The 69,854-nt window shown below is 48.8% G+C and overlaps 4 protein-coding genes across 8 annotated transcripts in view; 3 read left to right on the forward strand and 1 right to left on the reverse strand.

Moving 5' to 3' along the window:
- The first annotated feature begins 7,941 nt into the window (after positions 1-7,941).
- LOC307180376 (uncharacterized protein CXorf49 homolog) lies at positions 7,942-12,301 on the forward strand. 2 transcript variants are annotated; one of them, XR_013825726.1, is made up of 6 exons: positions 7,942-9,607; positions 10,297-10,453; positions 10,982-11,058; positions 11,344-11,436; positions 11,973-12,014; positions 12,119-12,134. XR_013825726.1 is itself a non-coding variant. In XM_079910593.1 (6 exons), exons 1-5 carry the CDS (start codon positions 8,321-8,323, stop codon positions 12,011-12,013), a joined length of 1,608 nt encoding a protein of 535 aa, XP_079766719.1. In that variant the 5' UTR covers positions 7,942-8,320; the 3' UTR covers position 12,014; positions 12,119-12,301. The 2 variants fall into 2 exon arrangements, 1 of the variants encoding a protein (XP_079766719.1); XM_079910593.1 differs by having other exon boundaries at positions 11,344-11,389; positions 12,119-12,301.
- Positions 12,302-23,859: 11,558 nt separating this feature from the next.
- LOC307179957 (uncharacterized protein CXorf49 homolog) lies at positions 23,860-27,036 on the forward strand. The gene is made up of 6 exons (XM_079909846.1): positions 23,860-24,342; positions 25,046-25,202; positions 25,731-25,807; positions 26,093-26,138; positions 26,722-26,763; positions 26,868-27,036. Exons 1-5 carry the CDS (start codon positions 23,917-23,919, stop codon positions 26,760-26,762), a joined length of 747 nt encoding a protein of 248 aa, XP_079765972.1. The 5' UTR covers positions 23,860-23,916; the 3' UTR covers position 26,763; positions 26,868-27,036.
- A 10,420-nt stretch (positions 27,037-37,456) lies between these two features.
- On the forward strand, positions 37,457-41,610 carry LOC307180799 (uncharacterized protein CXorf49 homolog). 2 transcript variants are annotated; one of them, XM_079911298.1, is made up of 5 exons: positions 37,457-39,060; positions 39,772-39,928; positions 40,457-40,533; positions 40,819-40,864; positions 41,448-41,610. In XM_079911298.1, exons 1-5 carry the CDS (start codon positions 37,576-37,578, stop codon positions 41,486-41,488), a joined length of 1,806 nt encoding a protein of 601 aa, XP_079767424.1. In that variant the 5' UTR covers positions 37,457-37,575; the 3' UTR covers positions 41,489-41,610. The 2 variants fall into 2 exon arrangements, with proteins under 2 accessions (XP_079767424.1, XP_079767425.1); XM_079911299.1 differs by having other exon boundaries at positions 40,819-40,911; positions 41,448-41,491.
- Positions 41,611-66,008: 24,398 nt separating this feature from the next.
- The window catches only part of LOC307180313 (uncharacterized protein CXorf49 homolog), a 4,156-nt gene continuing 310 nt past the window's right edge, over positions 66,009-69,854 (reverse strand). Inside the window, exons 1-5 of one of the 3 annotated variants that reach the window (XM_079910502.1) lie at positions 68,647-69,854; positions 67,814-67,970; positions 67,209-67,285; positions 66,896-66,941; positions 66,009-66,166 (exon numbers count right to left, since the gene is read on the reverse strand). The exon at positions 68,647-69,854 is cut by the window's right edge and continues 310 nt beyond it. In XM_079910502.1, the coding sequence (XP_079766628.1) occupies positions 66,162-66,166; positions 66,896-66,941; positions 67,209-67,285; positions 67,814-67,970; positions 68,647-69,854 (1,493 nt within the window). In that variant the 3' untranslated portion in view covers positions 66,009-66,161. Of the gene's footprint in view, positions 66,167-66,562; positions 66,942-67,208; positions 67,286-67,813; positions 67,971-68,646 lie in introns of those variants that run through there. The other 2 variants (XM_079910503.1, XM_079910501.1) reach the window with 2 other exon arrangements.

A 69,854-nucleotide genomic window follows, 5' to 3' on the forward strand; every position in this document is an offset into this window, starting at 1 on the left:
AAAAATTAAATGTGTCATACATAAAGGCTTGGGAATCATAATGGCATGCAAAATAGTACCAGCATTCTCAAAAGTGACATTGAAAGTCAGAAAACTTTTCAGCCTGAAATTATATATCAGCTATCAAATAAGCATGAAATTAAAGGTAATATTAAAGGTAATATTTGTTCATGCAAAGTCTTAAAAGAAATTATCACCCATGGTACCTGGAGAATGAGTCCCATCAAAACACTGTGGTAAACCAAGAACAATGAAGACATTAGTTCTAGGAAGCAGAAGATCCCACTTAGGGGTTTGGTAAAGGAGTGTTCTAGGAGCGACACTCTAGGCAACCGATAAAGATTGAAACTGGGTCCAGGAAAGTGATTTCCAACAACAAAGGAATGGACATAGTTGAAGATTGAGAAAATATTGCCAATAGGCCTATGACAGAAATGTAAGCTCTTGAGGGAAGGAACGTCATCTGTTTTTCTCAGTGATGTAGCACCATGTGTTAGAACGGCACCATGTGTTAGAACAGTACCTTGTCAGCCCTCAATAGAGAATTGTTAAATGGAAAGGAGAGAAAGAGTGAATGAGAAGAGAGGAATTTGAGACAGCAAGTATACACCGACTCTTAAGGAGTTTTTATGTGAAGGTGAGCAGAGAAAAATGGTGTCGCTTGAAGGGAAATTGGAATCAAAAGAAGGTTTTCTTTAATTGGGAGAAACGACAACATACTTGTATGCTGATAGGAATGATCCAAAATAGAGAAAACTATTTATGAATGAGTGAAGTTTGTTTCTGATTGCCTGTATACTCTCAATGAAATGGGAAGCAAGGTCATCAGGTGAGAGCAAAGGTGGTCCATGATCAGCAAGTACCCCCTCAACTTTCCCGGATCATCTTGTGATCTTCTTCTTTCTTTTAAAAGTTTATTTATTTATTTATTTATTTGGCTGCGCTGGGCCTCTGTGGCTGCGCGCGGGCTTTCTCTAGTTGCGGTGAGCAGGGGCTACTCTTCGTTGTGGTGCGCGGGCTTCTCATTGCAGTGGCTTCTCTTGTTGTGGAGCATGGGCTCTAGGCACGCAGGCTTCAGCAGTTGTGGCACGCAGGCTCTAGAGCACAGGCTCCAGTAGCTGTGCCGCACAGGCTTAGTTGCTCCGTGGCATAGGGGATCTTCTGGGACCAGGGATCGAACCCGTGTCCCCTACATTGGCAGGCAGATTCTTAACCACTGTGCCACCAGGGAAGTCCCGTGATCTTCTTGTATGGAACTTTTCATAATAAAGTGCTGTGAAAAATTAAAAAGAAGTGCTTTTGTTCGTTAAAAGGTATGATAAAAAGAGTGAAGGCAAGCTAAAAACTAGAAGATATTTACATAACACGAAATCATCAAAGAATTAAAGTATAGAATACATAAAGAACTTCCACAAATAAATATGCAAACAACCCAAGGGGAAAATGGGCAAAGGACACTAAATGAACACCTCATAGACAAGAAAATCCCCAAGGCCAAGCGTATGAAAAGCTGCTCAATATTATTACTAATATTATTACTAATCAAGAAATTGCAGATTAAATCTACAATGAGACACCATTTCACTATCACAAGATTGACAACAATTTTGTACTTTGTTAATATCAAATGTTGATGAGGATGTGGAACAGTTAAACACTGTTGATAGGAGTAGAAATTAGCATGACCCCATTGTAAAAACTCTGGCATGATCTAGTAATGTTGGAAATCTTCTTTCCCTATGAGATGACAATTTCAGTCCTAAGTATGAGCACTGGAACGCAGCTTCCCAGCCATTTGATTCTATGGCTCACACAGAAAATGATGATTGTATGGCATACAGGAGTAAGATGACAAAGTTGTTCAGGGCCAGAACCAAGCGGTCCAGGGGCTGCTGTCTGGCTGTCTCTGGAGATGAAGGCCTCAAAGTCCCAGGTCCAAAAGTTGGAAAGCTCTGTCCTGGAAGGCTCTTGTACGTGGGCACCAGGAAACATGCGCCAGAATGTTTATAGTAGCGCTATGAATAATATCTGCCCAAATGGAAACAACCCAAATTACCCATTGACAGTAGAATGGATACATAGGTTGAGATACAGTTGATTCTTGTTATCTGTAGATTCCATACTTGCAAATTCCCCTATTTGCTAAAATTCATTTTTAACCACAAATCAGTACCAGAGTGCTTTCCTCCTCATTCGAGAGAGCTGTGAAAAATTTGAGTTGGTGGAATATGTTCCCAACTGAGGTCAAACAAGGTGACGCTCTGCCTTCTGGTTTCAGTCTCATACTGCAAGCAAGTGTCCTTTTCATGATTTATTTGGTGCCACATAGTTTGCATTTTTGTGCTTCTTTGTTGGTGATTTCATAATTAAAGATGGCCTCCAAGCTTAGTGCTGAAGTACTGTCTAGTGTCCTTGAGTGCAAAATGACTATGACGTGCACTCAAGAAAATATGTGTGTTACATAAACCTTGCTCAGGCATGATTTATAATGCTGTTGGCTGTGAGGTCAGTGTTAATGAATCAATAATATTTGTATTAAATAGAGTGCCTTTAAACAGAAACACACATGAAACATGATTACGCAGCGATCAGTCGATGAAAATGTTGTGACCAGCGGATGGTAGGAACTTGAAATTATATTTCCCTTAGGAGCAATGTTTCAGGATTGCCTAATTCAGTGTTCATGGCAACTTTATAGACTGCAAATAACGATCATGATAATGAGAGTCTACTGTATATTCATTTGGTGGAACAGCGTACAGCAATGAAAATGAACAAGTGCCTGCCACATGCGACAACAGGGATGAATCTCAGTTACACAGTATCACACGGGAGAAGTCAGAAACAACACAAATGATTCCATTTACATAAAGACCAAAGGATGCAGCAAAACCAACGTTGTTAGGAATATGAACCTATGTAGAGAATAACTAAAGAAAAGGAAGGGAATGATGAAGACAAAGGATAGAGGTTACTTCTGAGGAGGGTGAAGGGAAAGGAATTGGAGCTTCCATGCAAAAAACTTCTAAGGTTATGGTGACGTTTGAAAAAACACTGCTATAAAAGTTTACTGAGGGAATGAATGACTCCCAAGTCTGTATCTCTCTCTAGCTTTGACCCCTCACTGGTGTTCCAGAACCAAATTTCTAAGTGCATCCTGGCTAATTCCACCTGCATGTCCTATAAGAAACACAACCTTAATGTATCCAAAATCCCATCATTTCCCTCCCAATCTTTCTTTACTTCCTGTGTCCTTATGCTCCCCACCACAAAGTCACTCAAAACGGAAATGTTAGTCACCTTTGACTTCTGCTTCCTTGTGGTGGCCATAGAAACATGCCCCTCCGATCCACTGCAGGGAACATAGTAGATTGGCAAGTGCCAGCTGCCACTTCTCTGGCACCACCATTGTTTGTGCCAAGATCCCACATCCTCTGGGTAGCTCCCAGCCAGTGACTGAGCATGGCAGGGGCATACTGCTTCAGGACAGGGACTCCTCTAAATGGCAGCTGTAGGGTGGGGACTCCACATGAGCCTGAACAAACTAAACTAAACGGAACTAAAGTTTACTGTTAGAACGAAACTGCATCTGAGATTCTTCTTATCTGATCCTCCTTTCCCCCGCGTCTCTCTTACAGACGTCAGACCCGCATCGCACCCTGAAGAAGAAGACTCATTCCTGCTCCTTCTCCTTTATCCTTCACATGCCATTCTCCCATCATGTTCGTTCATGTCCAATCATGCCTTGGTGTCCGTATTTTTGGAGGACCCAAACTAACAAAAGTGGTACCAGGAGTGGTCTGAGAAGTTAGCTATAAGATGGGGTTTATGGACCAGCTCACTCACTGCCCAAATGACAAAGAGCGTACCATTTTGAGTGTTATGTGGGGCATGGATAATCTCTAGCACAAGGTTACCTCCTGATTCCTTAAGGTTTTATCCATACGTACCTTGAAAAATATCCCAGTGGAGGGTCTTACTTGTGGCCTGTGAGATGATTCAGGCCTTTGAATGGTAGGGAGGGCACTATGTCTATAGGGAGGGCAGAGGCGGCTGTTCATCACTGTTATACTGGCGCCCTGCAAAGACATGATGAGAAACTAAGGGACATTACCAAACAGTTAAGGGCCAAGTGTAAGATTCATGGGGTTTTCTTGGTGGCTTACAAAATGCCCTTGCCTCCTGCAGAGACAGCTGAGTAGCTCACAGATTATGCGATAACAGTAAGTGCAGAACTCCAGAGATGCATACATCCTTGACAAACACAGGCCTGTTATGGGAAGGTCAGGGCCCTTTTTGGAAAAACTTCAGACTCTGAAATGTAGGCCGGGTATATTGGCATGGATGTCCCCAAACGTTGGCTTATCAGATCCAAACGTCCTGAGGCCTCAAAGCTTGCAGGGTGGCCCTTCCTTCCCTAGCAAGAGCTAACACATGCCCTGTGCCGGTAGATGCTACAGAGTCTGCTCCCCCACAAAGTGACAGACGCCTCTCCCAGGGAAACCCTCATCTCTTCTCCATAAACTCACTGGGATATGCCGAGCCTGATAAGGGGAAAAAGAAATTATACACCAAGAAATAACAAGCCTGTACTGGCAGGAGCAGGGCAATATCCCTGGGATTGGATTTTGAGGGTGCTGGATCAAGTGGACAGGAATATAAGAGTGGATAAGCAAGTTTTGCTGAGCGGAGGCGCTTTCTCATGCCATGGGATTTAACACACGGGCAAGGACTCCAGGAGATGGAGGAAATTCACTGCCAGACTGGCCCTTTGAAACTTTGAGAAAGTGATGGCCCGTAAGGAGAGAAGTGGAAATGCCTGCCTTGGATTGGCAGATGGCAGAGGAAGGAACAATAAGGTTGAGTGATGCAGACATGCTAGAACGGACAGAAAAGGTGAGGCCAGTCACATGGCCTCATGGTTATGTCCCACTGTAGGGCTGAGAGGACACATCACTCACCAAAGCCATCAGGAGTGTTCTGGTGAGAGGGGCCCCAGCATCACTAGAAGTTTGGTGGTTGCTCCCCTCTGGAGGCCAATGCCAATGATGGAAGGAAAGTGGTCCCGACCTGGGCTCATTACCACCCATGGGAGCCAACGAATTCTGACATAATAGAGGGCAGAGGGCAGCTCTTAACCAAGAGATGCCAGCAGACCACATTTCCAGTAACGACCAGCAAGGTCAGAGGGGCAGTCAAGAGTGCCTGCTTGACCGGCAGAAAGCTGAGAAGATGGCTCAGACAGCATGGCTCCCTAGGGGCAACGACAGCCAGCAAAAGGCAAGAATGCAAGAGAAGGAGGGCCATCATCCCGCTAAAAAGCCACAGTCTCCTGCTCAGTTCCTGGTCCTCAGCCAATTCAGAGACTGGCCCCACTGAAGAGGTGGATGAGTCCTGAGGAGGAAGGATCCTCCAGAAACAAGGCAGTGGGTTATGACCGTCCCTAAAGAGAATGACTGCCAGTTCTCAGGTGACTGTACCCGGAGGCTAGAAAAAGACCCAGACACTTCTACTACTACTGGACACAGGATCTGAGCTGACATTGATCCAGGAGGCCCAAAGTGTCATGATGGGGCCCCATTAGAATGGGGCTTATGAGGCCCTGACATTAAAAGGAGTTGGGAATAGAGACCGGTTCACAGTGAGCTGAATGGGTCCCTGGACCAAAATAGCAGTCATTTCTCCACTCCCCAAGCTGATAATGATAAGTGATGCACTTGGCAGTTGGAGCAATGACTTCCACATTGGGTCACTGCTCTGTGGGGTAAGAGCTATCCCGGTGGGGAAAGCCAAGAGGAACCTCTGACACTGGCTCCCACCCCAGGCCAAGAGAGTAAGTCAAAAGCAGTATTGGATCCTGGTGAGCATAGGGGGCTAAAGCAGAGATTAGTAGACATCGTTGGAGACGTATGGGATGCAGGGGAAGAGGAGGTAGGAGAGCCACAGGGACGAAGAGAGTGGAGAAGGTGAGAAGAAGTTCTGGGAGTCTCTCTCTGGGGGAGGGAGGAAGGGAATGGAAATGGTGAGAGGGAAGACGGAGGCTTCCACTGAATCCACTGGTAATGTTTCCCAGGGTGCTGGTGGATGCAGGAGATTTTGCTATATCCTTCCTTATCCATTTTAACATATTTGAAATAGCACACCACGACTTAAAAAGTCACTGGGAGAAGTGGAAGAGGGCGGTATCCACAAACGGGCAGGCACCATCGGGGGCAGGCTCGAGGAGGAGGATTGCAGATTTACAGTGCACCCAATCTCCCCTGCTCTGAAACTTCTCCAGCACGGCCAGCTTCTCAGGTGCAGACCCAGAAAACTGGGCCTTTGAGTTCCACAGGCAAGAGGGGTTCAGACACCCCAGGACTCTCCAGGAGGTCAGCCAGAGCAGGATGCAGGAGACAGAGGTGACTGAAGACAGAGGAGTATGAACGGGAAGGAGCAGAAGGAAGGTATGGGAGGAATGGAGCGGTGTCAGAGTAGGAGTGGGGTGGCAGACACGGGAAATTCTAACACCCATGGGCCGTATAGAAACCAAGGGAGGCACCACTCCCCAGACATCAGTACTGCTCAGCTCAGGGGAGCTGAGAACTGACAGTTCCAAGAAAAACTGAGGGACACCTGGCTATCCACACCCACCGCCATCACAACTGGTAGGCCTTGGTTGTGCGTCCTTCAAAACTTTAAAACATACTTGTACATATACTTAAATGAATTCTCATATATTACATAGGATTGACTGGTGTGTGTGCGTGTGCCCACGCACGCAAGTGATTTAACTTACAAACGTGAATCCAAAGCCATCGTTCTGCAACTTGCAGTTGGAAGTCAGGCGGATGCTTTCGAAAGCTATGAGAATGGCCTGATGCATTCCGTTGGACTGCCACGCTTTGTGCTACTGGATGCTAAGCCACGTTGCATTCATCCATTTCCTTACTGACGGGAATTTGGAGTGTTCCCAGTTTTTCCCATCACCAACACCCTTGTGCATGTGTTCTTGTACACTACAGGTACCAGCGTGTCTCCGGAAGAAGTACCAGGCAGCGGACTTGCAGGAGCATAGAGGAAATAGATTCCTTCTTCCTTCCTTTTAAAGATCTTGGGCTAAAAGCAAGGACTCTGGAGTCAGATAGATTGGTTTCAATCCTGCTGCTGATCCCCACGAGCCGAATGACCTTGGGCCAGTGGCCGAACCTCTCAGTGCCTGTTTCCTCACCGGGAAGAGGCCAGTAATAGTTGGTACTATAGTTAAAGGCGTGTCACGCGGATGCATTATTATTTATGCCCAGCGCTTAGAAGAGTGCCAGGCACAGAGTGCGTGCCGGCACTAAGTTGCTTTCAATGGATTCTGCCAAATTACCTCCCAAATGCGTCTCTTGCACCACCGCCACAGGGGTTCGCTCCTAACCTCTCCCACCCTCGGAATGGTTAAGCTCTTTGAAGGTTGTCAACCTAGTGTGTGAAACCCGATTCGTGGTTTTAGTTCACATCTCCAGGATCAGCGGTGGGGAGCACCTTTTGGGGTGTAACTGGCCACTGCGATTTCCTCTTCTTTGAATTTGCCTCAGAGAGGGGGAAGGGCTGATGGAGCGAGGCCAACCCCAAGTCTATCCGCCACACCCGCCTGCCAGTAACGTCTGCTGAGCCACATTTGATGGAGCAGTTGAGACAGAGACCTTACAGAACGAAAATACGATCCCTTTGCTCTCTGGCCGACCCCTGATCACTGACTGCGGGACTCCTGTGCCCGTTCTCCTGTTGGGTCTTAAGGCTTGCGGTGGAAGGGAGGCTGGCAAATGCTTTCGGCGCGTGCTAGGCATCCAGCGCCTCCATCTTGATGTTTCATCCTCACCACCCCTGGAGCCCGGCGCCCTCACTCCCCGATGCCCTCGACCCCCTGTATACATGGGAAACGGAGGCTCAGAGCTGTGACTCTAACCAGAAAGGGGAGGCGGGACAGGAGGAGGCGGGCCCAGAGGCTTGACAGAGGGAGGCACTCCCACCATCTCCTTCACCAGCCAACTGCCCGGACCGCCCACGGGCTTGCGAGCAAACCAGAGGCCCTCGGCCCCATTGGTTAGGTCTCGACGAGGGCGGGCGAACAAGGCGCCCGCTGGTTGGCGGGGGCCGGACCAATGAGGAGGCTGCGGCGCAGGCGTGAGAGGCGCGCTGAAAGTGGCGCGTCCTTTCTTTTGAGGCGAGCTCGTGCGGTGCGTGAGGTGGTTGACGCTCCCTTCTGAGCGCCGGCCGCCTAGCCCGCCGTGACCGCGACCGCGACTCGGGCCATCGACCGTCGCCCCGGTTCCGGGGCCGCCCGGGTCGCGACATGAGCTCCCCGGATGAGGTGTATGTGTGGGGAAGGCGTGTCCGCCCAAAGGTCAGGGAGCGGGCCGGCGTCCGCATAGCCAGCCCCGCAGTCCCGCCGGGGCCCGACCCAGGCCCCGAGTCTGGGGAGCCGCGGAGCGGCAAGGGCGGAGGCGGCTTCCCGGACCCCGAGGGCTTCCAGTCGAAGCGGGAGATGCTGGAAGCGCGAGGGCCTGTGCTGTGGGGCCGCGAAGGCGGACCTGGCTCCCCAGATGAGCACACGAGGGACCTCCTGGACCTGATCGACGAGTCTGAGGCGGCCAAGGAGTCCAACCTGCAGCAGCTGACCGACCAGGACGTGCTGGGCGTCCGCAGGTACCCGTCCCCGGAGAGCTCCACCACCTTCAAAGAGTCCACCGTGTGGACACTGCGCCTCGAGGCGGGTCCCGGCGGTCGAGGAGCGCCCGGCCAGAGCTGTGGGGAGGCGCCGACGGCTCCAGCCGGCCCTCTCCACCTCGGTGGGCCTGAAGCGGGCCGGGCCTTGGGGAACCCTAAGAGAGGCACTAAGCGTAGGTTGAACGTGGCTGCGGATCGCCAGCGGCGCTCCGCGGAAGACCTGGCCTGGCTGCTGTCCGACTCCGAGTCCTCAGATGAATTCAGTGAGACACAGCTGATGACGGTGAGCACTTACCGCAGAGGAGGAGGCCAGGCCAAGCCCAGCAGACCCGAGGATCCCGGGGACACTCCCAGACACTCGAAGTTCCAAGTCAGGGAGAATTACCGTCACGTGACAGGCTCTTCCCTGTCCTCGGCTCCGCGAGGACTCTCTTCGGTTGTGGAAAGGCAGGGCGTGGGAGAGCAGGGCATCTCTTCCCCTAAGAAAATGCAGAGCGTGCTGTGGGGCAAGGGGGGCAGCAAGCCCAGCTACCCGGGAGCTGCTGCTGCTGCTGCTGCTGCTGCTTCTGTTTCTGCTGCTGCTGCAGGTGGCCTGCCGCGGGTCACTCCTAGGAAGAACGGAGCCCAGGAGAAGAAATCCGTCGGGGAAGCGTCCAAACTTGCCCTGGGGGGAACCTTCGGTTCCCGGGGGCAGCGAATCTCGGCAACTCCCGTGGAACCGGCTACCTTCCCCCCAATCTCTGGTATTCCGCTGCCTGGGAGACCCAAGAGTTATACCTTGGTCCTTTCGGGAACCAAACAGTCCAAGCACAGTGGCGCTGGGAAGAAATCCGTGGTCAGGTGGGCAAGGGAGTCTGAGGCGGTGGCGGGAGAAGATAAGGACCCAAATAGAGACCCAGCCCCAAAGGGCCAAGTGAGTAGGCCATGCTCCTCCTCTCTCCCCACTCTTCCCCCCCCCCACAGCACCCAGGGCACACGTCTTCACCCATGCTGCCTCTGTCCACCCCTCAGAGGTTAGCATTGGGTGCCCCTCGGTCACTGGGTCATTACGATGCCAGATCGGGCTCCTTTTCCTAGGGACAAACATTAAGGTAGCACTTCGGGTGTCCTGGGCCCGGTTCTCCACCCTTGGCCTCTTTCCAACCTCCTCTGAGAGACTTGGGCTGGGATGGAAGGGAGGGCTGGTAGCTGAATTGGGTCGGGGGATCCCTTAAAAGCTTCCCCGGAAAGCCTCAGTATTCAGACTCACCAGCTTCCCGAATCCTCCTTCCTAGCTGTTCCCCAGACCTTCCTTGCAGGGGGCCTGGGCTTTCTCAGTGTCCCACTGTTGTGCCTAGATCAGCTCTGCCTACTGGCCTGGGGCTGACTGAGGGAGAAAGTGCTAATGAGATCAGCCTTTCAATTCCCTTCCCAATTCCCTGCCTCACCCTGGCCCGAATCACACAACTCTCTCTCTCTGTCTCTCTCTCTCTCTGTCTCTCTCTCTGGCTCTGTCTCTCTGTCTCTCTGTCTCTCTGTCTCTCTGTCTCTCTCTCTCTCTCTCTCTCACACACACACACACACACTTCCTTAGTCCAAATCGGTGAGAAATTTTTGTTTCAGCTGCTCACTCACAGGCCAGGGACATCTTGTCTGCGCATGCATCGTAGAAAAGCCAGCAGTGGCGACGTCAACACCAGAGGCCCCCAAGATCCAGGAAACTCAGAACCCTTGGCCCTGAACCAGGGAGAAGTCATGCCGAGGGCGCCTGCCCCCTCAGGTGAGTATCGTGGGTTTGATATGAGGGGAGGGAAGAGGGGTTGAGGACAGAAACCTCTGCCTCTGTCTCTGCCGGGGGCACAGCCTTGCTCCCAGGCAGCTTCTCCCACAGGAGATGGGGTGCTGAGAGGGCTGTCCTTGAGCCACATCATCCTCTGAGTGGGGTAGGTGCGGCCGGGGTGATCGGTGGCAGTGCCGCAAACAGCTGCTCCGGGTGTAGACTTGCAGGGGAACAGCCTTTTCTGTTATGTCCTGTTCGGCCACATTGCTCTCCCACGTGCTGGCTGTGGCTGCAGCTCTGGGAGGGTCGAATCCAGAGCCACATTGTTTGGGGACCACAATGGCGAAATGGCTGCCCCCGGGGAACAGGGGAAGCAGGCCCAGAGACAAGGTTCCGGCTGCTGGGCAGAGCAGGGCGGCTGGTTGCCAGCAGACGATGGTGCTGCCTCACCTCACTTTAGAGCCCGCTTGGCCCTTTCCACCTCACTGGGAGCCTGGGAAGCTGGATTGTGTGTCCTTTCCCTCTCAGGTGACCGGGGGCCACTTGACCATCCCCCAAGGCCGGAAACGCAGCAGCAGCCACTGGGAACGCCCTGCTGTCCTTGGGTAATGCTTCCACTGCATCCTGGAAATGCAGGCCCAAACTCGAGGGTGGGATCTGGGTCCAAGTTCAGCTGACATGTGTGGGCTCCCCCTCCCCTGCCCCCATCACGTACCCCACGGAGGGAGCCCACCTCCTTTCCACTGAGGAGCCCTTGCCAGTCTGACCACCCGGCTTTGGGGTGGAGGGCCCGGGGGAGAGGAGAAGGTGGAGGGGAGAGGAGAAGGTGGAGGAGAGAGGAGGCCAGAGTATACTAATCATTTCTCTTCCTCCTCTGTCTGCTGGCCTAGTGTCTCGAGCTAAAGAGAGAAGTAGACGAACTTAAGGAGCAACTTGGTATGAGGAACCAGGGCCGGAGAGCGGTGTCTTAGTGAAGAACCCGGGTGGGCACCTGGGGTGGGGGTGGGCTGCAGGTGCGGTGGGCCTGGCAGGGACGATCATCCCTGTGGGGAGGAGAACCTCTCAGGCCTGGCCCTGGAGCTGGCTGTGCATGTACAACTGGGCGTGTGTACAAATAGCAAAGTACTGTCTGGACTGCATGCACACTTTGACAACCAGACCAGTCCTAGGGAATGTCCTTCTGATAGGACTTTTAGAGATGCCTCGTTGATTTTTCCCTTGAACTGCTGCTTGGTGTGGCTTCTAAGGTTCTTGCTGGATTGTTTGTTTGTGTGTGTGACAAGTTCTGAGTGGTTGTGGCACGGCCCACAGCATGAGAGCTGCTGGCACATTTTGTTTCCCTTTAGGAACCAGTTCCACATTCAATTTGGGTGGTGGGGAGTGATCAGGCCCAGAGCTCTTTGCATCGGGTCTGGAGGGGTTTCAGGTATCAGGGCTAGGCGGTTCCTCACGGGGATAGGGGGACGGGCTTCTGTATCCCTCTGTCTGGAGCGCCTGCTAATGCCTGTCCCTGTTGCAGCCGCCATGCAGTACCTGGCTGACAAGTTGCAGACCCTTTGAAGTGAGTGTTACACACACCGTACCCCTTCCCACAGTCCTGGCTGTTGAGCAGGGCTGGGGGCTGGCCCTGGCTTCAGGCTCTTCCCTGACTCTGCTGTTTCACAGGTTGAGCCCAGCGTCTTCCTGCAAGAGGAGCAGCTGTTTGGGGCCCTGGAGCTGTGGCCAAGCTCGTTCCCTCCTGTTCTGCCTCAGCTAGGGCTTCCTCTCCCCCCTGTTTTGCCCCCGCCCCGCCCCAGTTTCACAGCAGTTTCCAATTAAAGTACCTCTCATATTCTGTGTTCTGCCTTCTCTCTGGAGGGGTAAGGGTCGGGGTCGGGGTAGGGGGCCGGGGCGGGGCGCTGCTCTACATCAGAGCCTTTTCCAGAATGGTATCTGTGGCATCCTGTGGTGGGGACTCTGGGCCAGCCTCTGCTACCATCCCTGCAGTCAAGCCAGCGGAGTGTCCCAGGTCTGGGTCCTGTGTGTGCTCTGCCTGGCCACATTGGCACGTCCTCCCTTTCCCCCGAAGGCCCTCTTCTAGCTCTCTCCAAACCCCCCTCCTCCTCTGGGGTCTGGCGGTTCCCATTCATCTCTGCCATTCACCCTTCCCATCAGCAGGAACTCTTGACCCCCTTCCAGAGCTCCAATCTGGAAGCATTCACATCCTCCCTGCCCTAGCCAGCTGACCACCCTCCTCCAGCCGGGTCGTCTGTACACCCTTGAGTGGAATTTGGCCCGTCAGGTTCTATGGCGAGTGTGGTTAGTAGGTCTGTGTTGTTGCATGGTCCCCGTCAAATACTCTTCCACCAGGCCCATGACACAGATTTTCCTGGAAATGATATTTCCGTGTCCCAGCTCAATCTCCCAGACTGCCTCTTTAGGACACACGAGATTGAGTCTGAACTCCATGTTCGATTTCCCCCTCACTCGAGGTTGGGGAGCACTTCCTTCCCTCAGCCAGGACCCAGGGCTGTACCAGCCTGAGACTCAGAGGGACAGACTTGTGTTTGAGTGAGGCAAGGGTGGTTGTGCCTGACACCCTTCCCGAAAGACCGGTGTTTTACTACACAAAAGGGGGTATGATGGTAGATTGGCCATTCAAGGTTGGTGACGGTGTGTCCCTGTGTGTGAATAAATGTAATCAGGGGTAATCTCCCTTGAGGGAGAAAGATGTGATTCAGGGAGTAAAGGGAGTAGAGGCTGGTCCAGGTTCTGTAAGGCATTGAATGAGCAAAAGCAAGGGTCGGATCTGTTCTGTTCAAGGGTTGTCCTTAAATTCCCAAAACATAGGAGGGGGATGATGCAGAAGTCACCAAACCCCACGACAGGCTGTCGGGATGCTCGAAATGTTGGATTCGCTGGAGGTGGCTCTCGATCCTACTCTGTGATCCTATGATGTCTGACAACTACTGTGGGTGTGGATGGAATGAGATTGGGAAGGGTGGCTCCTCAGAGTAGCTCATCTTAGAATCAGGGGACCCATATATGAGGCCACCCAACATGAGCTACCCGGGACAGGGGCAGGATGGGCGCAGTGAGGATGGGAAGTAAGGAGTGACTGCACCTGGACAATGGGGAGCACTTGGGTCCACCCTTCCCCCATATTCTCACCCTGACTCCCTTCCAGAGTCCATGGCATGAGCTCAGGTGGACAGACCACAGGTGGGATGGGACAGTCACAGACCTCAGGGTCAGAAAAGAACGTTCGTGGGACTTAATCCTTCGCCTCAAATCCCTCCCTGGAGAAGATGGGCTTGATTGCTGCCCAGGCCTCTGGCTGGATTCCTAGAATGTACCCAGTGCCCCACCCAGCCTGTACCAGGCTTATGTTCTAGCCCCTCTTGCTCCGGCACTGCTCCCCACTGAGCTGAGGCCATTACCAATAAGTGTGTGTGCACTGCGAGGAAACAGAGCTAGCTTAGACCTTGACCTGCCTCTGACCAGTAGAGACAGTCATTCCAGGTCATGTGTCCCTGCAGACACTCTGGAGAGAGTGAAGCTAACTACAGGCTGGAGACAGCCATCACAGGAACTCGCTTCCCAGTGCACACTATGGATGTTAATAGAATGTTAACAGAATGTTCATAGAAACCTTATTCATAGTCACCCCAAACTGAAAGCAATCAAGATGTTATTCAACAGATGAACGAATAAAACCATACATCTATAAATGAAACATTCTTTAACGATACAAAGGAAGGAACTCTTGATACATGCAACAACTTGGATGAATCGCAAATGCATTATGCTAAATGAAAGAAGCCAGTCTCAAAATGTTACATACTGTGTGATTGTGTTTGTATAATATTTGGAAAAGGTAAAACTATAGGGATGGGAAACAGATCACCAGTTATCAGAGGTTTGGGATGGGGGAGATGGTTTGACTACAAAGCAGCAGAATGAGGGAGATTTTGGGGCTGATGGAACTGTTTTGTATCCTGATTGTGGTGATAGTTACACAAATCTGTCCATGTGTTAAAACTCATGGTACTGAAAACAAAAAAGTTAATTTTACTATGTAATAAATCAAAATATATGTAACTAAAAAAATTAAATGTGTCATACATAAAGGCTTGGGAATCATAATGGCATGCAAAATAGTACCAGCATTCTCAAAAGTGACATTGAAAGTCAGAAAACTTTTCAGCCTGAAATTATATATCAGCTATCAAATAAGCATGAAATTAAAGGTAATATTAAAGGTAATATTTGTTCATGCAAAGTCTTAAAAGAAATTATCACCCATGGTACCTGGAGAATGAGTCCCATCAAAACACTGTGGTAAACCAAGAACAATGAAGACATTAGTTCTAGGAAGCAGAAGATCCCACTTAGGGGTTTGGTAAAGGAGTGTTCTAGGAGCGACACTCTAGGCAACCGATAAAGATTGAAACTGGGTCCAGGAAAGTGATTTCCAACAACAAAGGAATGGACATAGTTGAAGATTGAGAAAATATTGCCAATAGGCCTATGACAGAAATGTAAGCTCTTGAGGGAAGGAACGTCATCTGTTTTTCTCAGTGATGTAGCACCATGTGTTAGAACGGCACCATGTGTTAGAACAGTACCTTGTCAGCCCTCAATAGAGAATTGTTAAATGGAAAGGAGAGAAAGAGTGAATGAGAAGAGAGGAATTTGAGACAGCAAGTATACACCGACTCTTAAGGAGTTTTTATGTGAAGGTGAGCAGAGAAAAATGGTGTCGCTTGAAGGGAAATTGGAATCAAAAGAAGGTTTTCTTTAATTGGGAGAAACGACAACATACTTGTATGCTGATAGGAATGATCCAAAATAGAGAAAACTATTTATGAATGAGTGAAGTTTGTTTCTGATTGCCTGTATACTCTCAATGAAATGGGAAGCAAGGTCATCAGGTGAGAGCAAAGGTGGTCCATGATCAGCAAGTACCCCCTCAACTTTCCCGGATCATCTTGTGATCTTCTTCTTTCTTTTAAAAGTTTATTTATTTATTTATTTATTTGGCTGCGCTGGGCCTCTGTGGCTGCGCGCGGGCTTTCTCTAGTTGCGGTGAGCAGGGGCTACTCTTCGTTGTGGTGCGCGGGCTTCTCATTGCAGTGGCTTCTCTTGTTGTGGAGCATGGGCTCTAGGCACGCAGGCTTCAGCAGTTGTGGCACGCAGGCTCTAGAGCACAGGCTCCAGTAGCTGTGCCGCACAGGCTTAGTTGCTCCGTGGCATAGGGGATCTTCTGGGACCAGGGATCGAACCCGTGTCCCCTACATTGGCAGGCAGATTCTTAACCACTGTGCCACCAGGGAAGTCCCGTGATCTTCTTGTATGGAACTTTTCATAATAAAGTGCTGTGAAAAATTAAAAAGAAGTGCTTTTGTTCGTTAAAAGGTATGATAAAAAGAGTGAAGGCAAGCTAAAAACTAGAAGATATTTACATAACACGAAATCATCAAAGAATTAAAGTATAGAATACATAAAGAACTTCCACAAATAAATATGCAAACAACCCAAGGGGAAAATGGGCAAAGGACACTAAATGAACACCTCATAGACAAGAAAATCCCCAAGGCCAAGCGTATGAAAAGCTGCTCAATATTATTACTAATATTATTACTAATCAAGAAATTGCAGATTAAATCTACAATGAGACACCATTTCACTATCACAAGATTGACAACAATTTTGTACTTTGTTAATATCAAATGTTGATGAGGATGTGGAACAGTTAAACACTGTTGATAGGAGTAGAAATTAGCATGACCCCATTGTAAAAACTCTGGCATGATCTAGTAATGTTGGAAATCTTCTTTCCCTATGAGATGACAATTTCAGTCCTAAGTATGAGCACTGGAACGCAGCTTCCCAGCCATTTGATTCTATGGCTCACACAGAAAATGATGATTGTATGGCATACAGGAGTAAGATGACAAAGTTGTTCAGGGCCAGAACCAAGCGGTCCAGGGGCTGCTGTCTGGCTGTCTCTGGAGATGAAGGCCTCAAAGTCCCAGGTCCAAAAGTTGGAAAGCTCTGTCCTGGAAGGCTCTTGTACGTGGGCACCAGGAAACATGCGCCAGAATGTTTATAGTAGCGCTATGAATAATATCTGCCCAAATGGAAACAACCCAAATTACCCATTGACAGTAGAATGGATACATAGGTTGAGATACAGTTGATTCTTGTTATCTGTAGATTCCATACTTGCAAATTCCCCTATTTGCTAAAATTCATTTTTAACCACAAATCAGTACCAGAGTGCTTTCCTCCTCATTCGAGAGAGCTGTGAAAAATTTGAGTTGGTGGAATATGTTCCCAACTGAGGTCAAACAAGGTGACGCTCTGCCTTCTGGTTTCAGTCTCATACTGCAAGCAAGTGTCCTTTTCATGATTTATTTGGTGCCACATAGTTTGCATTTTTGTGCTTCTTTGTTGGTGATTTCATAATTAAAGATGGCCTCCAAGCTTAGTGCTGAAGTACTGTCTAGTGTCCTTGAGTGCAAAATGACTATGACGTGCACTCAAGAAAATATGTGTGTTACATAAACCTTGCTCAGGCATGATTTATAATGCTGTTGGCTGTGAGGTCAGTGTTAATGAATCAATAATATTTGTATTAAATAGAGTGCCTTTAAACAGAAACACACATGAAACATGATTACGCAGCGATCAGTCGATGAAAATGTTGTGACCAGCGGATGGTAGGAACTTGAAATTATATTTCCCTTAGGAGCAATGTTTCAGGATTGCCTAATTCAGTGTTCATGGCAACTTTATAGACTGCAAATAACGATCATGATAATGAGAGTCTACTGTATATTCATTTGGTGGAACAGCGTACAGCAATGAAAATGAACAAGTGCCTGCCACATGCGACAACAGGGATGAATCTCAGTTACACAGTATCACACGGGAGAAGTCAGAAACAACACAAATGATTCCATTTACATAAAGACCAAAGGATGCAGCAAAACCAACGTTGTTAGGAATATGAACCTATGTAGAGAATAACTAAAGAAAAGGAAGGGAATGATGAAGACAAAGGATAGAGGTTACTTCTGAGGAGGGTGAAGGGAAAGGAATTGGAGCTTCCATGCAAAGAACTTCTAAGGTTATGGTGACGTTTGAAAAAACACTGCTATAAAAGTTTACTGAGGGAATGAATGACTCCCAAGTCTGTATCTCTCTCTAGCTTTGACCCCTCACTGGTGTTCCAGAACCAAATTTCTAAGTGCATCCTGGCTAATTCCACCTGCATGTCCTATAAGAAACACAACCTTAATGTATCCAAAATCCCATCATTTCCCTCCCAATCTTTCTTTACTTCCTGTGTCCTTATGCTCCCCACCACAAAGTCACTCAAAACGGAAATGTTAGTCACCTTTGACTTCTGCTTCCTTGTGGTGGCCATAGAAACATGCCCCTCCGATCCACTGCAGGGAACATAGTAGATTGGCAAGTGCCAGCTGCCACTTCTCTGGCACCACCATTGTTTGTGCCAAGATCCCACATCCTCTGGGTAGCTCCCAGCCAGTGACTGAGCATGGCAGGGGCATACTGCTTCAGGACAGGGACTCCTCTAAATGGCAGCTGTAGGGTGGGGACTCCACATGAGCCTGAACAAACTAAACTAAACGGAACTAAAGTTTACTGTTAGAACGAAACTGCATCTGAGATTCTTCTTATCTGATCCTCCTTTCCCCCGCGTCTCTCTTACAGACGTCAGACCCGCATCGCACCCTGAAGAAGAAGACTCATTCCTGCTCCTTCTCCTTTATCCTTCACATGCCATTCTCCCATCATGTTCGTTCATGTCCAATCATGCCTTGGTGTCCGTATTTTTGGAGGACCCAAACTAACAAAAGTGGTACCAGGAGTGGTCTGAGAAGTTAGCTATAAGATGGGGTTTATGGACCAGCTCACTCACTGCCCAAATGACAAAGAGCGTACCATTTTGAGTGTTATGTGGGGCATGGATAATCTCTAGCACAAGGTTACCTCCTGATTCCTTAAGGTTTTATCCATACGTACCTTGAAAAATATCCCAGTGGAGGGTCTTACTTGTGGCCTGTGAGATGATTCAGGCCTTTGAATGGTAGGGAGGGCACTATGTCTATAGGGAGGGCAGAGGCGGCTGTTCATCACTGTTATACTGGCGCCCTGCAAAGACATAATGAGAAACTAAGGGACATTACCAAACAGTTAAGGGCCAAGTGTAAGATTCATGGGGTTTTCTTGGTGGCTTACAAAATGCCCTTGCCTCCTGCAGAGACAGCTGAGTAGCTCACAGATTATGCGATAACAGTAAGTGCAGAACTCCAGAGATGCATACATCCTTGACAAACACAGGCCTGTTATGGGAAGGTCAGGGCCCTTTTTGGAAAAACTTCAGACTCTGAAATGTAGGCCGGGTATATTGGCATGGATGTCCCCAAACGTTGGCTTATCAGATCCAAACGTCCTGAGGCCTCAAAGCTTGCAGGGTGGCCCTTCCTTCCCTAGCAAGAGCTAACACATGCCCTGTGCCGGTAGATGCTACAGAGTCTGCTCCCCCACAAAGTGACAGACGCCTCTCCCAGGGAAACCCTCATCTCTTCTCCATAAACTCACTGGGATATGCCGAGCCTGATAAGGGGAAAAAGAAATTATACACCAAGAAATAACAAGCCTGTACTGGCAGGAGCAGGGCAATATCCCTGGGATTGGATTTTGAGGGTGCTGGATCAAGTGGACAGGAATATAAGAGTGGATAAGCAAGTTTTGCTGAGCGGAGGCGCTTTCTCATGCCATGGGATTTAACACACGGGCAAGGACTCCAGGAGATGGAGGAAATTCACTGCCAGACTGGCCCTTTGAAACTTTGAGAAAGTGATGGCCCGTAAGGAGAGAAGTGGAAATGCCTGCCTTGGATTGGCAGATGGCAGAGGAAGGAACAATAAGGTTGAGTGATGCAGACATGCTAGAACGGACAGAAAAGGTGAGGCCAGTCACATGGCCTCATGGTTATGTCCCACTGTAGGGCTGAGAGGACACATCACTCACCAAAGCCATCAGGAGTGTTCTGGTGAGAGGGGCCCCAGCATCACTAGAAGTTTGGTGGTTGCTCCCCTCTGGAGGCCAATGCCAATGATGGAAGGAAAGTGGTCCCGACCTGGGCTCATTACCACCCATGGGAGCCAACGAATTCTGACATAATAGAGGGCAGAGGGCAGCTCTTAACCAAGAGATGCCAGCAGACCACATTTCCAGTAACGACCAGCAAGGTCAGAGGGGCAGTCAAGAGTGCCTGCTTGACCGGCAGAAAGCTGAGAAGATGGCTCAGACAGCATGGCTCCCTAGGGGCAACGACAGCCAGCAAAAGGCAAGAATGCAAGAGAAGGAGGGCCATCATCCCGCTAAAAAGCCACAGTCTCCTGCTCAGTTCCTGGTCCTCAGCCAATTCAGAGACTGGCCCCACTGAAGAGGTGGATGAGTCCTGAGGAGGAAGGATCCTCCAGAAACAAGGCAGTGGGTTATGACCGTCCCTAAAGAGAATGACTGCCAGTTCTCAGGTGACTGTACCCGGAGGCTAGAAAAAGACCCAGACACTTCTACTACTACTGGACACAGGATCTGAGCTGACATTGATCCAGGAGGCCCAAAGTGTCATGATGGGGCCCCATTAGAATGGGGCTTATGAGGCCCTGACATTAAAAGGAGTTGGGAATAGAGACCGGTTCACAGTGAGCTGAATGGGTCCCTGGACCAAAATAGCAGTCATTTCTCCACTCCCCAAGCTGATAATGATAAGTGATGCACTTGGCAGTTGGAGCAATGACTTCCACATTGGGTCACTGCTCTGTGGGGTAAGAGCTATCCCGGTGGGGAAAGCCAAGAGGAACCTCTGACACTGGCTCCCACCCCAGGCCAAGAGAGTAAGTCAAAAGCAGTATTGGATCCTGGTGAGCATAGGGGGCTAAAGCAGAGATTAGTAGACATCGTTGGAGACGTATGGGATGCAGGGGAAGAGGAGGTAGGAGAGCCACAGGGACGAAGAGAGTGGAGAAGGTGAGAAGAAGTTCTGGGAGTCTCTCTCTGGGGGAGGGAGGAAGGGAATGGAAATGGTGAGAGGGAAGACGGAGGCTTCCACTGAATCCACTGGTAATGTTTCCCAGGGTGCTGGTGGATGCAGGAGATTTTGCTATATCCTTCCTTATCCATTTTAACATATTTGAAATAGCACACCACGACTTAAAAAGTCACTGGGAGAAGTGGAAGAGGGCGGTATCCACAAACGGGCAGGCACCATCGGGGGCAGGCTCGAGGAGGAGGATTGCAGATTTACAGTGCACCCAATCTCCCCTGCTCTGAAACTTCTCCAGCACGGCCAGCTTCTCAGGTGCAGACCCAGAAAACTGGGCCTTTGAGTTCCACAGGCAAGAGGGGTTCAGACACCCCAGGACTCTCCAGGAGGTCAGCCAGAGCAGGATGCAGGAGACAGAGGTGACTGAAGACAGAGGAGTATGAACGGGAAGGAGCAGAAGGAAGGTATGGGAGGAATGGAGCGGTGTCAGAGTAGGAGTGGGGTGGCAGACACGGGAAATTCTAACACCCATGGGCCGTATAGAAACCAAGGGAGGCACCACTCCCCAGACATCAGTACTGCTCAGCTCAGGGGAGCTGAGAACTGACAGTTCCAAGAAAAACTGAGGGACACCTGGCTATCCACACCCACCGCCATCACAACTGGTAGGCCTTGGTTGTGCGTCCTTCAAAACTTTAAAACATACTTGTACATATACTTAAATGAATTCTCATATATTACATAGGATTGACTGGTGTGTGTGCGTGTGCCCACGCACGCAAGTGATTTAACTTACAAACGTGAATCCAAAGCCATCGTTCTGCAACTTGCAGTTGGAAGTCAGGCGGATGCTTTCGAAAGCTATGAGAATGGCCTGATGCATTCCGTTGGACTGCCACGCTTTGTGCTACTGGATGCTAAGCCACGTTGCATTCATCCATTTCCTTACTGACGGGAATTTGGAGTGTTCCCAGTTTTTCCCATCACCAACACCCTTGTGCATGTGTTCTTGTACACTACAGGTACCAGCGTGTCTCCGGAAGAAGTACCAGGCAGCGGACTTGCAGGAGCATAGAGGAAATAGATTCCTTCTTCCTTCCTTTTAAAGATCTTGGGCTAAAAGCAAGGACTCTGGAGTCAGATAGATTGGTTTCAATCCTGCTGCTGATCCCCACGAGCCGAATGACCTTGGGCCAGTGGCCGAACCTCTCAGTGCCTGTTTCCTCACCGGGAAGAGGCCAGTAATAGTTGGTACTATAGTTAAAGGCGTGTCACGCGGATGCATTATTATTTATGCCCAGCGCTTAGAAGAGTGCCAGGCACAGAGTGCGTGCCGGCACTAAGTTGCTTTCAATGGATTCTGCCAAATTACCTCCCAAATGCGTCTCTTGCACCACCGCCACAGGGGTTCGCTCCTAACCTCTCCCACCCTCGGAATGGTTAAGCTCTTTGAAGGTTGTCAACCTAGTGTGTGAAACCCGATTCGTGGTTTTAGTTCACATCTCCAGGATCAGCGGTGGGGAGCACCTTTTGGGGTGTAACTGGCCACTGCGATTTCCTCTTCTTTGAATTTGCCTCAGAGAGGGGGAAGGGCTGATGGAGCGAGGCCAACCCCAAGTCTATCCGCCACACCCGCCTGCCAGTAACGTCTGCTGAGCCACATTTGATGGAGCAGTTGAGACAGAGACCTTACAGAACGAAAATACGATCCCTTTGCTCTCTGGCCGACCCCTGATCACTGACTGCGGGACTCCTGTGCCCGTTCTCCTGTTGGGTCTTAAGGCTTGCGGTGGAAGGGAGGCTGGCAAATGCTTTCGGCGCGTGCTAGGCATCCAGCGCCTCCATCTTGATGTTTCATCCTCACCACCCCTGGAGCCCGGCGCCCTCACTCCCCGACGCCCTCGACCCCCTGTATACATGGGAAACGGAGGCTCAGAGCTGTGACTCTAACCAGAAAGGGGAGGCGGGACAGGAGGAGGCGGGCCCAGAGGCTTGACAGAGGGAGGCACTCCCACCATCTCCTTCACCAGCCAACTGCCCGGACCGCCCACGGGCTTGCGAGCAAACCAGAGGCCCTCGGCCCCATTGGTTAGGTCTCGACGAGGGCGGGCGAACAAGGCGCCCGCTGGTTGGCGGGGGCCGGACCAATGAGGAGGCTGCGGCGCAGGCGTGAGAGGCGCGCTGAAAGTGGCGCGTCCTTTCTTTTGAGGCGAGCTCGTGCGGTGCGTGAGGTGGTTGACGCTCCCTTCTGAGCGCCGGCCGCCTAGCCCGCCGTGACCGCGACCGCGACTCGGGCCATCGACCGTCGCCCCGGTTCCGGGGCCGCCCGGGTCGCGACATGAGCTCCCCGGATGAGGTGTATGTGTGGGGAAGGCGTGTCCGCCCAAAGGTCAGGGAGCGGGCCGGCGTCCGCATAGCCAGCCCCGCAGTCCCGCCGGGGCCCGACCCAGGCCCCGAGTCTGGGGAGCCGCGGAGCGGCAAGGGCGGAGGCGGCTTCCCGGACCCCGAGGGCTTCCAGTCGAAGCGGGAGATGCTGGAAGCGCGAGGGCCTGTGCTGTGGGGCCGCGAAGGCGGACCTGGCTCCCCAGATGAGCACACGAGGGACCTCCTGGACCTGATCGACGAGTCTGAGGCGGCCAAGGAGGCCAACCTGCAGCAGCTGACCGACCAGGACGTGCTGGGCGTCCGCAGATACCCGGACCCCGAGGGCTTCCAGTCGAAGCGGGAGATGCTGGAAGCGCGAGGGCCGGTGCTGTGGGGCCGCGAAGGCGGACCTGACTCCCCAGAGGAGCACACGAGGGACCTCCTGGACCTGATCGAGGAGTCTGAGGCGGCCAAGGAGTCCAACCTGCAGCAGCTGACCGACCAGGACGTGCTGGGCGTCCGCAGGTACCCGTCCCCGGAGAGCTCCACCACCTTCAAAGAGTCCACCGTGTGGACACTGCGCCTCGAGGCGGGTCCCGGCGGTCGAGGAGCGCCCGGCCAGAGCTGTGGGGAGGCGCCGACGGCTCCAGCCGGCCCTCTCCACCTCGGTGGGCCTGAAGCGGGCCGGGCCTTGGGGAACCCTAAGAGAGGCACTAAGCGTAGGTTGAACGTGGCTGCGGATCGCCAGCGGCGCTCCGCGGAAGACCTGGCCTGGCTGCTGTCCGACTCCGAGTCCTCAGATGAATTCAGTGAGACACAGCTGATGACGGTGAGCACTTACCGCAGAGGAGGAGGCCAGGCCAAGCCCAGCAGACCCGAGGATCCCGGGGACACTCCCAGACACTCGAAGTTCCAAGTCAGGGAGAATTACCGTCACGTGACAGGCTCTTCCCTGTCCTTGGCTCCGCGAGGACTCTCTTCGGTTGTGGAAAGGCAGGGCGTGGGAGAGCAGGGCATCTCTTCCCCTAAGAAAATGCAGAGCGTGCTGTGGGGCAAGGGGGGCAGCAAGCCCAGCTACCCGGGAGCTGCTGCTGCTGCTGCTGCTGCTGCTTCTGTTTCTGCTGCTGCTGCAGGTGGCCTGCCGCGGGTCACTCCTAGGAAGAACGGAGCCCAGGAGAAGAAATCCGTCGGGGAAGCGTCCAAACTTGCCCTGGGGGGAACCTTCGGTTCCCGGGGGCAGCGAATCTCGGCAACTCCCGTGGAAGCGGCCACCTTCCCCCCAATCTCTGGTATTCCGCTGCCTGGGAGACCCAAGAGTTATACCTTGGTCCTTTCGGGAACCAAACAGTCCAAGCACAGTGGCGCTGGGAAGAAATCCGTGGTCAGGTGGGCAAGGGAGTCTGAGGCGGTGGCGGGAGAAGATAAGGACCCAAATAGAGACCCAGCCCCAAAGGGCCAAGTGAGTAGGCCATGCTCCTCCTCTCTCCCCACTCTTCCCCCCCCCCACAGCACCCAGGGCACACGTCTTCACCCATGCTGCCTCTGTCCACCCCTCAGAGGTTAGCATTGGGTGCCCCTCGGTCACTGGGTCATTACGATGCCAGATCGGGCTCCTTTTCCTAGGGACAAACATTAAGGTAGCACTTCGGGTGTCCTGGGCCCGGTTCTCCACCCTTGGCCTCTTTCCAACCTCCTCTGAGAGACTTGGGCTGGGATGGAAGGGAGGGCTGGTAGCTGAATTGGGTCGGGGGATCCCTTAAAAGCTTCCCCGGAAAGCCTCAGTATTCAGACTCACCAGCTTCCCGAATCCTCCTTCCTAGCTGTTCCCCAGACCTTCCTTGCAGGGGGCCTGGGCTTTCTCAGTGTCCCACTGTTGTGCCTAGATCAGCTCTGCCTACTGGCCTGGGGCTGACTGAGGGAGAAAGTGCTAATGAGATCAGCCTTTCAATTCCCTTCCCAATTCCCTGCCTCACCCTGGCCCGAATCACACAACTCTCTCTCTCTGTCTCTCTCTCTCTCTGTCTCTCTCTCTGGCTCTGTCTCTCTGTCTCTCTGTCTCTCTGTCTCTCTGTCTCTCTCTCTCTCTCTCTCTCACACACACACACACACACACACACACACACACTTCCTTAGTCCAAATCGGTGAGAAATTTTTGTTTCAGCTGCTAACTCACAGGCCAGGGACATCTTGTCTGCGCATGCATCGTAGAAAAGCCAGCAGTGGCGACGTCAACACCAGAGGCCCCCAAGATCCAGGAAACTCAGAACCCTTGGCCCTGAACCAGGGAGAAGTCATGCCGAGGGCGCCTGCCCCCTCAGGTGAGTATCGTGGGTTTGATATGAGGGGAGGGAAGAGGGGTTGAGGACAGAAACCTCTGCCTCTGTCTCTGCCGGGGGCACAGCCTTGCTCCCAGGCAGCTTCTCCCACAGGAGATGGGGTGCTGAGAGGGCTGTCCTTGAGCCACATCATCCTCTGAGTGGGGTAGGTGCGGCCGGGGTGATCGGTGGCAGTGCCGCAAACAGCTGCTCCGGGTGTAGACTTGCAGGGGAACAGCCTTTTCTGTTATGTCCTGTTCGGCCACATTGCTCTCCCACGTGCTGGCTGTGGCTGCAGCTCTGGGAGGGTCGAATCCAGAGCCACATTGTTTGGGGACCACAATGGCGAAATGGCTGCCCCCGGGGAACAGGGGAAGCAGGCCCAGAGACAAGGTTCCGGCTGCTGGGCAGAGCAGGGCGGCTGGTTGCCAGCAGAGGATGGTGCTGCCTCACCTCACTTTAGAGCCCGCTTGGCCCTTTCCACCTCACTGGGAGCCTGGGAAGCTGGATTGTGTGTCCTTTCCCTCTCAGGTGACCGGGGGCCACTTGACCATCCCCCAAGGCCGGAAACGCAGCAGCAGCCACTGGGAACGCCCTGCTGTCCTTGGGTAATGCTTCCACTGCATCCTGGAAATGCAGGCCCAAACTCGAGGGTGGGATCTGGGTCCAAGTTCAGCTGACATGTGTGGGCTCCCCCTCCCCTGCCCCCATCACGTACCCCACGGAGGGAGCCCACCTCCTTTCCACTGAGGAGCCCTTGCCAGTCTAACCACCCGGCTTTGGGGTGGAGGGCCCGGGGGAGAGGAGAAGGTGGAGGGGAGAGGAGAAGGTGGAGGAGAGAGGAGGCCAGAGTATACTAATCATTTCTCTTCCTCCTCTGTCTGCTGGCCTAGTGTCTCGAGCTAAAGAGAGAAGTAGACGAACTTAAGGAGCAACTTGGTATGAGGAACCAGGGCCGGAGAGCGGTGTCTTAGTGAAGAACCCGGGTGGGCACCTGGGGTGGGGGTGGGCTGCAGGTGCGGTGGGCCTGGCAGGGACGATCATCCCTGTGGGGAGGAGAACCTCTCAGGCCTGGCCCTGGAGCTGGCTGTGCATGTACAACTGGGCGTGTGTACAAATAGCAAAGTACTGTCTGGACTGCATGCACACTTTGACAACCAGACCAGTCCTAGGGAATGTCCTTCTGATAGGACTTTTAGAGATGCCTCGTTGATTTTTCCCTTGAACTGCTGCTTGGTGTGGCTTCTAAGGTTCTTGCTGGATTGTTTGTTTGTGTGTGTGACAAGTTCTGAGTGGTTGTGGCACGGCCCACAGCATGAGAGCTGCTGGCACATTTTGTTTCCCTTTAGGAACCAGTTCCACATTCAATTTGGGTGGTGGGGAGTGATCAGGCCCAGAGCTCTTTGCATCGGGTCTGGAGGGGTTTCAGGTATCAGGGCTAGGCGGTTCCTCACGGGGATAGGGGGACGGGCTTCTGTATCCCTCTGTCTGGAGCGCCTGCTAATGCCTGTCCCTGTTGCAGCCGCCATGCAGTACCTGGCTGACAAGTTGCAGACCCTTTGAAGTGAGTGTTACACACACCGTACCCCTTCCCACAGTCCTGGCTGTTGAGCAGGGCTGGGGGCTGGCCCTGGCTTCAGGCTCTTCCCTGACTCTGCTGTTTCACAGGTTGAGCCCAGCGTCTTCCTGCAAGAGGAGCAGCTGTTTGGGGCCCTGGAGCTGTGGCCAAGCTCGTTCCCTCCTGTTCTGCCTCAGCTAGGGCTTCCTCTCCCCCCTGTTTTGCCCCCGCCCCGCCCCAGTTTCACAGCAGTTTCCAATTAAAGTACCTCTCATATTCTGTGTTCTGCCTTCTCTCTGGAGGGGTAAGGGTCGGGGTCGGGGTAGGGGGCCGGGGCGGGGCGCTGCTCTACATCAGAGCCTTTTCCAGAATGGTATCTGTGGCATCCTGTGGTGGGGACTCTGGGCCAGCCTCTGCTACCATCCCTGCAGTCAAGCCAGCGGAGTGTCCCAGGTCTGGGTCCTGTGTGTGCTCTGCCTGGCCACATTGGCACGTCCTCCCTTTCCCCCGAAGGCCCTCTTCTAGCTCTCTCCAAACCCCCCTCCTCCTCTGGGGTCTGGCGGTTCCCATTCATCTCTGCCATTCACCCTTCCCATCAGCAGGAACTCTTGACCCCCTTCCAGAGCTCCAATCTGGAAGCATTCACATCCTCCCTGCCCTAGCCAGCTGACCACCCTCCTCCAGCCGGGTCGTCTGTACACCCTTGAGTGGAATTTGGCCCGTCAGGTTCTATGGCGAGTGTGGTTAGTAGGTCTGTGTTGTTGCATGGTCCCCGTCAAATACTCTTCCACCAGGCCCATGACACAGATTTTCCTGGAAATGATATTTCCGTGTCCCAGCTCAATCTCCCAGACTGCCTCTTTAGGACACACGAGATTGAGTCTGAACTCCATGTTCGATTTCCCCCTCACTCGAGGTTGGGGAGCACTTCCTTCCCTCAGCCAGGACCCAGGGCTGTACCAGCCTGAGACTCAGAGGGACAGACTTGTGTTTGAGTGAGGCAAGGGTGGTTGTGCCTGACACCCTTCCCGAAAGACCGGTGTTTTACTACACAAAAGGGGGTATGATGGTAGATTGGCCATTCAAGGTTGGTGACGGTGTGTCCCTGTGTGTGAATAAATGTAATCAGGGGTAATCTCCCTTGAGGGAGAAAGATGTGATTCAGGGAGTAAAGGGAGTAGAGGCTGGTCCAGGTTCTGTAAGGCATTGAATGAGCAAAAGCAAGGGTCGGATCTGTTTTGTTCAAGGGTTGTCCTTAAATTCCCAAAACATAGGAGGGGGATGATGCAGAAGTCACCAAACCCCACGACAGGCTGTCGGGATGCTCGAAATGTTGGATTCGCTGGAGGTGGCTCTCGATCCTACTCTGTGATCCTATGATGTCTGACAACTACTGTGGGTGTGGATGGAATGAGATTGGGAAGGGTGGCTCCTCAGAGTAGCTCATCTTAGAATCAGGGGACCCATATATGAGGCCACCCAACATGAGCTACCCGGGACAGGGGCAGGATGGGCGCAGTGAGGATGGGAAGTAAGGAGTGACTGCACCTGGACAATGGGGAGCACTTGGGTCCACCCTTCCCCCATATTCTCACCCTGACTCCCTTCCAGAGTCCATGGCATGAGCTCAGGTGGACAGACCACAGGTGGGATGGGACAGTCACAGACCTCAGGGTCAGAAAAGAACGTTCGTGGGACTTAATCCTTCGCCTCAAATCCCTCCCTGGAGAAGATGGGCTTGATTGCTGCCCAGGCCTCTGGCTGGATTCCTAGAATGTACCCAGTGCCCCACCCAGCCTGTACCAGGCTTATGTTCTAGCCCCTCTTGCTCCGGCACTGCTCCCCACTGAGCTGAGGCCATTACCAATAAGTGTGTGTGCACTGCGAGGAAACAGAGCTAGCTTAGACCTTGGACCTGCCTCTGACCAGTAGAGACAGTCATTCCAGGTCATGTGTCCCTGCAGACACTCTGGAGAGAGTGAAGCTAACTACAGGCTGGAGACAGCCATCACAGGAACTCGCTTCCCAGTGCACACTATGGATGTTAATAGAATGTTAACAGAATGTTCATAGAAACCTTATTCATAGTCACCCCAAACTGAAAGCAATCAAGATGTTATTCAACAGATGAACGAATAAAACCATACATCTATAAATGAAACATTCTTTAACGATACAAAGGAAGGAACTCTTGATACATGCAACAACTTGGATGAATCGCAAATGCATTACGCTAAATGAAAGAAGCCAGTCTCAAAATGTTACATACTGTGTGATTGTGTTTGTATAATATTTGGAAAAGGTAAAACTATAGGGATGGGAAACAGATCACCAGTTATCAGAGGTTTGGGATGGGGGAGATGGTTTGACTACAAAGCAGCAGAATGAGGGAGATTTTGGGGCTGATGGAACTGTTTTGTATCCTGATTGTGGTGATAGTTACACAAATCTGTCCATGTGTTAAAACTCATGGTACTGAAAACAAAAAAGTTAATTTTACTATGTAATAAATCAAAATATATGTAACTAAAAAAATTAAATGTGTCATACATAAAGGCTTGGGAATCATAATGGCATGCAAAATAGTACCAGCATTCTCAAAAGTGACATTGAAAGTCAGAAAACTTTTCAGCCTGAAATTATATATCAGCTATCAAATAAGCATGAAATTAAAGGTAATATTAAAGGTAATATTTGTTCATGCAAAGTCTTAAAAGAAATTATCACCCATGGTACCTGGAGAATGAGTCCCATCAAAACACTGTGGTAAACCAAGAACAATGAAGACATTAGTTCTAGGAAGCAGAAGATCCCACTTAGGGGTTTGGTAAAGGAGTGTTCTAGGAGCGACACTCTAGGCAACCGATAAAGATTGAAACTGGGTCCAGGAAAGTGATTTCCAACAACAAAGGAATGGACATAGTTGAAGATTGAGAAAATATTGCCAATAGGCCTATGACAGAAATGTAAGCTCTTGAGGGAAGGAACGTCATCTGTTTTTCTCAGTGATGTAGCACCATGTGTTAGAACGGCACCATGTGTTAGAACAGTACCTTGTCAGCCCTCAATAGAGAATTGTTAAATGGAAAGGAGAGAAAGAGTGAATGAGAAGAGAGGAATTTGAGACAGCAAGTATACACCGACTCTTAAGGAGTTTTTATGTGAAGGTGAGCAGAGAAAAATGGTGTCGCTTGAAGGGAAATTGGAATCAAAAGAAGGTTTTCTTTAATTGGGAGAAACGACAACATACTTGTATGCTGATAGGAATGATCCAAAATAGAGAAAACTATTTATGAATGAGTGAAGTTTGTTTCTGATTGCCTGTATACTCTCAATGAAATGGGAAGCAAGGTCATCAGGTGAGAGCAAAGGTGGTCCATGATCAGCAAGTACCCCCTCAACTTTCCCGGATCATCTTGTGATCTTCTTCTTTCTTTTAAAAGTTTATTTATTTATTTATTTATTTGGCTGCGCTGGGCCTCTGTGGCTGCGCGCGGGCTTTCTCTAGTTGCGGTGAGCAGGGGCTACTCTTCGTTGTGGTGCGCGGGCTTCTCATTGCAGTGGCTTCTCTTGTTGTGGAGCGTGGGCTCTAGGCACGCAGGCTTCAGCAGTTGTGGCACGCAGGCTCTAGAGCACAGGCTCCAGTAGCTGTGCCGCACAGGCTTAGTTGCTCCGTGGCATAGGGGATCTTCTGGGACCAGGGATCGAACCCGTGTCCCCTACATTGGCAGGCAGATTCTTAACCACTGTGCCACCAGGGAAGTCCCGTGATCTTCTTGTATGGAACTTTTCATAATAAAGTGCTGTGAAAAATTAAAAAGAAGTGCTTTTGTTCGTTAAAAGGTATGATAAAAAGAGTGAAGGCAAGCTAAAAACTAGAAGATATTTACATAACACGAAATCATCAAAGAATTAAAGTATAGAATACATAAAGAACTTCCACAAATAAATATGCAAACAACCCAAGGGGAAAATGGGCACAAGACACTAAATGAACACCTCATAGACAAGAAAATCCCCAAGGCCAAGCATATGAAAAGCTGCTCAATATTATTACTAATATTATTACTAATCAAGAAATTGCAGATTAAATCTACAATGAGACACGATTTCACTATCACAAGACTGACAACAATTTTGTACTTTGTTAATATCAAATGTTGATGAGGATGTGGAACAGTTAAACACTGTTGATAGGAGTAGAAATTAGCATGACCCCATTGTAAAAACTCTGGCATGATCTAGTAATGTTGGAAATCTTCTTTCCCTATGAGATGACAATTTCAGTCCTAAGTATGAGCACTGGAACGCAGCTTCCCAGCCATTTGATTCTATGGCTCACACAGAAAATGATGATTGTATGGCATACAGGAGTAAGATGACAAAGTTGTTCAGGGCCAGAACCAAGCGGTCCAGGGGCTGCTGTCTGGCTGTCTCTGGAGATGAAGGCCTCAAAGTCCCAGGTCCAAAAGTTGGAAAGCTCTGTCCTGGAAGGCTCTTGTACGTGGGCACCAGGAAACATGCGCCAGAATGTTTATAGTAGCGCTATGAATAATATCTGCCCAAATGGAAACAACCCAAATTACCCATTGACAGTAGAATGGATACATAGGTTGAGATACAGTTGATTCTTGTTATCTGTAGATTCCATACTTGCAAATTCCCCTATTTGCTAAAATTCATTTTTAACCACAAATCAGTACCAGAGTGCTTTCCTCCTCATTCGAGAGAGCTGTGAAAAATTTGAGTTGGTGGAATATGTTCCCAACTGAGGTCAAACAAGGTGACGCTCTGCCTTCTGGTTTCAGTCTCATACTGCAAGCAAGTGTCCTTTTCATGATTTATTTGGTGCCACATAGTTTGCATTTTTGTGCTTCTTTGTTGGTGATTTCATAATTAAAGATGGCCTCCAAGCTTAGTGCTGAAGTACTGTCTAGTGTCCTTGAGTGCAAAATGACTATGACGTGCACTCAAGAAAATATGTGTGTTACATAAACCTTGCTCAGGCATGATTTATAATGCTGTTGGCTGTGAGGTCAGTGTTAATGAATCAATAATATTTGTATTAAATAGAGTGCCTTTAAACAGAAACACACATGAAACATGATTACGCAGCGATCAGTCGATGAAAATGTTGTGACCAGCGGATGGTAGGAACTTGAAATTATATTTCCCTTAGGAGCAATGTTTCAGGATTGCCTAATTCAGTGTTCATGGCAACTTTATAGACTGCAAATAACGATCATGATAATGAGAGTCTACTGTATATTCATTTGGTGGAACAGTGTACAGCAATGAAAATGAACAAGTGCCTGCCACATGCGACAACAGGGATGAATCTCAGTTACACAGTATCACACGGGAGAAGTCAGAAACAACACAAATGATTCCATTTACATAAAGACCAAAGGATGCAGCAAAACCAACGTTGTTAGGAATATGAACCTATGTAGAGAATAACTAAAGAAAAGGAAGGGAATGATGAAGACAAAGGATAGAGGTTACTTCTGAGGAGGGTGAAGGGAAAGGAATTGGAGCTTCCATGCAAGGAACTTCTAAGGTTATGGTGACGTTTGAAAAAACACTGCTATAAAAGTTTACTGAGGGAATGAATGACTCCCAAGTCTGTATCTCTCTCTAGCTTTGACCCCTCACTGGTGTTCCAGAACCAAATTTCTAAGTGCATCCTGGCTAATTCCACCTGCATGTCCTATAAGAAACACAACCTTAATGTATCCAAAATCCCATCATTTCCCTCCCAATCTTTCTTTACTTCCTGTGTCCTTATGCTCCCCACCACAAAGTCACTCAAAACGGAAATGTGGTGGCCATAGAAACATGCCCCTCCGATCCACTGCAGGGAACATAGTAGATTGGCAAGTGCCAGCTGCCACTTCTCTGGCACCACCATTGTTTGTGCCAAGATCCCACATCCTCTGGGTAGCTCCCAGCCAGTGACTGAGCATGGCAGGGGCATACTGCTTCAGGACAGGGACTCCTCTAAATGGCAGCTGTAGGGTGGGGACTCCACATGAGCCTGAACAAACTAAACTAAACGGAACTAAAGTTTACTGTTAGAACGAAACTGCATCTGAGATTCTTCTTATCTGATCCTCCTTTCCCCCGCGTCTCTCTTACAGACGTCAGACCCGCATCGCACCCTGAAGAAGAAGACTCATTCCTGCTCCTTCTCCTTTATCCTTCACATGCCATTCTCCCATCATGTTCGTTCATGTCCAATCATGCCTTGGTGTCCGTATTTTTGGAGGACCCAAACTAACAAAAGTGGTACCAGGAGTGGTCTGAGAAGTTAGCTATAAGATGGGGTTTATGGACCAGCTCACTCACTGCCCAAATGACAAAGAGCGTACCATTTTGGGTGTTATGTGGGGCATGGATAATCTCTAGCACAAGGTTACCTCCTGATTCCTTAAGGTTTTATCCATACGTACCTTGAAAAATATCCCAGTGGAGGGTCTTACTTGTGGCCTGTGAGATGATTCAGGCCTTTGAATGGTAGGGAGGGCACTATGTCTATAGGGAGGGCAGAGGCGGCTGTTCATCACTGTTACACTGGCGCCCTGCAAAGACATAATGAGAAACTAAGGGACATTACCAAACAGTTAAGGGCCAAGTGTAAGATTCATGGGGTTTTCTTGGTGGCTTACAAAATGCCCTTGCCTCCTGCAGAGACAGCTGAGTAGCTCACAGATTATGCGATAACAGTAAGTGCAGAACTCCAGAGATGCATACATCCTTGACAAACACAGGCCTGTTATGGGAAGGTCAGGGCCCTTTTTGGAAAAACTTCAGACTCTGAAATGTAGGCCGGGTATATTGGCATGGATGTCCCCAAACGTTGGCTTATCAGATCCAAACGTCCTGAGGCCTCAAAGCTTGCAGGGTGGCCCTTCCTTCCCTAGCAAGAGCTAACACATGCCCTGTGCTGGTAGATGCTACAGAGTCTGCTCCCCCACAAAGTGACAGATGCCTCTCCCAGGGAAACCCTCATCTCTTCCCCATAAACTCACTGGGATATGCCGAGCCTGATAAGGGGAAAAAGAAATTATACACCAAGAAATAACAAGCCTGTACTGGCAGGAGCAGGGCAATATCCCTGGGATTGGATTTTGAGGGTGCTGGATCAAGTGGACAGGAATATAAGAGTGGATAAGCAAGTTTTGCTGAGCGGAGGCGCTTTCTCATGCCATGGGATTTAACACACGGGCAAGGACTCCAGGAGATGGAGGAAATTCACTGCCAGACTGGCCCTTTGAAACTTTGAGAAAGTGATGGCCCGTAAGGAGAGAAGTGGAAATGCCTGCCTTGGATTGGCAGATGGCAGAGGAAGGAACAATAAGGTTGAGTGATGCAGACATGCTAGAACGGACAGAAAAGGTGAGGCCAGTCACATGGCCTCATGGTTATGTCCCACTGTAGGGCTGAGAGGACACATCACTCACCAAAGCCATCAGGAGTGTTCTGGTGAGAGGGGCCCCAGCATCACTAGAAGTTTGGTGGTTGCTCCCCTCTGGAGGCCAATGCCAATGATGGAAGGAAAGTGGTCCCGACCTGGGCTCATTACCACCCATGGGAGCCAACGAATTCTGACATGATAGAGGGCAGAGGGCAGCTCTTAACCAAGAGATGCCAGCAAACCACATTTCCAGTAACGACCAGCAAGGTCAGAGGGGCAGTCAAGAGTGCCTGCTTGACCGGCAGAAAGCTGAGAAGATGGCTCAGACAGCATGGCTCCCTAGGGGCAACGACAGCCAGCAAAAGGCAAGAATGCAAGAGAAGGAGGGCCATCATCCCGCTAAAAAGCCACAGTCTCCTGCTCAGTTCCTGGTCCTCAGCCAATTCAGAGACTGGCCCCACTGAAGAGGTGGATGAGTCCTGAGGAGGAAGGATCCAGAAACAAGGCAGTGGGTTATGACCGTCCCTAAAGAGAATGACTGCCAGTTCTCAGGTGACTGTACCCGGAGGCTAGAAAAAGACCCAGACACTTCTACTACTACTGGACACAGGATCTGAGCTGACATTGATCCAGGAGGCCCAAAGTGTCATGATGGGGCCCCATTAGAATGGGGCTTATGAGGCCCTGACATTAAAAGGAGTTGGGAATAGAGACCGGTTCACAGTGAGCTGAATGGGTCCCTGGACCAAAATAGCGGTCATTTCTCCAGTCTCCAAGCTGATAATGATAAGTGATACACTTGGCAGTTGGAGCAATGACTTCCACATTGGGTCACTGCTCTGTGGGGTAAGAGCTATCCCGGTGGGGAAAGCCAAGAGGAACCTCTGACACTGGCTCCCACGCCAGGCCAAGAGAGTAAGTCAAAAGCAGTATTGGATCCTGGTGAGCATAGGGGGCTAAAGCAGAGATTAGTGACATCATTGGAGACGTATGGGATGCAGGGGAAGAGGAGGTAGGAGAGCCACAGGGACGAAGAGAGTGGAGAAGGTGAGAAGAAGTGCTGGGAGTCTCTCTCTGGGGGAGGGAGGAAGGGAATGGAAATGGTGAGAGGGAAGACGGAGGCTTCCACTGAATCCACTGGTAATGTTTCCTAGGGTGCTGGTGGATGCAGGAGATTTTGCTATATCCTTCCTTATCCATTTTAACATATTTGAAATAGCACACCACGACTTAAAAAGTCACTGGGAGAAGTGGAAGAGGGCGGTATCCACAAACGGGCAGGCACCATCGGGGGCAGGCTCGAGGAGGAGGATTGCAGATTTACAGTGCACCCAATCTCCCCTGCTCTGAAACTTCTCCAGCACGGCCAGCTTCTCAGGTGCAGACCCAGAAAACTGGGCCTTTGAGTTCCACAGGCAAGAGGGGTTCAGACACCCCAGGACTCTCCAGGAGGTCAGCCAGAGCAGGTTTCAAGAGAGAGAGGTGACTGAAGACAGAGGAGTATGAACGGGAAGGAGCAGAAGGAAGGTATGGGAGGAATGGAGCGGTGTCAGAGTAGGAGTGGGGTGGCAGACACGGGAAATTCTAACACCCATGGGCCGTATAGAAACCAAGGGAGGCACCACTCCCCAGACATCAGTACTGCTCAGCTCAGGGGAGCTGAGAACTGACAGTTCCAAGAAAAATTGAGAGACACCTGGCTATCCACACCCACCGCCATCACAACTGGTAGGCCTTGGTTGTGCGTCCTTCAAAACTTTAAAACATACTTGTACATATACTTAAATGAATTCTCATATATTACATAGGATTGACTGGTGTGTGTGCGTGTGCCCACGCACGCAAGTGATTTAACTTACAAATGTGAATCCAAAGCCATCGTTCTGCAACTTGCAGTTGGAAGTCAGGCGGATGCTTTCGAAAGCTGTGAGAATGGCCTGATGCATTCCGTTGGACTGCCACGCTTTATGCTACTGGATGCTAAGCCACGTTGCATTCATCCATTTCCTTACTGACGGGAATTTGGAGTGTTCCCAGTTTTTCCCATCACCAACTCCCTTGTGCATGTGTTCTTGTACACTACAGGTACCAGCGTGTCTCCGGAAGGAGTACCAGGCAGCGGACTTGCAGGAGCATAGAGGAAATAGATTCTTTCTTCCTTCCTTTTAAAGATCTTGGGCTAAAAGCAAGGACTCTGGAGTCAGATTGATTGGTTTCAACCCTGCCGCTGATCCCCACGAGCCGAATGACCTTGGGCCAGTGGCCGAACCTCTCAGTGCCTGTTTCCTCACCGGGAAGAGGCCAGTAATAGTTGGTACTATAGTTAAAGGCGTGTCACGCGGATGCATTATTATTTATGCCCAGCGCTTAGAAGAGTGCCAGGCACAGAGTCCGTGCCGGCACTAAGTTGCTTTCAATGGATTCTGCCAAATTACCTCCCCAATGCGTCTCTTGCACCACTGCCACAGGGGTTTGCTCCTAACCTCTCCCACCCTCGGAATGGTTAAGCTCTTTGAAGGTTGTCAACCTAGTGTGTGAAACCCGATTCGTGGTTTTAGTTCACATCTCCAGGATCAGCGGTGGGGAGCATCTTTTGGGGTGTAACTGGCCACTGCGATTTCCTCTTCTTTGAATTTGCCTCAGAGAGGGGGAAAGACTGATGGAGCGAGGCCAACCCCAAGTCTATCCGCCACACCCGCCTGCCAGTAACGTCTGCTGAGCCACATTTGATGGAGCAGTTGAGACAGAGACCTTACAGAACGAAAATACGATCCCTTTGCTCTCTGGCCGACCCCTGATCACTGACTGCGGGACTCCTGTGCCCATTCTCCTGTTGGGTCTTAAGGCTTGCGGTGGAAGGGAGGCTGGCAAATGCTTTCGGCGCGTGCTAGGCATCCAGCGCCTCCATCTTGATGTTTCATGCTCACCACCCCTGGAGCCCGGCGCCCTCACTCCCCGACGCCCTCGACCCCCTGTATACATGGGAAACGGAGGCTCAGAGCTGTGACTCTAACCAGAAAGGGGAGGTGGGACAGGAGGAGGCGGGCCCAGAGGCTTGACAGAGGGAGGCACTCCCACCATCTCCTTCACCAGCCAACTGCCCGGACCGCCCACGGGCTTGCGAGCAAACCAGAGGCCCTCGGCCCCATTGGTTAGGTCTCGACGAGGGCGGGCGAACAAGGCACCCGCTGGTTGGCGGGGGCCGGACCAATGAGGAGGCTGCGGCGCAGGCGTGAGAGGCGCGCTGAAAGTGGCGCGTCCTTTCTTTTGAGGCGAGCTCGTGTGGCGCGTGAGGTGCCTGACGCTCCCTTCTGAGCGCCGCCCGCCTAGCCCGCCGTGACCGCGACCGCGACTCGGGCCATCGACCGTCGCCCCGGTTCCGGGGCCGCCCGGGTCGCGACATGAGCTCCCCGGATGAGGTGTATGTGTGGGGAAGGCGTGTCCGCCCAAAGGTCAGGGAGCGGGCCGGCGTCCGCATAGCCAGCCCCGCAGTCCCGCCGGGGCCCGACCCAGGCCCCGAGTCTGGGGAGCCGCGGAGCGGCAAGGGCGGAGGCGGCTTCCCGGACCCCGAGGGCTTCCAGTCGAAGCGGGAGATGCTGGAAGCGCGAGGGCCTGTGCTGTGGGGCCGCGAAGGCGGACCTGGCTCCCCAGATGAGCACACGAGGGACCTCCTGGACCTGATCGACGAGTCTGAGGCGGCCAAGGAGGCCAACCTGCAGCAGCTGACCGACCAGGACGTGCTGGGCGTCCGCAGATACCCGGACCCCGAGGGCTTCCAGTCGAAGCGGGAGATGCTGGAAGCGCGAGGGCCGGTGCTGTGGGGCCGCGAAGGCGGACCTGACTCCCCAGAGGAGCACACGAGGGACCTCCTGGACCTGATCGAGGAGTCTGAGGCGGCCAAGGAGTCCAACCTGCAGCAGCTGACCGACCAGGACGTGCTGGGCGTCCGCAGGTACCCGTCCCCGGAGAGCTCCACCACCTTCAAAGAGTCCACCGTGTGGACACTGCGCCTCGAGGCGGGTCCCGGCGGTCGAGGAGCGCCCGGCCAGAGCTGTGGGGAGGCGCCGACGGCTCCAGCCGGCCCTCTCCACCTCGGTGGGCCTGAAGCGGGCCGGGCCTTGGGGAACCCTAAGAGAGGCACTAAGCGTAGGTTGAACGTGGCTGCGGATCGCCAGCGGCGCTCCGCGGAAGACCTGGCCTGGCTGCTGTCCGACTCCGAGTCCTCAGATGAATTCAGTGAGACACAGCTGATGACGGTGAGCACTTACCGCAGAGGAGGAGGCCAGGCCAAGCCCAGCAGACCCGAGGATCCCGGGGACACTCCCAGACACTCGAAGTTCCAAGTCAGGGAGAATTACCGTCACGTGACAGGCTCTTCCCTGTCCTCGGCTCCGCGAGGACTCTCTTCGGTTGTGGAAAGGCAGGGCGTGGGAGAGCAGGGCATCTCTTCCCCTAAGAAAATGCAGAGCGTGCTGTGGGGCAAGGGGGGCAGCAAGCCCAGCTACCCGGGAGCTGCTGCTGCTGCTGCTGCTGCTGCTTCTGTTTCTGCTGCTGCTGCAGGTGGCCTGCCGCGGGTCACTCCTAGGAAGAACGGAGCCCAGGAGAAGAAATCCGTCGGGGAAGCGTCCAAACTTGCCCTGGGGGGAACCTTCGGTTCCCGGGGGCAGCGAATCTCGGCAACTCCCGTGGAACCGGCTACCTTCCCCCCAATCTCTGGTATTCCGCTGCCTGGGAGACCCAAGAGTTATACCTTGGTCCTTTCGGGAACCAAACAGTCCAAGCACAGTGGCGCTGGGAAGAAATCCGTGGTCAGGTGGGCAAGGGAGTCTGAGGCGGTGGCGGGAGAAGATAAGGACCCAAATAGAGACCCAGCCCCAAAGGGCCAAGTGAGTAGGCCATGCTCCTCCTCTCTCCCCACTCTTCCCCCCCCCCACAGCACCCAGGGCACACGTCTTCACCCATGCTGCCTCTGTCCACCCCTCAGAGGTTAGCATTGGGTGCCCCTCGGTCACTGGGTCATTACGATGCCAGATCGGGCTCCTTTTCCTAGGGACAAACATTAAGGTAGCACTTCGGGTGTCCTGGGCCCGGTTCTCCACCCTTGGCCTCTTTCCAACCTCCTCTGAGAGACTTGGGCTGGGATGGAAGGGAGGGCTGGTAGCTGAATTGGGTCGGGGGATCCCTTAAAAGCTTCCCCGGAAAGCCTCAGTATTCAGACTCACCAGCTTCCCGAATCCTCCTTCCTAGCTGTTCCCCAGACCTTCCTTGCAGGGGGCCTGGGCTTTCTCAGTGTCCCACTGTTGTGCCTAGATCAGCTCTGCCTACTGGCCTGGGGCTGACTGAGGGAGAAAGTGCTAATGAGATCAGCCTTTCAATTCCCTTCCCAATTCCCTGCCTCACCCTGGCCCGAATCACACAACTCTCTCTCTCTGTCTCTCTCTCTCTCTGTCTCTCTCTCTGGCTCTGTCTCTCTGTCTCTCTGTCTCTCTGTCTCTCTGTCTCTCTGTCTCTCTCTCTCTCTCACACACACACACACACACACACACACACACACACACACTTCCTTAGTCCAAATCGGTGAGAAATTTTTGTTTCAGCTGCTAACTCACAGGCCAGGGACATCTTGTCTGCGCATGCATCGTAGAAAAGCCAGCAGTGGCGACGTCAACACCAGAGGCCCCCAAGATCCAGGAAACTCAGAACCCTTGGCCCTGAACCAGGGAGAAGTCATGCCCAGGGGGCCTGCCCCCTCAGGTGAGTGTCGTGGGTTTGATATGAGGGGAGGGAAGAGGGGTTGAGGACAGAAACCTCTGCCTCTGTCTCTGCCGGGGGCACAGCCTTGCTCCCAGGCAGCTTCTCCCACAGGAGATGGGGTGCTGAGAGGGCTGTCCTTGAGCCACATCATCCTCTGAGTGGGGTAGGTGCGGCCGGGGTGATCGGTGGCAGTGCCGCAAACAGCTGCTCCGGGTGTAGACTTGCAGGGGAACAGCCTTTTCTGTTATGTCCTGTTCGGCCACATTGCTCTCCCACGTGCTGGCTGTGGCTGCAGCTCTGGGAGGGTCGAATCCAGAGCCACATTGTTTGGGGACCACAATGGCGAAATGGCTGCCCCCGGGGAACAGGGGAAGCAGGCCCAGAGACAAGGTTCCGGCTGCTGGGCAGAGCAGGGCGGCTGGTTGCCAGCAGACGATGGTGCTGCCTCACCTCACTTTAGAGCCCGCTTGGCCCTTTCCACCTCACTGGGAGCCTGGGAAGCTGGATTGTGTGTCCTTTCCCTCTCAGGTGACCGGGGGCCACTTGACCATCCCCCAAGACCGGAAACGCAGCAGCAGCCACTGGGAACGCCCTGCTGTCCTTGGGTAATGCTTCCACTGCATCCTGGAAATGCAGGCCCAAACTCGAGGGTGGGATCTGGGTCCAAGTTCAGCTGACATGTGTGGGCTCCCCCTCCCCTGCCCCCATCACGTACCCCACGGAGGGAGCCCACCTCCTTTCCACTGAGGAGCCCTTGCCAGTCTGACCACCCGGCTTTGGGGTGGAGGGCCCGGGGGAGAGGAGAAGGTGGAGGGGAGAGGAGAAGGTGGAGGAGAGAGGAGGCCAGAGTATACTAATCATTTCTCTTCCTCCTCTGTCTGCTGGCCTAGTGTCTCGAGCTAAAGAGAGAAGTAGACGAACTTAAGGAGCAACTTGGTATGAGGAACCAGGGCCGGAGAGCGGTGTCTTAGTGAAGAACCCGGGTGGGCACCTGGGGTGGGGGTGGGCTGCAGGTGCGGTGGGCCTGGCAGGGACGATCATCCCTGTGGGGAGGAGAACCTCTCAGGCCTGGCCCTGGAGCTGGCTGTGCATGTACAACTGGGCGTGTGTACAAATAGCAAAGTACTGTCTGGACTGCATGCACACTTTGACAACCAGACCAGTCCTAGGGAATGTCCTTCTGATAGGACTTTTAGAGATGCCTCGTTGATTTTTCCCTTGAACTGCTGCTTGGTGTGGCTTCTAAGGTTCTTGCTGGATTGTTTGTTTGTGTGTGTGACAAGTTCTGAGTGGTTGTGGCACGGCCCACAGCATGAGAGCTGCTGGCACATTTTGTTTCCCTTTAGGAACCAGTTCCACATTCAATTTGGGTGGTGGGGAGTGATCAGGCCCAGAGCTCTTTGCATCGGGTCTGGAGGGGTTTCAGGTATCAGGGCTAGGCGGTTCCTCACGGGGATAGGGGGACGGGCTTCTGTATCCCTCTGTCTGGAGCGCCTGCTAATGCCTGTCCCTGTTGCAGCCGCCATGCAGTACCTGGCTGACAAGTTGCAGACCCTTTGAAGTGAGTGTTACACACACCGTACCCCTTCCCACAGTCCTGGCTGTTGAGCAGGGCTGGGGGCTGGCCCTGGCTTCAGGCTCTTCCCTGACTCTGCTGTTTCACAGGTTGAGCCCAGCGTCTTCCTGCAAGAGGAGCAGCTGGTACCTTTGGGGCCCTGGAGCTGTGGCCAAGCTCGTTCCCTCCTGTTCTGCCTCAGCTAGGGCTTCCTCTCCCCCCTGTTTTGCCCCCGCCCCGCCCCAGTTTCACAGCAGTTTCCAATTAAAGTACCTCTCATATTCTGTGTTCTGCCTTCTCTCTGGAGGGGTAAGGGTCGGGGTCCGGGTAGGGGGCCGGGGCGGGGCGCTGCTCTACATCAGAGCCTTTTCCAGAACGGTATCTGTGGCATCCTGTGGTGGGGACTCTGGGCCAGCCTCTGCTACCATCCCTGCAGTCAAGCCAGCGGAGTGTCCCAGGTCTGGGTCCTGTGTGTGCTCTGCCTGGCCACATTGGCACGTCCTCCCTTTCCCCCGAAGGCCCTCTTCTAGCTCTCTCCAAACCCCCCTCCTTCTCTGGGGTCTGGCGGTTCCCATTCAATTCTGCCATTCACCCTTCCCATCAGCAGGAACTCTTGACCCCCTTCCAGAGCTCCAATCTGGAAGCATTCACATCCTCCCTGCCCTAGCCAGCTGACCACCCTCCTCCAGCCGGGTCGTCTGTACACCCTTGAGTGGAATTTGGCCCGTCAGGTTCTATGGCGAGTGTGGTTAGTAGGTCTGTGTTGTTGCATGGTCCCCGTCAAATACTCTTCCACCAGCCCCATGACACAGATTTTCCTGGAAATGATATTTCCGTGTCCCAGCTCAATCTCCCAGACTGCCTCTTTAGGACACACGAGATTGAGTCTGAACTCCATGTTCGATTTCCCCCTCACTCGAGGTTGGGGAGCACTTCCTTCCCTCAGCCAGGACCCAGGGCTGTACCAGCCTGAGACTCAGAGGGACAGACTTGTGTTTGAGTGAGGCAAGGGTGGTTGTGCCTGACACCCTTCCCGAAAGACCGGTGTTTTACTACACAAAAGGGGGTATGATGGTAGATTGGCCATTCAAGGTTGGTGACGGTGTGTCCCTGTGTGTGAATAAATGTAATCAGGGGTAATCTCCCTTGAGGGAGAAAGATGTGATTCAGGGAGTAAAGGGAGTAGAGGCTGGTCCAGGTTCTGTAAGGCATTGAATGAGCAAAAGCAAGGGTCGGATCTGTTTTGTTCAAGGGTTGTCCTTAAATTCCCAAAACATAAGAGGGGGATGATGCAGAAGTCACCAAACCCCACGACAGGCTGTCGGGATGCTCGAAATGTTGGATTCGCTGGAGGTGGCTCTCGATCCTACTCTGTGATCCTATGATGTCTGACAACTACTGTGGGTGTGGATGGAATGAGATTGGGAAGGGTGGCTCCTCAGAGTAGCTCATCTTAGAATCAGGGGACCCATATATGAGGCCACCCAACATGAGCTACCCGGGACAGGGGCAGGATGGGCGCAGTGAGGATGGGAAGTAAGGAGTGACTGCACCTGGACAATGGGGAGCACTTGGGTCCACCCTTCCCCCATATTCTCACCCTGACTCCCTTCCAGAGTCCATGGCATGAGCTCAGGTGGACAGACCACAGGTGGGATGGGACAGTCACAGACCTCAGGGTCAGAAAAGAACGTTCGTGGGACTTAATCCTTCCCCTCAAACTCCTCCCTGGAGAAGGTGGGCTTGATTGCTGCCCAGGCCTCTGGCTGGGTTCCTAGAATGTACCCAGTGCCCCACCCAGCCTGTACCAGGCTTATGTTCTAGCCCCTCTTGCTCCGGCACTGCTCCCCACTGAGCTGAGGCCATTACCAATGAGTGTGTGTGCACTTCGAGGAAACAGTGTTAGCTTAGACCTTGGACCTGCCTCTGACCAGTAGAGACAGTCATTCCAGGTCATGTGTCCCTGCAGACACTCTGGAGAGAGTGAAGCTAACTACAGGCTGGAGACAGCCATCACAGGAACTCGCTTCCCAGTGCACAGTATGTAGTGTATGGGACCAGGTCAGTTGTATGGCAACAACCCCTCCGGCCTGAACCCCTCTGTGTCAGAGCCCATTCCCTCCAGCCTCTAACCACTGTGTGCACACTGAGGAAAAAGTGAAACCGGCAGAGAAATACTGCCCCAATCCCTCAGGACCCAGCTATATCCTAGACCAATGGGGAGAGTGCCATCACAACCGGGAGAATCCCAACTTCCTCAGGGCTCTTACTGTAGCCCCTGAGGACCCAAACCCACACCTGAAAGGGCAGTGAGGGCCATGGAGCATAGAAGAAGCACCAGGTGACACCTTGTTCTGGCTCTAGCCCCTTCAACTCCGGACCTGTTTCCCACCTGGGCAGTGACTGCCACCACACCCTAGGGGAAGATGCAGCCCATGTTCACTTCATATCTAGCTCTCCCTCCGGACTCACTGGGCACATGCAGACTGAACAGGGATAGTCCCACCCAAGAACACACCCTCAAGACTGGGATACATAACTGTCTCACCTAATTTCATAGACACAGAGAAAGCTTTTAAAAAATGAGTAGACAGGGAACATGTTTCAAATTAAGGACAAGAAAAAATGCTGAAGAAAACACAAAGGAACCTGATAAATAATTTAATTGATGAAAAGTTCAAAGCGGTAGTAATATGAATGCTAACTGAACTGGGGAAAAGAATACACGAACACAGTGAGAATTGTTAACAAAGAACTAGAAAATATAAAAAGGACCAGTTAGAGCCGAATATAATAACTGAAATTACAAATACACTAGAGGGAATTAACAGCAGATTAGGTGACAGAGAAGAACACATAAGCAGTCTGGAAAGTAGAATAATGGAAATCACTCAGTCATAAGTGCAAAAAAATTTTTTTTACATGAGAATAGTTTAAGGGACCTGTGGGACAACATCAAGCATACTCACATTTGCATTATAGGGGTCCCAGAGGAGAAGAGAGAGAGAAAGGGATTGAAAATGTATTTGATGAAATTATGGCTGAAAACTTCCCTAATCTGAAGAAAGAAACACAGAGGAAGCACAGTGAGTCCCACATAACATGAACCCATACACACCCACATCAAGACATATAATTAAAAGGGCAAAAGTTAAAGAGAGAATTCTGAAGGTAGCAAGAGAAAAACAAGAGTCACATACAAGGGAAGTCCCTTAAGCCTATCAGGTAATTTTTCTACATAAACTTTGCAGGTCAGAAGACAGTGGCATGATAATATTTAAAGTGATGAGAGGGAAAACCCTACAACCTAGGATACTTTACCCAGCAAGGTTATCATTCAGAATTGAAGGAGAGATAAAGGCTTCTCAGAAAAGCAAACATTAAAAGAGTTCATCAATACTAAACCAACCTTACAAGAAGGCTTAAAAAGTCTTCTTGAAGTAAAAAAAAAAAAAAAATGGCTACAACAGGAAATAAGAAATTAAAGGATGGGGAAAATATACTGGTGAAGCAATTATATCATAAAGGCTGGTATTTACCAGTTAAATAAGCTAGTACAAAGGTTAAAAGACAAAAATTGTAAAATCAACTATAACTACAATAAATAGTTAAATGATAGACATGAAGATGTGAAATATGACATCAAAAACACAAAATGTTGGGAGGTGAGTAAAAAATGTAGAGCTTTCAGAATGTGTTTGAACTTAAATGACTATCGGTTTAAATCAAATAGATATAGGTCAACATAAGTGAGCTCCATGGTAACCACAAATCAAAGACCTACTATAGATATACCAAAACTAGAGAGAAAGTAACACAAACCTAACACTGAAGAAAATCATCAAATCACAAGAGAGACACTGAAAGAAGAAAGTAATGGAGAAGAACTACAAAAACAACCAGAAAACAAATAACAAAATAGCAATAAGTACATACCTACAAAAAAACCACTTTAAATGTCAATGGAGGAGATTGGTTCAAGATGGTGGAGTAGAAGGACGTGTGCTCCTCCCTCCTGTGAGAACACCAGAATCACAACTAACTGCTGAACAATCATCGACAAAAAGACACTGGAACTCACCAAAAAAGATATCCCACATCCAAAGACAAAGGAGAAGCCGCAATGAGACAGTAAGAGGGGCGCAATCACGATAAAGTCAAATCACATAACTGCTGGGTGGGCAACTCACAAACTGGAGAACAACTATACCACAGAAGTCTGCCCACTGCAGGGCTTCCCTGGTGGCACAGTGGTTAAGAATCTGCCTGCCAATGCAGGGGACATGGGTTCGAGCACTGGTCCGGGAAGATCCCACATGCTGTGGAGCAGCTGAGCCTGTGTGCCACAACTACTGAGCCTGCACTCTAGGGCCTGCAAGCCACAACTACTGAAGCCCGTGCACCTAGAGCCCCTGCTCTGCAACAAGAGAAACTACCACACTGAGAAACCCACGCATGGCAATGAAGAGTAGCCCCTGCTCGCTGCAACTAGAGAAAGCCCACACGCAGCAACAAAGACAAAACACTGCCAAAAATAAATAAATTAAATTATTTTTTAAAAAAAGAAGTCTGTCCACTGCAGTGAAGGTTCTGAGCCCCACATCAGGCTTCCCAACGTGGGGGTCCAGTAACGGGAGGAGGAATCCCCAGAGTACCAGACTTTGAAGGCCAGCGGGAGTTGATTGCAGTACTTCAACAGGACTGGGGGAAACAGAGACTCCACGCTTGGAGGGCACACACAAAGTAGTCTGTGCATCAGGACCCAGGGGGAAGGAGCAGTGACCCCATAGGAGACTGAACCAGTCCTACCTGCTAGTGTCCAAGGGACACCTACAGAGGTGGGGGTGGCTGTGTCTCAATGCGGGGATAAGGACACTAGCAGCAGAAGTTCTGGGAAGTACTCATTGGCATAAGCCCTCCCAGAGTCCACCATTAGCCCCACCAAAGAGCCTGTAGGCTCCAGTGCTGGGTTGCCTGAGCCAAACAACCAACAAGGAGGGAACACGGCCCCACCCATCAGCAGACAACTGGATTAAAATTTTACTGAGCTCTACCCACCAGAGCAACACGCAGCTCTACCCACCACCACTCCCTCCCATCAGGAAGCTTGCACAAGCCTCTTAGATAGCCTCATCCACCAGAGGGCAGACAGCAGAAGCAAGAAAAACAACCGTGCAGCCCATGGAATAAAAACCACAATCACAGAAAGACAGACAAAATGAAAAGGCAGAGGACTATGTCCCAGATGAAGGAACAAAATAAAACGCCAGAAAAACAACTAAATGAAGTGGAGATAGGCAACTTTCCAGAAAAAGAATTCAAAAAAATGATAGTGAAGATGATCCAGGACCTTGGAAAAAGAGTGGAGTCAAGGATCGAGAAAATGCAAGAAATGTTTAACAAAGACCTACAAGAATTAAAGAAGAAACAAACAGAGATGAACAATACAATAACTGAAATGAGAACTACACTAGAAGGAATCAATAGCAGAATAACTGAGGCAGAAGGCCGAGTACGTGACCTGGAAGACAGAACAGTGGAAATCACTGCCATGGAACAGAATAAAGAAAAAAGAATGAAAAGAAATGAAGACAGCTTAAGAGACCTCGGGGACAATGTTAAATGCACAAGCATTCGCATTATAAGGGTCCCAGAAGGAAAAGAGAGAGAGAAAGGACCCAAGAGAATATTTGAAGAGATTATAGTCAAAAAATTCCCAAACATGGGAAAGGAAATAGCCACCCAAGTCCAGAAAGTACACAGAGTCCCAGGCAGGATAAACCCAAGGAGAAACACGCCGAGACACATAGTAATCAAATTGACAAAAATTAAAGACAGAAAAATTATTAAAAGCAGCAAGGGAAAAACGACAAATAACATACAAGGGAACTCCCATAAGGTTTACAGCTGATTTCTCAGCAGAAAATCTGCAAGCCAGAAGAGAATGGTACGATATATTTAAAGTGATGAAAAGGAAGAACCTACAGCAAAGAACACTCTACCCAGCAAGGATCTCATTCAGATTTGATGGAGAAATCAAAAGCTTTACAAACAAGCAAAAGCTAAGAGAGTTCAGCATCACCAAACCAGTTCTACAACAAATGCTAAAGGAAATTCTCTAGCGGGAAACACAAGAAAAAACAAGACACACAAAAACTAACACAGAACAATTAAGAAAATGGTAATACGAACATACATATTGATAATTACCTTAAATGTGAATGGATTAAATGCTGCAAACATGAGACACAGGCTTGCTGAATGGATATAAAAACAAGACCCATCTATAGGCTGTCTACAAGAGACCCACTTCAGACACAGGGACACATACAGACTGAAAGTGACGGGATGGAAAAGAAGATTCCATGCAAATGAAAATCAAAAGAAAGGTGGAGTAGCAATACTCATATTAGATAAAATAGACTTTAAAATAAAGAATTTTAAAAGAGAAGAGGAAGGGCACTGCATAATGATCAAGAGATCAATCCAAGAAGAAGATATAGCAATTATAAATATGGGGAAGGTGCATACGCTAACCTGATAGTCAAGTCGTGGAATTGTCTCAGTCCACCTCTCTGTTCAACCAGCCGTTATGTCCTCTCCATGACCTCCTCCAGCTGGATTTTAGCTTGGACAAACCACTCTCCCTGCCCCACTGTTGGCCCACCACAGGAAAGAGTAATTATCGTGTGGCTGACAGGATCTTGGTGCTCCGGTCTGGTATCAGCCTGTGCCTCTGAGGTGGGAGAGCCGAGTTCAGGATATTGGTCCACCAGAGACCTCCCAGCTCCATGTAATATCAAATGGGGACCCTCTCCCAGAGATATCCATCTCAATGCTAAGACCCAGCTCCACTCAACAACGAGCAAGCTACAGTGCTGGACACTCTATGCCAAACAACTAGTAAGACAGGAACACAAGCCCACCCATCAGCAGAACAGCTACCTAAAATCATAAGGTCACAGACACCCCCAAAACATACCACTGGACGAGGTCCTGCCCACCAGAAAGACAAGATCCAGCCTCATACACCAGAACATAGGCAATAGTCCCTGCCACCAGGAAGCCTACACAACCCACTGAACCAAACTTAGCCACTGGGAGCAGACACCAAAAACAGTGGGAACTACAATCCTTTAGCCTGAGAAAAGGAGACCCCAAACACAGTAAGATAAGCAAAATGAGAAGACAGAGAAACAGACAACAGATGAAGGTGAAAGGAAAAACACAACAGACCAAACAAATGAAGAGTAAATAGGCAGTGTACCTGAAAAAGAATTCAGAGTAATGATAGTAAAGATGATCGAAAATCTTGGAAATAGAATGGAGAAAACGCAGAAAAGTTTAACAAGGACCTAGAAGAACTGAAGAGCAAACAAATGATGAACAACACAATAAATGAAATGAAGAATTCTCTAGAAGTAATTAATAGCAGAATAACTGAGGCAGAAGAACAGATAAGTGATCTGGAAGATAACATAGTGGAAATAAGTACTGCAGAGCAGAATAAAGAAAAAATAATGAAAAGAACTGAGGACAGTCCTAGAGACCTCTGGGACAACATTAAACGCATCAACATTCGAACTACAGGGGTCCCAGAAGAACAAGAGATAAAGAAAGGGACTGAGAAAATATTTGAAGAGATTATAGTTGAAAATTTCCCTAATATGGAAAAGGAAATAGTCAATCAAGTCCAGGAAACGCAGGGAGTCCCATATAGGATAAATCCAAGGAGAAACACACCAAGACACATATTAATCAAACTATCAAAAATTGAAAACCAAGACAAAATATTAAAAGCAGCAAGGGAAAAACAACAAATAACATACAAGCAAATCCCCATAAGGTTAACAGCTGATCTTTCACCAAAAACTCTGCAGGCCTGAAGGGAGTGGCAAGACATATTTAAAGTGACAAAAGGGAGAAAACTACAACCAAGATTGCTCTACCCAGGAAAGATCTCATTCAGATTCAACAGAGAAATTAAAACATCTACAGACGAGGAAAACTTAAGAGAACTCAGCACAAACAAACCGGCTTTACAAGAAATGTTAAAGGAACTTCTCTAGACAGGAAACACAAGAGAAGGTAAAGACCTACAATAACAAACCCAAAACAATATTTAAAAAATGATAATAGGAACATACATATTGATAATTACCTAAAATGTAAATGGATTAAATGCTCCAACCATAAGACATAGACCTGCTGAATGGATACAAAAACAAGATGCGTATATATACTGTCTACAAGAGACCACTTCAGAACTACAAACACATACAGACTGAAAGTGAGGGGATGGAAAAAGATATTCGATGCAAATGGAAATCAAAAGAAAGCTGCAGTAGAAATTCTCATATCAGACAAAATAGCCTTTAAAATAAAGACTATTACAAGAGACAAAGAAGGGCACTGCATAATGATCAAGGGATCGACACAGGAAGAAGATATAACAATTGTAAATATTTATGCACCCAACATAGGAGCACCTCAATACATAAGGCAAATACTAACAGCCATAAAAGGGAAAATCAACAGTAACACAATCATAGTAGGGGACTTTAACACCCCACATTCACCAATGGACAGATCATCCAAAATAAAAATAAATAAGGAAAAACAAGCTTTAAATGATACATTAAACAAGATGAACTTAATTAATATTTATAAGACATTCCATCCAAAAACAACAGAATACACATTCTTCTCAAGTGCTCATGGAACATTCTCCAGGATAGATCATATCTTGGGTCACAAATCAAGCCTTGGTAAATTTAAGAAAATTGAAATTGTATCAAGTATCTTTTCCGACCACAGCGCTATGAGACTAGATATCAATTACAGGAAAAGATCTGTATACAATACAAGCACATGGAGGCTAAACAATACACTACTTAATAATGAAGAGATCACTGAAGAAATCAAAGAGGAAACCAAAAAAAAAACCTAGAGAAAATGACAGTGGGGTTACGACAACCCAAAACCTATGGGATGCAGCAAAAGCAGTTCTAAGAGGAAAGTTTATAGCAATACAATCCTACCTTAAGAAAAGGAAACATCTCAAATAAACAACCTAACCTTGCACCTAAAGCAATTAGAGAAAGAAGAACAAAAAAACCCAAAGTTAGCAGAAGGAAAGAAATCATAAAAATCAGATCAGAAATAAATGAAAAAAAAATGAAGGAAATGATAGCAAAGATCAATAAAATAAAAAGCTGGTTCTTTGTGAAGATAAACAAAATTGATAAACCATTAGCCAGACTCATCAAGAAAAAGAGGGAGAGGACTCAAATCAATAAAATTAGAAATGAAAAAGAAGTTACAACAAACAACGAAGAAATACAAAGGATCATGAGAGATTACTACAAGCAACTATATGCCAATAAAATGGACAACCTGGAAGAAATGGACAAATTCTTAGAAATGCACAACCTGCCGAGACTGAACCAGGAAGAAACAGAATATATGAACAGACCAATTGCAAGCACTGAAATTGAAACTGTGATTTAAAATCTTCCAACAAACAAAAGCCCAGGACCAGATGGCTTCACAGGCGAATTCTGTCAAACATTTAGAGAAGAGCTAACACCTATCCTTCTCAAACTCTTCCAAAATATAGCAGACGGAGGAACACTCCCAAACTCATTCTAGGAGGCCAACATCACCCTGACACTGAAACCAGACACGGATGTCACAAAGAAAGAAAACTACAGGCCAATATCACTGATGAACATAGATGCCAAAATCCTCAACAAAATACTAGCAAACAGAATCCAACAGCACATTAAAAGGATCATACACCATGATCAAGTGGGGTTTATTCCAGGAATGCAAGGATTCTTCAACATACACAAATCAATCAACTTGATACACCATACTAAGAAACTGAAGGAGAAAAACCATATGATCATCTCAATAGATGCAGAGAAAGCTATCGACAAAACTCAACACCCCTTTATGATAAAAACCCAGCAAAAGTAGGCATAGAGGGAACTTTCCACAACATAATAAAGGCCATATATGACAAACCCACAGTCAACATCATCCTCAATGGTGAAAAACTGAAATCATTTTCACTAAGATCAGGAACAAGACAACGTTGCCCACTCTCACCACTATTATTCAACATAGTTTTGGACGTTTTAGCCACAGCAATCAGAGAAGAAAAAGAAATAAAAAGAATCCAAATAGGACAACAAGAATTAAAGCTGCCACTGTTTGCAGATGACATGATACTATACATAGAGAATCCTAAAGATGCTACCAGAAAACTACTAGAGCTAATCAATGAATTTGGTAAAGTAGCAGGATACAAAATTAATGCACAGAAATCTCTTGCATTCCTATACACTAATGATGAAAAATCTGAAAGTGAAATCAAGAAAACACTCCCATTTACCATTACAACAAAAAGAATAAAATATCTAGGAATAAACCTACCTAAGGAGACAAAATACCTGTATGCAGAAAATTACAAGGCATTGATGAAAGAAATTAAAGATGATACAAATAGATGGAGAGATATACCATGTTCTTGGATTGGAAGAATCAACATTGTGAAAATGACTCTACTACCAAAAGCAATCTACAGATTCAATGCAATCCCTATGAAACTACCACTGGCATTTTTCACAGGAATAGAAAAAAAAATTCACAATTTGTATGGAAACACAAAAGACCCCGAATACCCAAAGCAATCAGGAAAAAGAAAAACGGACCTGGAGGAATCAGGCTCACTGACTTCAGACAATACTACAAAGCTACTGTAATCAAGACAGTATGGTACTGGCACAAAAACAGAAATATAGATCAATGGAACAGGATAGAAAGCCCAGAGATAAACCCACACACATATGGTCACCTTATCTTTGATAAAGGAGGCAAGAATATACAGTGGAGAAAAGACAGCCGCTTCAATAAGTGGTGTTGGGAAAACTGGACAGGTACATGTAGAAGTATGAAATTAGAACACTCCCTAACACTATACACAAAAATAAAGTCAAAATTGATTAAAGACCTAAATGTAAGGCCAGACACTATCAAACTCTTAGAGGAAAACATAGGCAGAACACTCTATGACATAAATCACAGCAAGATCCTTTTGACCCACCTCCTACAGAAATGGAAATAAAAACAAAAATAAACAAATGAGACCTAATGATACTTAAAAGCTTTTGCACAGTGAAGGAAACAATAAACCAAAAGACAAACCTCAGAATGGGAGAAAATATTTGCAAATGAAGCAACTGACAAAGGATTAATTTCCAAAATTTACAAGCAGATCAATAACAAAAAAACAAACAACCCAGTCCAAAAATGGGCAGAAGACCTAAATAGACATTTCTCCAAAGGAGATATACAGATTGCCAACAAACACATGAAACAATGCTCAACATCATTAATCATTAGAGAAATGCAAATCTAAACTACAATTAGATATCATCTCACACCGGTCAGAATGGCCATCATCAAAAAATCTAGAAACAATAAATGCTGGTGAGGGTGTGGAGAAAAGGGAACACTCTTGCAATGTTGGTGCAAATGTAAATTGATACTACCACTATGGAGAACAGTACGGAGGTTCCCTAAAAAAGTACAAACAGAACTACCATAAGACCCAGAAATCCCACTACTGGGCATATACCCTGAGAAAAACATAATTCAAAAAGAGTCATGTACCAAAATGTTCATTGCAGCTCTATTTACAATAGCCAGGACATGCAAGCCACCTAAGTGTCCATCAACAGATGATGGGTAAAGAAGATGTGGCACATATATACAATGGAATATTACTCAGCCATAAAAAGAAACGAAATAGTTATTTGTAGTGAGGTGGGTGGACCTAGAGTCTGTCATACAGAGTGAAGTAAGTCAGAAAGAGAAAAACAAATACTGTATGCTAACACATATATGTGGAATCCAAGAAAAAAAAAAGGTCATGAAGTAGCTAGGGGTAAAACGGGAATAAAGACACAGACCTACTAGAGCACGGATCTGAGGATATGGAAAGGAGGAAGGGTAAGCTGTGACAAAGTGAAAGAGTGGCATGGACATATATACACTACCAAACGTAAAATAGGTAGCTACTGGGAAGCAGCCTCATAGCACAGGGAGATCAGCTAGGTGGTTTGTGACCACGTAGAGGGGTGGGATAGGGACGGTGGTAGGGAGAGAGACGCAAGAGGGAAGAGATATGGGAATATATATATATATATATAACTGATTCACTTTGTTATAAAGGAGAAACTAACAGACCATTGTAAAGCAATTATACTTCAATAAAGATGTTTTAAAAATCTGGAAACAATAAATGCTGGAAAGGGTGTGGAGAAAAGGGAACACTCTGCACTCTTGGTGAGAATGCAAATTGATACAGCCACTATGGAGAACAGTATGGAGGTTCCTTAAAAAAACTGAAAATAGAACTACCGTGTGACCCAGCAATCCCACTACTGGGCATATACCCTGAGAAGACCATAATTCAAAAAAAGTCATGTACCAAAATGTTCATTGCAGCTCTATTTACAATAGCCAGAACATGGAAGCAACCTAAGTGTCCATCAACAGATGAATGGATAAAGAAGATGTGGCATATGTATACAATGGAATATTACTCAGCCATAAAAAGAAACAAAATTGAATTATTTGTAGTAAGGTGGATGGACCTAGAGACTGTCATACAGAGTGAAGTAAGTCAGAAAGAGAAAAATAAATACCGTATGCTAACACATATATATGGAATCTTAAAAAAAAAAAAAGGTTCTGAAGAACCCTAGGGGCAGGAGAGGAATAAAGATGCAGATGTAGAGAATGGACTTGAGGATAGGGGGAAGGAGAAGGGTAAGCTGGGACGAAATGAGAGAGTAGCATGGACCTATATATACAATGAAATGTAAAATAGACAGCTACTGGGAAGCAGCCGCATAGCACAGGGACATCAGCTCAGTGCTTTGTGACCACTTAGAGGGGTGGGATAGGGAGGGTGGGAAGGAGATGCAAGAGGGAGGAGATATGGGGATATATGTATATGTATAGCTGTTTCACTTTGTTATAAAGCAGAATCTAACACACCATTGTAAAGCAATTATACTCCAATAAAGATGTTAAATATATATATATATATATATATATGCACTTCACATAGGAGTAACTCAGTACATAAGGCAAATGTTAACAGCTATAAAAGAAGAAATTGACAGTAACACAATAATAGTGGGGGACTTTAACAACTCACTTATACCAATGGACAGATCATCCAGACAGAAAATTAATAAGGAAAGACAAGTTTTAAATGACACAGTAGACCAGATAGATTTAATTGGTATTTATAGGACGTTCCATCTGAAAACAGCAGATTACACTTTCTTCTCAAGTGCACACGGAATATTCTCCAGGATAGATCACATCTTGTGTCACAAATCAAGCCTTGGTAAATTTAGGAAAATTGAAATCATATCAAATATCTCCCTGACGAAAACACTGTGAGATTAGAAATAAACTACAGTGAATAAAACGTAAAAAACACAAACACATGGAGGCTAAACAATACGTTACTAAATAGCCGAGAGATCACTGAAGAAATCAAAGAGGAAATCAAAAAATACCTAGAGATAAATGTCAATGAAAACACGACGACCCCAAACCTATGGGATGCAGCAAAAGCAGTTCTAAGGGGGAAGTTTATAGCAATACAATCCTACCTCAAGAAACAAGAAAAATTTCAAATAAACAATCTAACTTTACACCTAAAGGAACTAGAGACAGAAGAACAGAAGAAAAAAATAACCCAAAGTTAGTAGAAGGAAAGAAATCATAAAGATCAGAGCAGAAATAAATGAAATAGAAACAAAGAAACAGTAGCAAAGATCAATAAAACTAAAACTGGTTCTTTGAGAAGATAAACAAAATTGATAAACTTTTAGCCAGACTCATCAAGAAAAATAGGGAGAGCAATCACATAAATAAAATCAGAAATGAAAAAGAAGTTACACCATACATTGCAGAAATACAAGGGATCATAAGAGAGTACTACAAGCAACTGTATGCCAGTAAAATGGACAACCTGGAAGAAATGGACAAATTCTTAGAAAGGTATAACCTGCCAAGACTGAATCAGAAATAGAAAATATGAACAGACAAATCACAAGTAATGAAATGGAAAGAGTGATTAAAAATCTTCCAACAAACAAAAGTCCAGGACCAGATGGCTTCACAGGTGAATTCTATCAAACATTTAAAGATGAGCTAACACCCAGCCTTCTCAAACTCTTCCAAAAAATTGCAGAAGAAGGAAAACTCCCAAACTCATTCTACGAGGCCACCATCACCCTGATACCAAAACCAGACAAAGATACTACAGAAAAAGAAAATTACAGACAAATATCACTGATGAATATAGATGCAAAAATTCTCAACAACACACTAGCAAACAGAATTCAACAGCACATTAAAAGGAGCATACACCATGATCAAGTGGGATTTATCCCAGGGTTGCAAGGCTTCTTCAATATACACAAATCAATGTGATACACCATATTAACAAATTGAAGAATAAAAGCCATATGATCATCTCAATAGATGCAGAAAAAGCTTTTGACAAATTTCAACACCAATTTATGGTAAAAACTCTCCAGAAAGTGGGCATTGAGGGAACCTACCTCAACAAAATAAAGGCCATATATGACAAACCCACAGCAAACATCAATCTAAATGGTGGGAAATAAAAATGAAAGCATTTCTTCTAAGATCAGGGTGAAGACAAGGATGTCCACTCTCACCACTATTATTCAACATAGTTTTGGAAGCCTTAGCCACAGCAATCAGAGAAGAAAAAGAAATAAAAGGAATCCAAATTGGAAACGAAGAGGTAAAACTGTCACTGTTTGCAGATGACATAATACTATGCATAGGAAATCCTAAAGATGCCACCAGAAAACTACTAGAGCTAATCAATGAATTTGGTAAAGTTGCAGGATATAAAATTAATGCACAGAAATCTTTTGCATTCCTATACACTAACAATAATAGGTCAGAAAGAGAAATGAATGAAACAATCCCATTCATCACTGCAACAAAAAGAACAAAATACCGAGGAATAAACCTACCTTAGGAGGTATAAGACATATACTCAGGGCATCCCTGGTGGTGCAGTGGTTAAGAATCCACCTGCTAATGCAGGGGACATGGGTTCGAGCCCTGATATGGGAAGATCCCACATGCCACGGAGCAACTAAGCCTGTGCACCACAACTACTGAGCCTGCACTCTTGAGCCTGCATGCCACACTACTGAAGCCCGCGCGCCTACAGCCCATGAACCACAAGAAGAGAAGCCCCACTCTCAGCAACTAGAGAAAACCCACATGCAGCACCGAAGACCCAATGCAACCAAAAATTTAATAAATGAATAAATAAATAAATTTATTTAACAAAACAAACAAGACATATACTCAGAAAACTATAAGACACTGTTGAAAGAAATCACAGATGACACAAACAGATGGAGTGACATACCATGTTCCTGAATTGGAAGAATCAATATTGTGAAAACGACTATTCTAATCAAAGCAATCTACAGATTCAATGCAATCCCTGTCAAATTACCAGTGACAATTTTTTACAGAACTAGAACCAAAAACTTTAAAATTTGTATGGAGACAAAAAAAAATTGCAAATAGCCAAAGCAATCTTCAGGGAAAAAAATAAAAAAGTAGCCAGAGGAATTGGACTCCCTGACTTCAGACTATATTGCAAAGCTACAGTAATCAAGACAATATGGTACTGGCACAAAAACAGAAATATAAATGAATGGAACAGGATAGAAAGCCCAGAGATAAACCCACGCACCTATGGTCAACTAATCTATCACAAAGGAGGCAAGGATATACAATGGAGAAAAGACATTCTCTTCAATAAGTGGTGCTGGGAAAACTGGACAGCCACATGTAAGAGAATGAAATTAGAATACTCCTTAACACCATACACAGAAATAAACTCCAAATGGATTAAACACCTAAATGTAAGACCGGGCTTTATAAAACTCTTAGAGGAAAATATAGGAAGAACGTTCTTTGACATAAGTCACAGCAACATCTTTTTTGACCCACTTCCTAGAGTAATGGAAAGAAAAACAAAAATAAACAAATGGGGGCTTTCCTGGTGGCGCAGTGGTTGAGAGTCCACCTGCCAATGCAGGGGACACAGGTTCATGCCCCAGTCCGGGAAGATCCCACATTCTGCTGAGGGGCTGGGCCCGTGAGCCATGGCTGCTGGGCCTGCGTGTCTGGAGCCTGTGCTCTGCAATGGGAGAGGCCACAACAGTGAGAGGCCTGTGTATCACAAAAAATAATAATAAATAAATGAACAAATGGGACCTAATGAAACGTAAAGTCTTTTGCACAGCAAAGGAAACTATAAACAAGACCAAAAGACAACCCTCAGAATGGGAGAAAATATTTGCAAAGGAATCAACAGACAAACGATTAATCTCCAAAATATAAACAGCTCATGCAGCTCAATATAAAAAATAAAATCTGGGCTTCCCTGGTGGCGCAGTGGTTGAGAGTCCGCCTGCCGATGCAGGGGACACGGGTTCGTGCCCCGGTCCGGGAGGATCCCACATGCCGTGGAGTGGCTGGGCCTGTGAGCCATGGCCGCTGGGCCTGCGCATCCGGAGCCTGTGCTCTGCAACAGGAGAGGCCACAAAAGTGAGAGGCCCACGTACTGCAAAAAAAATAAATAAATAAATAAATAAAAAAAAATAAAATCCAGTCAAAAAATGGGCAGAAGACCCAAATAGACATTTCTCCAAAGAAGACATACAGATGGCCAAGAAGCACATAAAAGCTGCTCAGGGGCTTCCCTGGTGGTGCAGTGGTTGAGGCTCCGCCTGCCGATGCAGGGGACACGGGTTCGTGCCCTGGTCCAGGAAGATCCCATGTGCCATGGAGTAGCTGGGCCCGTGGGCCATGGCCACTGGGCCTGCGTGTCCGGAGCCTGTGCTCCATGGCAGGAGAGGCCACAACAGTGAGAGGCCCACCTACCGCAAAAAAAAAAAAAATTGCTGCTCAACATCACTAATTATTAGGGAAATGCAAATCAAAACTACAATGAGATATCACCTCACAGTGGTTAGAATGGGCATCATCAGAAAATCTACAAACAATAAATTCTGGAGAGGGTGTGGGAAAAGAGAACCCTCTTGCACTGTTGGTGGGAATATAAATTGATACAACCACTATGGAGAACAGTATGGAGGTTCCTTAAAAAACTAAAAATAGAATTACCATATGACCCAGCAATCCCACCACTGGGCATATACCCAAAGAAAACCATAATTCAAAAAGACACATGCACCCCAATGTTCATTGCAGCACTATTTACAATAGCCAGGTAATGGAAACAACCTAAATGTCCATTGACAGATGAATGGATAAAGAAGTTGTGGTACATATATACAATGGAATATTACTCAACCATAAAAAGGAATGAATTGGGTCATTTGTAGAGAGTTAGATGGCCATAGAGACTGTCACACAGAGTGGAGTAAGTCAGAAAGAGAAAAAAGATATCGTATATTAAGGCATATATGTGGAATCTAGAAAAATGGTATAGATGAACCAGTTTACAAGGCAGAAATAGAGACAGAGATGTAGGGAACAAATGTATGGACAGCAAGGGGGGAAAATGGGGGTGGGGGTGGGGGGTGGGATGAATTGGGAGATTGGGATTGACATATATACACTAGTATGTATAAAATAGATACCTAACAAGAACCTGCTGTATAGCACAGGGAACTCCACTTCACTGTACAGTAGAAACTAACACAACATTGTAAAACAACTATACCCCAATAAAAAAATAAGAAAGAAAAAATAAAGAAGCAGTGAAAACCACAAAAAAATGTCAGTGGACAAAATCCTCCAATCAAAAGACATCAGGTTGGATTGGATTTTAAAAATAAGTAAATAGAAACAAGACCCATCTTTATGCTGCCTATAAGAGACTCAACTCAGAATGAGAGACACACACAGACTAAATGTGAGGGGATCGAAAAAAATATTCCATGCAAATGGCCACAACAAGAAAGCTGTGGTAGAAATACACATATCAAAGTAGACTTTAAAACAATGTCTATAATAAAAGACAAAGAAAGGCATCATATAATGATAAAGGTGTCAATAGAAGAAGAGGTTACAACATTCATAAACACATATGCACCTAATATAAGAGCACATAAATATATAAAGCAGGGCTTCCCTGGTGGCGCAGTGGTTGACAGTCCACCTGCCGATGCAGGGGACACAGGTTCGTGCCTCGGTCCGGGAGAATCCCACATGCCGCAGAGCGGCTGGGCCCATGAGCCATGGCGGCTGAGCCTGCGCGTCCGGAGCCTGTGCTCCACAACGGGAGGGGCCACAGCAGTGAGAGGCCCACGTACCGCAAAAAAAATAAATAAATAAATAAAATAAAATAAAAAAATATATATATACATATATATACACACATATATATATATAAAGCAAATATTAACAGAAATAAAGGGAGAAATTGACAATAATACAATAATAACAGCGGACGTAAACAACACACATACATCAGTGGACAGATCATCCACACAGAAAATCATTAAAGAAACAGTGGCCTTAAATGACACATTTGATCAGTGAACTTAATAAATATCTATAGGACATCCCATCCAAAAACAGCAGAATACACATTCCTTTCAAGTGTACATGGATTATTCTCCAGGATAGAGCACATACTAGGCCACAAAAGAAGTCTCAACAAATTTAAGAAGATAGAAATTATATCTAGCACTTTTTCTGATCACGATGGTATAAAACTAGAAATCAATTACAGGAAGAAAAATTGGAAAAACACAAACACATAGAGACTAAACAATATACTGCTAAAAAAACCCAATTGGTCAATGAAAAACTCAAAGAGGAAATCAGAAAATACCTTGAGAAAAATGAAAATTAAAAAAACCTTTCCAAAATCCACGGGATGCAGCAAAAGCAGTTCTAAGAGGGAAGTTTATAGAGATACATACATGCCTCAAGAAACAAGAAAAATCTCAAATAAACAACCTAACTTCCATCTAAAGGAATTAGAAAAAGAACAAACGAAGCCCAACATCAGCAGAAGGAAGGAAATAATAAATTTCAGAGCAGAAATAAATAAAATAGATACCAAAAAAAAAGAAAGAAACGATCAATGAAACCAAGAGTTGGGGTCTTTTTTTAAGATAAACAAAATTGAAAGGACTTTAGCCAGGCTCCTTAAGAAAAAAAGAGAGAGGACTCAAATAAAGAAAATAAGAAATGAAATAGGAGAAATTGCAACCAACATCACAGAAATACAAATGATCATAAGAGAACAGTATGAAAACTTATATGCCACAAAATTGGACAACCTAGAAGAAATGGATAAATTCCTAGAAACATACAATCTTCCAAGACTTAATCAGGAAAAAAATAGATAATCTGAACAAACTGATTACTACTACTGAAATTGAATCAGTAATCAAAAAGCACGCAGCAAACAAAATTCGAGGACCAGACGGATGCACAGGGAAATTTTACCAAGCATACAAAAAGGGAACCCTCCTGCACTGTTGGTGGGAATGTAAATTGATACAGCCACTATGGAGAACAGTATGGAGGTTCCTTAAGAAACTAAAAATAGAACTACTGTATGACCCAGCCATCCCACTATTGGGCATACACCCTGAGAAAACCATAGTTCAAAAAGAGACACATACCACAATGTTCATTGCAGCACTATTTACAATAGCCAGGACATAGAAGCAACCTAAATGTCCATTGACAGATGAATGGATAAAGAAGATGTGGCACATATATACAATGCAATATTACTCAGCCATAAAAGGAAACAAAATTGAGTTTTTTGTAGTGAGGTAGATAGACCTAGAGTCTGTCATACAGAGTGAAGTAAGTCAGAAAGAGAAAAATAAATACCGTATGCTAACACATGTATATGGAATCTAAATATATATATATATATATATATATATATATATACATATAGTACTGATGAACCTAGTGACAGGGCAGGAATAAAGACGTAGACATAGAGAATGGACTTGAGGACACAGCGGGAGGGAGAATCTGGGGCAAAGTGAGAGTAGCATCAACATATATACACTACCAAATATAAGATACTTAGCTAGTGGGAAGCAGTATCATAGCACAGTGAGATCAGCTCGGTGCTTTGTGACCACCTAGAGGGGTGGGATAAGGATGATTGGAGGGATGCTTAAGAGGGAGCAGATATGGGGATGTATGTGTGCATGTGGCTGATTCACTTTGTTGTGTGACAAAGGCTAGTGCAGTATTGTGAACTACTTATACTCCAATAAAAATCTATTTAAAAAAAGAGTTAATAACTATCCTTCTCCAACTACTCCAAATAATTGAAGAGGAGGGAACACTCCCAAATTCATTCTACAAGACCAAGATTACCCTGACACGAAAACTAGACAAGGACTCTACAAGAAAAGAAAATTTTAGGCCAATATGATGAATACAGATGCCAAAATCCTCAACAAAATATTAGCAAGCCGAATTCACAATATATAAAAAGGATCATACACTATATGATCAAGTACGATTTATTCCAGGAATGCAAGGATGGTTCAATACTCACAAATCAATCAGTGTAGTACACCACATTAACAAAATGAAAGATAAAGTCACATCATCTCAATCGATGCAGAAAAAAAATTTGACAAAATTCAACACCCACTTGTGATAAAAACTCTCAACAAAGTTGGTGTAGATGGAACATATCTCAGCACAATAAGGGCCATTTATGACAAGCCCACAGCTGACATTGTATACAATGGAGAAAAACTGAAAGCTTTTCCTCTAAAGTCAGGAACAAGACAATGATGCCCGCTCTCAAATTTCTATTTAATATAGTATTGTCCTAGACACAGCAATCAACAAGAAAAATAAATTAATGGCATCAAATTTTGAAGGGAAGAAGTAAAACTGTCACTATTTGCAGGTGACATAATACTATATATGGAATACCCTAAAGTCTGCACCAAAGGGAAAAAAAACTATTAGAAGTAATAAATGAATTCAGTAAAGTTACAGGATACAAGATTAATATACAGAAATCTGCTGCTTTTCTATACATAATAATGAACTATCAGAGAGAGAAAGCAAGAAAACAATCCCATTTACAATCGCATCAGAAAGCATAACATACCTAAAAATAAACTTAACCATGGAACCACCAATACAACCAAAATAAAAAACATTTTCACCAGCCTCAGAATTGCTTCATGCTCTTTGGTAGTTTAACCCCTTGTCTAAACCCCCAGACCCAGGCAACCACCAATCTGTTTTCTGTCCCTGTAGTTTGGCCTTCTCAAGAATGTGAAGTAAATGGGATCAGGCAGTATGTGGACTTATCCATTTGGATTCCTACACAGAAAAGGACATATAGGGGACTTTTGGATGTGCAATGTAATTTTCTGTCACCTGGGTATAATTACATGGGTTGTTCCGTTCATAATTATTTGTCAGATTGACAGCCTATGCTCTCTATGATGTGTATATGTATAGTGTCTTTTATCTTTGGAAGGGTTATTTTATTAAATAGCAAATGTAAATCCTTTAAAAGAAAGTGAATGATCGTCGTAAAAGTCAGGCTGGCAGATACCTCAAGAGGACTAGGGAGGGGGAAGTGATTGGCTTGGAACCAAAGGGAGGTCCAAAACTACTGGTCTGTCCTCCATCTGCATCTGAGCGGTACTTACCAGGACTTCAACACTGCACAAGCACAGGAGGCACCAAGCACACTGCAGTCATTTGAATGCCGCGCACTGGAATCATGCAGGGACAGCCCACATGGCAACCCAGGCAGCCCCAATGTGCCTGGCCGGACCCGGCCAATGCAGGTGAGAGTCTTCCCACCTTAATTCAGCTGAGTATCAGCCTTTACCCCCTGTTGCCATGCAAGGTAACATATAAGCCAACAGCAGAAATTAGGATTTGGACACCTTTGGGCATGATTACTCTGCCCACCACATCCAGCTCCTTCTCCAGGGCACACCTACACCTACCTTCTTTGGGTTTTTTTGTTGTTTTGTTTGCTTTTTTTTTGCAGTACGTGGGCTTCTCACTGTCGTGGCCTCTCCCGTTGCGGAGCACAGCCTCCAGACATGCAGGATCAGCAGCCATGGCTCACGGGCCCACCCGCTCCACGGAATGTGGGATCTTCCCGGACTGGGGCACGAACCCGTGTCCCCTGCATCGGCAGGCGGACTCTCAACCACTGCACCACCAGGGAAGCCCCCACCTACCTTCTTTGTTTGTGTCAGTTTCCCCCAAGAGTCCAGAAAGAGCAGTGGGACTCTGGTTGGGATGGCGCTGGTGTGGAGTGGGTGGGGTGGGGAGGGGGCATTTTCCCAGTAATTGGGCAGGGAGCAGAATCAGGCAGGATGGGACCTAAGGCTCTCCAGGCCAGCTGCCACTGTCTCCCAGGCTGGAGAAGGGGCTTGAGGGGAAAGGCAAATGGGGTGAACTGAATGAGGGCGGGGTTTTGACCTCCTCCTACCCACGGGGGCCCAGATGTATGACCTGCCACTATTCCCTCTGGAACTGGAAAGCTCAGGGCCAAGCCACAGTCTGTGATATACATGTTTCCAGCAACATTTTTCTGTGGTAGTTGGTCAGAACACGGAACAGGGAGATTGTGTGCTCAGTGGAGGGAAGGGAGGCAGGGAAAACCAAGGGTTGAGGTCACGCCCTCCCATGTCACCTCCCTTTCAACAAGCTTCTCTATTTCCTCACCCTGGTGACCACGTCCCCGTGACCCTCTCTGCTGACAGGTGGCGCTGGTGCTGGTGCTGGACTTCTCCCGGCGAACAAGTTGCCTGCACATCTCGGTGGGCAGAAACCTCAGCTGGAAGGTCTCTGCCAAACTTTGTCACTCAGACAGCAGCGAGATGTCCTACACCACCAAGCAATAACCACTGGATCAGATTCAGGCTCAAAGCTGTAAACTAAGCAGTCAAGCCCACCTTCTCCAGGGAGGGGTGTGAGTGTAAGGATAGAGTCACAGGAACGTTCTTTTCTGACCCTGCGATCTCTGACTGTCCCATCCCACATGTGGTCTGTCCACCTGAGCTCATTTCATGGACTCTGGAAGGGAGTCAGGGTGAGAATATGGGGGAAGGGTGGACCCAAGTGCTCCCCATTGCCCAGGTGCAGTCACTCCTTACTTCCCATCCTCACTGCGCCCATCCTGCCCCTGTCCCGGGTAGCTCATGTTGGGTGGCCTCATATATGGGTCCCCTGATTCTAAGATGAGCTACTCTGAGGAGCCACCCTTCCCAATCTCATTCCATCCACACCCACAGTAGTTGTCAGACATCATAGGATCACAGAGTAGGATCGAGAGCCACCTCCAGCGAATCCAACATTTCGAGCATCCCGACACCCTGTCGTGGGGGTTGGTGACTTCTGCATCATCCCCCTCCTATGTTTTGGGAATTTAAGGACAACCCTTGAACAAAACAGATCCGACCCTTGCTTTTGCTCATTCAATGCCTTACAGAACCTGGACCAGCCTCTACTCCCTTTACTCCCTGAATCACATCTTTCTCCCTCAAGGGAGATTACCCCTGATTACATTTATTCACACACAGGGAAACACCGTCACCAACCTTGAATGGCCAATCTACCATCATACCCCCTTTTGTGTAGTAAAACACCGGTCTTTCAGGAAGGGTGTCAGGCAGAACCACCCATGCCTCACTCAAACACAAATCTGTCTCTCTGAGTCTCAGGCTGGTACAGCCCTGGGTCCTGGCTGAGGGAAGGAAGTGCTCCCCAACCTCGAGTGACGGGGAAATCGAACATGGAGTTCAGACTCAATCTCGTGTGCCCTAAAGAGGCAGTCTGGGAGATTGAGCTGGGACACGGAAATATCATTTCCAGGAAAATCTGTGTCATGGGGCTGGTGGAAGAGTATTTGATGGGGACCATGCAACAACACAGACCGACTAACCACACTTGCCATAGAACCTGACGGCCAATTTCAACTCAAGGGTATATAGACGACATGGCTGGAGGAGGGTGGTCAGCTGGCTAGGGCAGGGAGGATGTGAATGCTTCCAGATTGGAGCTACGGAAGGGGGTCATGAGTTCCTGCTGATGGGAAGGGTGAATGGCAGAGATGAATGGGAACCGCCAGACTCCAAAGGAGGAGGGGAGTTTGGAGAGAACTAGAAGAGGGCCTTCAGGGGAAAGGGAGGACGTGCCAATGTGGCCAGGCAGAGCAAACACAGGACCCAGACCTGCGACACTCCGCTGGCATGACTGCAGGGATGGTAGCAGAGGCTGGCCCAGAGTCCCCACCACAGGATGCCAGAGATACCACTCTGGAAAAGGCTCTGAAGTGGAGTAGTGCCCCGCCCCGGCCCCCTACCCTGACCCCGACCCCTACCCCTCCAGAGAGAAGGCAGAACACAGAATATGAGAGGTACTTTAATTGGAAACTGCTGTGAAACTGGGGCGGGGCGGGGGCAAAACAAGGGGGAGAGGAAGCCCTAGCTGAGGCAGAACAGGAGGGAACGAGCGTGGCCACAGCTCCTGGGCCCCAAAGGTACCAGCTGCTCCTCTTGCAGGAAGATGCTGGGCTCAACCTGTGAAACAGCAGAGTCAGGGAAGAGCCTCAAGCTAGGGCCAGCCCCCAGCCCTGCTCAACAGCCAGGACTGTGGGAAGGGGTACGGTGTGTGTAACACTCACTTCAAAGGGTCTGCAACTTGCCAGCCAGGTACTGCATGGCGGCTTCAGCAGGGACAGGCATTAGCAGGCACTCCAGACAGAGGGATACAGAAGCCCGTCCCCCTATCCCCGTGAGGAACCGCCTAGCCCTGATACCTGAAACCCCTCCAGACCCGATGCAAAGAGCTCTGGGCCTGATCACTCCCCACCACCCAAATTGAATGTGGAACTGGTTCCTAAAGGGAAACAAAATGTGCCAGCAGCTCTCATGCTGTGGGCCGTGCCACAACCACTCAGAACTTGTCACACACACAAACAAACAATCCAGCAAGAACCTTAGAAGCCACACCAAGCAGCAGTTCAAGGGAAAAATCAACGAGGCATCTCTAAAAGTCCTATCAGAAGGACATTCCCTAGGACTGGTCTGGTTGTCAAAGTGTGCATGCAGTCCAGACAGTACTTTGCTATTTGTACACACGCCCAGTTGTACATGCACAGCCAGCTCCAGGGCCAGGCCTGAGAGGTTCTCCTCCCCACAGGGATGATCGTCCCTGCCAGGCCCACCGCACCTGCAGCCCACCCCCACCCCAGGTGCCCACCCGGGTTCTTCACTAAGACACCGCTCTCGGGCCCTGGTTCCTCATACCAAGTTGCTCCTTAAGTTCGTCTACTTCTCTCTTTAGCTTGAGACACTAGGCCAGCAGACAGAGGAGGAAGAGAAATGATTAGTATACTCTGGCCTCCTCTCTCCTCCACCTTCTCCTCTCTCCCCCGGGCCCTCCTCCCCAAAGCCGGGTGGTTAGACGGCAAGGGCTCCTCAGTGGAAAGAAGGTGGGCTCCCTCCGTGGGATACGTGATGGGGGCAGGGGAGGGGGAGCCCACACATGTCAGCTGAACTTGGACCCAGATCCCACCCTCGAGTTTGGGCCTGCATTTCCAGGATGCAGAGGAAGCATTACCCAAGGACAGCAGGGCGTTCCCAGTGGCTGCTGCTGCGTTTCCGGTCTTGGGGGATGGTCAAGTGGCCCCTGGTCACCTGAGAGGGAAAGGACACACAATCCAGCTTCCCAGGCTCCCAGTGAGGTGGAAAGGGCCAAGCGGGCTCTAAAGGGAGGTGAGGCAGCACCACCCTCTGCTGGCAACCAGCCGCCCTGCTCTGCGCAGCAGCCGGAACCTTGTCTCTGGGCCTGCTTCCCCTGTTCCCCGGGGACAGCCATTTCGCCACTGTGGTCCCCAAACAATGTGGCTCTGGATTCGACCCTCCCAGAGCTGCAGCCACAGCCAGCACGTGGGAGAGCAATGTGGCCGAACAGGACTTAACAGAAAAGGCTGTTCCCCTGCAAGTCTACACCGGGAGCAGCTGTTTGGGGCACTGCCACCGATCACCCCGGCCGCACAAACCCCACACAGAGGATGATGTGGCTCAAGGCCAGCCCTGCCAGCACCCCGTCTTCTGTGGGAGAAGCTGCCTGGGAGCAAGGCTGTGCCCCCGGCAGAGACAGAGGCAGAGGTTTCTGTCCTCAACCCCTCTTCCCTCCCCTCATATCAAACCCACGACACTCACCTGAGGGGGCAGGCCCCCTGGGCATGACTTCTCCCTGGTTCAGGGCCAAGGGTTCTGAGTTTCCTGGATCTTGGGGGCCTCTGGTGTTGACGTCGCCACTGCTGGCTTTTCTACGATGCATGCGCAGACAAGATGTCCCTGGCCTGTGAGTTAGCAGCTGAAACAAAAATTTCTCACCGATTTGGACTAAGGAAGTGTGTGTGTGTGTGTGTGTGTGTGTGTGTGTGAGAGAGAGAGAGAGTGACAGAGAGAGATAGAGACAGAGAGACAGAGACAGAAAGAGAGACAGAGAGAGAGAGTTGTGTGATTCGGGCCAGGGTGAGGCAGGGAATTGGGAAGGGAATTGAAAGGCTGATCTCATTAGCACTTTCTCCCTCAGTCAGCCCCAGGCCAGCAGGCAGAGCTGATCTAGGCACAACAGTGGGACACTGAGAAAGCCCAGGCCCCCTGCAAGGAAGGTCTGGGGAACAGCTAGGAAGGAGGATTCAGGAAGCTGGTGAGTCTAAATACTGAGGCTTTCCGGGGAAGCTTTTAAGGGATCCCCCGACCCAATTCAGCTACCAGCCCTCCCTTCCATCCCAGCCCAAGTCTCTCAGAGGAGGCTGGAAAGAGGCCAAGGGTGGAGAACCGGGCCCAGGACACCCGAAGTGCTACCTTAATGTTTGTCCCTAGGAAAAGGAGCCCGATCTGGCATCGTAATGACCCAGTGACCGAGGGGCACCCAATGCTGACCTCTGAGGGGTGGATAGAGGCAGCATGGGTGTAGACGTGTGCCCTGGGTGCTGTGGGGGGGGGGGAAGAGTGGGGAGAGAGGAGGAGCATGGCCTACTCACTTGGCCCTTTGGGGCTGGGTCTCTATTTGGGTCCTTATCTTCTCCCGCCACCGCCTCAGACTCCCTTGTCCAGCTGACCACGGATTTCTTCCCAGCGCCGCTGTGCTTGGACTGTTTGGTTCCCGAAAGGACCAAGGTATAACTCTTGGGTCTCCCAGGCAGCGGAATACCAGAGATTGGGGGGAAGGTGGCCGGTTCCACGGGAGTTGCCGAGATTCGCTGCCCCCGGGAACCGAAGGTTCCCCCCAGGGCAAGTTTGGATGCTCCCCCGACGGATTTCTTCTCCTGGGCTCCGTTCTTCCTAGGAGTGACCCGCGGCAGGCCACCTGGAGCAGCAGCAGAAACAGAAGCAGCAGCAGCAGCAGCTCCCGCGTAGCTGGGCTTGCTGCCCCCCTTGCCCCACAGCACGCTCTGCATTTTCTTAGGGGAAGAGATGCCCTGCTCTCCCACGCCCTGCCTTTCCACAACCGAAGAGAGTCCTCGCGGAGCCAAGGACAGGGAAGAGCCTGTCACGTGAAGGAAATTCTCCCTGATTTGGAACTTCGAGTGTCTGGGAGTGTCCCCGGGATCCTCGGGTCTGCTGGGCTTGGCCTGGCCTCCTCCTCTGGGGTAAGTGCTCACCGTCATCAGCTGTGTCTCACTGAATTCATCTGAGGACTCGGAGTCGGACAGCAGCCAGGCCAGGTCTTCCGCGGAGCGCCGCTGGCGATCCGCAGCCACGTTCAACTTACGGTTAGTGCCTCTCTTAGGGTTCCCCAAGGCCCGGCCCGCTTCAGGCCTACCGAGGTCGAGAGGGCCGGCTGGAGCCGTCGGCCCCTCCCCACAGCTCTGGCCGGGCGCTCCTCGACCGCCGGGACCCGCCTCGAGGCGCAGTGTCCACACGGTGGACTCTTTGAAGGCAGTGGAGCTCTCCGGGGTCGGGTACCTGCGGACGCCCAGCACGTCCTGGTCGGTCAGCTGCTGCAGGTTGGCCTCCTCAGACTCCTCGATCAGGTCCAGGAGATCCCTCTTGTGGTAAGCAGGGGAGCCAGGTCGGCCTTCGCGGCCCCACAGCACGGGCCCTCTCGCTTCCACCATCTCCCGTTTCAACTGGAAGCCCTCGGGGTCTGGGAAGCCGCCTGCGCCCTCGCCGCTCTGCGGCTCCCCAGTCTCGGGGCCTGGGGCGGGTCCCCGTTGGACTGCGGGGCCGGCCTCGCGGACGCCGGCCC

The sequence above is a fragment of the Stenella coeruleoalba genome (assembly GCF_951394435.1).
Source record: "Stenella coeruleoalba genome assembly, chromosome: X".
Classification (NCBI taxonomy): domain Eukaryota; kingdom Metazoa; phylum Chordata; class Mammalia; order Artiodactyla; family Delphinidae; genus Stenella; species Stenella coeruleoalba.

Excerpts from the sequence above, each read along its gene's own strand:
- LOC307179957 (XM_079909846.1), top strand. The coding sequence starts at position 23,917 with ATGCAGAGCGTGCTGTGGGGCAAGGGGGGCAGCAAGCCCAGCTACCCG. Across the intron at positions 24,343-25,045 it reads ACCCAGCCCCAAAGGGCCAA|CTGCTAACTCACAGGCCAGG; the intron begins GTGAGTAGGCCA and ends TTTTTGTTTCAG. Across the intron at positions 25,203-25,730 it reads GAGGGCGCCTGCCCCCTCAG|GTGACCGGGGGCCACTTGAC; the intron begins GTGAGTATCGTG and ends TTTCCCTCTCAG.
- LOC307180376 (XM_079910593.1), top strand. The coding sequence starts at position 8,321 with ATGAGCTCCCCGGATGAGGTGTATGTGTGGGGAAGGCGTGTCCGCCCA. Across the intron at positions 9,608-10,296 it reads ACCCAGCCCCAAAGGGCCAA|CTGCTCACTCACAGGCCAGG; the intron begins GTGAGTAGGCCA and ends TTTTTGTTTCAG. Across the intron at positions 11,059-11,343 it reads GAACGCCCTGCTGTCCTTGG|TGTCTCGAGCTAAAGAGAGA; the intron begins GTAATGCTTCCA and ends CTGCTGGCCTAG.
- LOC307180799 (XM_079911298.1), top strand. The coding sequence starts at position 37,576 with ATGAGCTCCCCGGATGAGGTGTATGTGTGGGGAAGGCGTGTCCGCCCA. Across the intron at positions 39,061-39,771 it reads ACCCAGCCCCAAAGGGCCAA|CTGCTAACTCACAGGCCAGG; the intron begins GTGAGTAGGCCA and ends TTTTTGTTTCAG. Across the intron at positions 40,534-40,818 it reads GAACGCCCTGCTGTCCTTGG|TGTCTCGAGCTAAAGAGAGA; the intron begins GTAATGCTTCCA and ends CTGCTGGCCTAG.